Genomic DNA, 67,868 nt, shown 5'->3' with positions numbered 1-67,868 from the left:
GAGGCTAAAACTTGCAGAGTAGACACAACAAATGACAATGCAAATGAACTGCAGAGATATGCCCACATGTTGTCTGGTATTTTCACATCAAAGAGGAAATTTAAAAAAAAATACATCCTCTTATTTCTGGTTAGTTAGTTAGTGTCCTTGATTTTATTATTATGTGTATCACCACAAAATGTATGCAGTCCAGCTGAGAATAATGTACAGTTAACTTGTGGTGTTTGGGATGGTTAATGTGTGTGGTACTGTAGGTTTTAAAGTTGAGTGTTAGCGCAAGGGAGAAGATCACTTATTGACAGTTAGGGAGTCTGGGCAGAGAGCCAAAGTCCTTCAGCTATTTTTAGGATGCTGACTGTGTGAAAGTACACTGAATGCAAAATTGATGACACGTTGCCAAAATCTGAACCTGTGCTGGATTAGTGGTGTCTGCCTGCACTTGCATTTGTACATGTGCATAAGTGCTCTTTTTCACAGAGGGATATGCATGCATATGCATCCAAAAATGCAGAACCAAATCAATGGTCGAGCCTGTGTATTGGTGGTCACCACGGAGAACTCCTGACAGATGGACATGTCAAAAGGATTTGTGGAATCTTTGGAAATGATCTGCCATTTGCAAAGGAGTCTAGTCCTGCGCGTCTGTGCTCGGTCTTGCTCTTGTTTCCTGTGTTTAGATATCAGCCTTGAGAGTGGCTCTTAGCAGTACAAGCAGTATAATTACTGAATATGGAAAAAGTGCCCACTGCTTTACCTCAGTCTGGGCTGCAGCCCTTTACAGAGCAACGGAGTGAACTTCTAATCCTTTGGTCCAATTTGCGAGGATGTATCTGAGTGTCTTTACAGGGAAACGCACCCAAAAAACATAATTGTGCACTCCAGTGATCTCCCGCACTTAAAATATTATTGTAAACAAGAATTCTCTAAGCAAAAATCAAGAAAACCAAGGCGCCAGCAACAATGAATGGAAAGCTAATCTCCTGGATAATTACTTATCTTGTTTGAATTTTTCATGCTTCAATTAGTTTAAATCAGAAGTTCAAAAAGGATCCGGCATTTATATCAGCAGGAAATCATCAAACATAATATGACACCGCACACAATGGAAGCCTGCTATTCATAGTTAATATGCTAGTTTGAGAGACTATAAAGGAGATGGAGTCTTTGAGGCATTTTGATCTTCAAAGTTCAAAGTAGACAGAGAGAGGACAGACAGCAGTGCAGCATGCAACAAAGACTATAGACAAATATAACTAAGAGGTTATGTGAAAAAAAGAAAATGTGTTCCACCGTTTAGATAAAATAGCGATTTGATCTCAGATGACATCAGTCATGCAGACACATACACACTATAAACTGTTTTTCTACACCACACTGCACTGCATCAACATCATATCACAAGTAAAAACATTGCCGCCAAAGTTAGTTTAATCTGGGTGTGTTTAGGAAAATGTATGCTATTACAAAAAGTGTGTATGTGTGTGTGTGTGCCTGCGTGTTGTCTCGTGTTTCCTTTAGGACACGATCCAGGCTGTTGCTAGGTGCCGTGACCTCCACGAGCAACTCTCATGGATGCAGAGGGTGAGCCCTGCAAGGAGTAGGGCTGTATTTCATTTCTGCACCCTCCCCCCACCCCAAACGCACATCCTCACTCACACACTGTATACCACAAACTCCCCATGGGCTTTGGCCTGTGGCTAGGCTTGCAACCAGTGGTTTATCATCGGGCACAATATCCAATCCTACCACAACTAATGAGCTCTCTTTGTGACAAGAGGAAGCAGAGGAGTTTACGATTTTACAAGGCAGGATATCTCAGTCTTTTAAAAAAGGTTTTAGTATGACATCATTGCAAACTGGTCTTAAACACTTCCTACACTACAAGTGTTACAAGAAATAAGCTTCCATTCCATTAGCTGCACTGATCGCTGCCCTCCAAATCCCTCAACCCCCACCCCACCTGCAGGCTGTGAGTGGAGTGGGGCCCAGTATGAAGAGGACAAGCCGTTCTGTTGCCTTGCTGCCAAAGGTACTTTACTGGAGCTCAACTCGAAGGAACTGAGCTTGGGAGGGGAGGGACACAGTTTGCATGTCTGGATTGATATCTCATTGTGCGTGTGTGTGTGTGTGCGTGCGTGTGCGCGCGTGCGTGCGTGCGTGCGTGCATGCGTGCGTGTGTGCATAACACAGTACACTGTAGAAATAGGCCAGCAGAACTTCGAAGAAATTACTGACCTTAAAGGGACAGCTCAGCCAAAAATCAAAATATTTTTCCCCTTATCTGTAGTGCTATTTTTCAGCTTAGTTTTGGTGTGAGTTGCCAGGTGTTGGAGATATCAGCTGTAGAGATGTCTGCCGTCTCTCCAACATAATGAAAATAGATGGCACTCAGCTTGTGGTGCTTAAAGCGCCCAAAAAATGCCCTTGAAAAGCTTAACAAAAATGTCTCTTTCCAGAAATCATGACCCAGTTATTCAAGATAATCCACAGACCAGGTTGTGAGCAGTTTCATGTAGAAACGACTTTCTTTCTACTCAACAACACTCGCCAATCTTAACAACACGCAGAAAGATCATGCATCTACTCATGGACAAGAGGCTTGTATAGAGATGTAAACATAAATGGCATCCTCCTCGACTGAGCTGTAAAGTTAGCTAGCTCAGTGGTTCGAGGTGAGTAAGCAGTAGATGCATGCATCCTTCTGTGTCGTGATACAACTGGTGGGAGTTTAGTTAAGTAGAAAGAAAAGAGTTCCTACATGAAACTGCTCACAACAAGGTCTGTATCTATAGTATCGTGTCATGACTTCTGGAGAGCGACATTGTTGTTGCGTTTTTCAAATGTTTTTATCTTTGCACTTTGAACACCACAAACCAAGTGTAATCTAGTTCCATTATATTTGAGAGAAGACAGACGTCTCTACAGCCAATATCTCAAACACTCGACAACTCACACCAAAAATAATCTAGAGTCATTTTTAAAAAAGCCCTACAGATAAAAAGAAAATGTATCTTGGATTTTGGGGTGAACCATCCCTTTAACTTTTCCAAGTTACTATAGTTTGGATGACTTCCCAGTGTCCTCTTGTAACTGGATGTGAAGACAACCATTCAATTGTCGCTTTTTGAACACACTGAAACAGTGCTGTTTAACCAACCTGACCACCTTCATACTTTGTCGCTTGGCGTGACCATTTTCATCCTCACTCATCATCCTCCCAGCTGCAACTGTCATTTGCTACAGTCAGCAGTTAACATCAAACAAAGCCCAAGGCAAAGCAACAAAAGAGAGAAGACAGTGTGCAAACAAACTGGGAGGCAGACTAAATAACTGCGGCTTGTCTGCTGAATGAGAGAAACACAACCCAGTGGTGTGTATGTGTATGTGTATGTGAATGTGTGTGTGTGTGTGTGTGTGTGTGTGTGTTTGTTCAAGCTGGCAGCAAACATGAGAAACAAAAGTGTCTCAGCTCCATGCATCTCCACTAAGCTGCAGCTGTTTTCGGTATTTAAACTTAATGCAGGTGTCAGTGCTGTTGTCTTTGTGGTGCTGTCATTGTGCGTATATCTTCTACGTCACATCTGTGAATAAATAAATGTATGTGAGCATGTTTATGTTCAAAAACAAGAGTCTGCAGTCTGTTTATGTGTGTAAAGATGGGTCAGTCACAGCAATAGTAGGTGTCATGACTTTCAACACGCAGGCATCACTCAGCTGTTTTAACTGAGTGAAGTGGAATCTGATCTGATCTTTTTTCAGTGCTCGAATTATGCAGTTAAGTGTCGATCAATCATGTTTTTGTGTTTCTAGCTGTATTTAGCTCAGTTACCTAGCATTTTCTGTGCATTACGGTGTATACAGGAATGCAATGGGGCGGTGAAATGTGGTGGTAAAATGGGCCTCAGACATTGAAAAAAGGTATAGATATTTTTTGACCAAACACAAACTTAACAGACGTTAAGTCGAGGTGTTTTGTGACAAGTAGTAGATACATAAGCCTGTGACGACGTAACTACGTAAATGAGCGCATGAGCAACACGTCAACAGTGATTCGCCAATAATGTAGCTGGCCATGCTGTTGTGTTGTTGTTTGTAGTGTGAACACAGCATACCCTAACCCTAAGTCTTTGTATTCAAGACCCAACAGAAGACAGGCAAATCGCAAGTCTAGTCCCAAGTCAAGACTGACAAGTCCCACGTCAAATCCCAAGCACTACACTTTGAGTTTCAAGCCATAGATAAGTCAGAATGCACTCTTTGCCAAATCTAATGTCATTTTAACAACAGAATAATAATAGCGTATAAATTTACAAAAATCATGAATGCTGTTAAAAATTGTATTTATTTTTTTGAAATACTGCAGTTTTTTTTGTTGACCAACACATTGGTTTTGTATGCAACAAAACTACCTTTGGTACCATTTTTTTTTTAAAAAACTGGTGCTCAATAATGCAAAGCTAGGTCTTCATGATTCTCTCTTCCCACTTAACTGGATGCTGTCAAATTGGTTAAAAAAGTAGATCTTGGGAATTAAGTGTTGTCATACTGGCAATAAACTGACTTGTAGCACACTTTTTATCTGTGAGCTTGGGGGAAAGTATCAAGCATTCTCAAGTCCAAGTGAAGTCTCAAGTCATTGGTGGTAAAGTCCAAGTTGAGTAATAAGTCTTTTTTGAATTTGTCAAGTTGAGTCAAAAGTAATCATTTGTGACTCAAGTCCAGGTCATGGGAATCAAGTCCATATCTCTGTTAGCTAAATAATAAAATCATAAAACATTAAATAATTAGTGCAGAAAACACTAAAACTCAAACGATCAAAAAAGGTACAAAAGAGATAAAAATGGCAAAATTAAAATGCTGACATGAGACTGAGATTATTTTTCCCATATACTGCCAGACAAGAAAGCTAATTATTTCCCTAAATGGCAAAATATTCCTTTAAAGTAAGATCAAAAGAGAGCAGAAGCCAATGTCACTTGGTTTTGTAACAGTCACATCACCCCTGGTCTGTGTCCTAAATTGAGTCATTTGGTGTGTCCACTCTAGAGTGTGAGTGGTCCAACAGGTTGAAGCAGCTGTCTCAGACACACCAGTTGAGCTAACATTGGTGGGAGATCTTCTGAGGTGGGTTCCCAGTCTGGGCTTCCCCATCTAGGCCTATTTTCAGCCAGGATTGGCCCTCGCCAGCAGGGGGTCATACCAGTGTATGGACACCTGAGAGCATGCTGCTTTAATAGCCCTGTCTACTGCAGCTCACCCGCCAGTATGCAGGGACATCAGGTTCCCATACTGTTGGTGCATGATGGCAAAATTAAACACCTGTCTTAAAGTCAAACAAGAATACAACCTTGCTGAATCTAACACACATTTTCAAACCAACCACTGTCAGCGTTACTTACTACTGTTTTGTGTTTGACATATAAGATACATGCAAATAAAGCAAGTGCTCTTCACACAAAACTTGACAGATTCCTTCATCCATCTTCATGACAAGCAGCACTCAGCCATGACAACAGATCAGCAACATTATCTCTTGGAAACATCTGGGCATGAATCATGACTTGACCCCTGTTTGTGAGCAGGAGTGTTTGTGTGCTGGTGGTTGTGGGTTTTGGCAGTTAATGTCTATGTGTGAGAATGTCTGCGTATCCATGAGTGTTTTCATGCCCCTACTCTCAGCACATGTCCTATGCAGTGTACAGTGGCACCCCTATGGAAAATACACACAATACTAATGGGGGCAGACCAAAGTACAATCTGATCCCAAAAAAAATCCCTGTGAGAAACAAGGCCATCGCAGGTCTCCACCTGTGGGTTTGTTTGTGCATGTGTGTGTTTTTGAAAGAATTTAGAGGAAGATGCAGAGGGTGTGACCTTTTATGGGATGTGTGTGTTTGTGTTTCAATTAGTTTAAAGTTGTATGAAGAGATAAAGTGTAAAAGAAGATTGTATCTCTTGGCGCATGTGCATATTTTCAGCTACCTTTTAGTAATTTATTCACAAATTATGTGGCATCTTGTCCTGTCAGCCTAATTCCATTAACCCATTTATAATGTATGTGTTAGTTCAGTGCATTTTTGGCAACATGACACATGATTAAAAGACCTGCAGATTAAACTTAAGTGATGAATAGACTGCCAGGGAGAATTGGACAACAGCTTATCAGTCAAGTGGTGCAAGCTGACGTCATGCGTGGGAAGCAGAGATCCATGTCTGAGCTTTATCTGACATCTAGTGGTGGGCTGCGGTTTGACTCGGAAGCTGCTGCTGCAAACTACAAAATGCAAATATAGCTCAAATGCACAAGAAAGAAAGAGAAAAGAGAGAGAGAGAAAGATTCACAATTTGCAAAAAAAAAAAAAGATAAAGTTTGTCAATCTTTTGATTCACATTACTCCTTATTACTACTTCTCATCGGAATTTCTGTTTCCATTAAAATTTAATTAATTGGTTTAAACAAGATATTTAATCCTGTATTGACTCACATGTAAAATTTCATTCTTAAAAATGTCCACCCGTGAGGTTATATAATTAGTTTAGTATTAAGTAATTTATATTGCCTACAGTTACAGCTGAATGCAGAGTGAATTCATTTAGTCTTCTGCCTTATTTTAAGATATTTTTTAAGCACTTCAGTCTGATAACACAGATATGGGCTCTTCTCACTCTGGAGAAAATCACTCATCAACTCATTCACAAATCAAATAAATTTGGGGGATTTTGGAAACCCTTTAATTGCTTCCTATATGGACTCTAACTTGCTTGTCCCTGGAAGGCGCTGGCTTATTTATTTTTTGTCATACCCACATACAATTATACAATTAATTTTTATACATTTGCATACGTATATAGTTTCTGTTACTTTGAGGTAGGATTTTTCTGTTGTGTGTGTATATAAATGTGTATATATACTGCACTTTTTTCAGGTGTTGATGGTGATGTTAAATGAGTATACTATGTGTGAGTTTGTTAAATAAAAAAAATAAATATATACATTTCAGCTTTCATTGTGAGTAGGTGGAATTATTATATAATCACCCTTTGGCAGAGCTATTCTCATGAGGAAAAATACAAGCATTATAAGACTGATTTTCATATAAGCTGGGTATATTTTGCAGCAAAAAATGATGCCAAAATGACTTTTTGAGTGAGCTTGGCATTTGAAAGCCTGCATAATATTTGCTGGAAATTCTGCCTGTGGTTGCTCTTGGTAATCAGTTCATCGCATGAGCTTTTGTGTTGTTTTTTTCCCCAGATGAGTAGTTTGACCTCAGCAGACCTTATTAGGTCTCCTCTGAACTGGTCTCTATGGTTACTTGAAGGTCAAAAATAAAAGGTCAATTGGGAAACAGATGGCGATAAGGCCTACAAACCCTCACAACTATAAGCTAGGTGCAGATGTGTGGGAGTTAGGGCGTGCATGTGTTTGTGTTGACTGCACATGTTATCAGAAGGCAACAGAAGAGCAGATATCAGAAGATTACATTTGTTTTGAATGTTGTCTCATATTCTGACAGAGACAACCCACCTAAGAAATAAAATAATGCTCTTTGCCTGCTTTTTTTTTTTTTTTACCTTTAACACAGCAAAATGACTATTTACAAACTATAACCACACACTTTAAATGTCATTGCACCTTCTTTGTGTAAGTACATCTGTAAAATTATATGGATCACTGTAGGCTATTGATTAAAAAAAAACTAAATATCCAGAACACTTGAGGAATACCAAATCATTTTTGTACCCGTCTCTTGTCAGGTAAATACCTTTGCGGTGCATGAATAAGCCACAGCTGCAGCCAGTTTCCCTGCTGATTTGATGTCCTACTTTTCTCTCCCATGTCACTCTCTTCTGTTTGCCATTGTCTTCTCTCTGCAGACATAATTCTATACTCTTACGGTATTTCAAGAGGGAAGCCAGCGTCAGGGAGCTTACAAACTGACAATCTGATTTGATTGAAAACACGGTAAATCCCACGCTGGCCCAGGCATTCAATCTCACATCATCACTGACACACTGCCGTCCCATAAACCCACTTCTTAATCCCAAAGCCTTTTTATTTTGTGGTCAATGTGCCACCCATTGCCACAAATCCCCCTCTGCCTCAGACTCACCCCGCCCCCATCCCCATGTGTGTGTGTGTGTGTGTGCGTGTGCGCATGTGGATAAGTTCAGGCACAGCTGGCATCATCATCCTGTAACCTGTTCTGTTCTGGGCATGTTTGTGAATTCACTGGCACAGACCGAGTACCTGGACAAGGTCATAAAGACACCCAGCAGAACTGTGCAGCCGGCTGGTTTGCTGTGATTGTCATTCTATGTGCTTCTGCTGCTGATATAGGATATTACGGACTCTATTTTGGGGTTCAAGTTCAGATCTGCTGTTCCTGGAGAGAAAAACTTCTTAACCATCCCCTCACTAGTGCAGTGCACTCCAGCTGGCAGCCACGAAAAGTGTGCCAGAGGACGATATGAGATGCCAAGGAAGAAGAGAAGAGGAATATATCTTTAGTCAGCTAATGCTAGGATCCAAATCCCAGATGGAAAATTGTTGTTTTTGAACAGTTCTACAAGACTTATTTTGAGACTGGAGACAACTTCGTATGATTGTTAATTGTTCTGGAAAAATACCATCACTCTACTGCGGACTGAAAAAGTTTTTCCCCCTTCCTCCCTTCCAGTCTCCACTGCATCCAGCATCTTACGGAGGGGACGGCACAGATTCCGCCTGGCCTACAAGCCCTCTGCTCTATGTTGAATTAGATCATATCAAACAGGAGCCTCACCATTACATGACGGTCATGTGAATTAAACAGTTTAAAGGATATAAAAGAAGAAGTGCGCGCTCTCGGCGAAGCGCAGCATCAGCACCAGCATCCGATGCGCGTCCCCGCCCCGGTAGAGGCTGCCCGAGATCCCGGGAAGAGGAGTTGGAGCTGCGCGAGTTAAAGTTGGGCTAAAAGGGGGTTGAGAGGATGCTGCAGAACAATCTACGATCTAATTAAAATAGCCTGTGCGGAGAAACGTGTCCTAAAGTGAAGGATGACTTGCAAAATACTGAGCATATGCCTCTTATTTTTGGGTTTTCAACATTGCTCATCACGTAAGTCTTGTGAAACAGCAATTGTTCATGTGTTATGGGCTGCTATGATATGATTAAAATATGTCAAAGTGTGTATACATGGCTTATCTGCATAATGTTTAGCGTCTGATCAATATGCTTAGAAAAAGTTGCAAGATTATAAACGGAAAATACCACCGGAGGGCAGAATGTATAGCCCGGGGTGTTGAGATCGTTGAAGGGCAGCACACGTTGCGATAAATCCAGACAGCCTTTAAAACACAGGTCATTAAATTTCACTGCTTGTCTTGGCTATTGCGATTTTAGTAAAGCGTTGTTTTGTGGGATCACACACACAAAAAAAAAGTGTTGAGGCAAAGCGAGTCGGTCCTGCAGGAGGTGCGCATGGTTGTCCCCATCGCGCTGGACTGTCTGCATTGCAGTGCTGCAGCACGCAAGTTTCTGCACCGTGTGTCCGCAAAGAAGTCTCGACTTCTTTGCCAAGCACGATGCATGCAGAGTATATTTTGTTTCTGATAATAATATCCGTATCGTTTTGACCGTGTGTGTTGTTGTTGGGTGAAAAATCCGTGGAACAGATTTTCAAAGTGGCGGTTGAGAGAGCAGGGCACAGCGTCCTGACCGGGACCAGCCCACTGCAGTACTTTTTTTGGGAAGCCCGTGTTCCCACCACCTGTCCCTAAAAATCCCCGCATCCTGCACACGACGAGCGTGGATTCAACTGGCAAGGCAGTCATTATTCACTGTAAGATCAGTGAAGCAGTCATGTGATGGGTTTAGCTGGACAGAGGTGGGGCTGTGTTTGGGGGCTAAAATTGGGGTTCGATGAGGTGCCATCCATCCTTCTATCACAGAGCTTGTGTGCATATAAATAAGCTTTGAGCGTGATGTCAGTGCCAGGATGACCTCACAGGGTATTTACTTTTAATTTACCCCAAACAGTGCATTGCATGACTCATTAGTTTTTTATATCAGTGGGAGATCAGAGAGGTGGGATGCTTTATCATGTGACTTCTTATTGATAGCTGCAATTTGGTTAAACAAACTTAAGCAGGTTCACAGCATTAGTTCTGGCACTTAATGAAAATGGATCCACTTTCTGATCTCTTTCTGAGAAGTTATTGCAGGGGAATGACATTCCTGAGGTGGTTTGCATTACATATGATGCCATGCTGCTGCTGATCACTGAGATCTGCCACATGGCATGCTGGGAAGTGAGTGGCAGTATCTTACTGTAGTGTTAAGAGATTTAAAAAGTGAATGAGCAGCAAAGACTGCAACTGAGTGGAAGTTTGTGAACGTCATTGGATCATCAAATACTATCCAGTAAGTGGGGGCCTGTGGGTTTGGCTTGTTGTAGATCCTGTTTATTGGCCAGGCTGACTGTATATCTGCTGTGTTTAAGTGCACAGTGGAGCTCTGCCAGATTAAAATGGAGCCTCAAATTTCCCAGGACAGTGACCCAGCCTGGGGTGGGGCTGAGGCACACCCTACAAAGTGCGTGTTTGGATGTGGATGAGGAGGTTGTGATGGTTTATGCGTGGTTTGCAGTCCAAGTAGCAGGGGAGTGACAGTTTGGTCCATGTGAAGGGATTTGATATGATATGTAACAATGGTGTAAGGTTTTGATCCAACATTTGGGGGGACACATAAAGATGGAGGATGGGGGCCCTCACAAAGAAATGTTGAGCAATAAAAACTTGATATCCTGCATTTTAATCATTTTTCTGCATTGTTTTATACTCCTTTGCATCAGTTTAATGAGAAAATGACTTTAATTTCATGAAAATACAAGTCCTCTGCTACTTGAATGGGGGGCAAATGCTCATGTCCTAAATATTGAAATCTATGCCTATGGTATCTAGAACAGTCGTTTCCAACTGGTCCAGCCATGGGGTCCAGATTTTGTCCTTAGCCACTGGTTTAAGGTCCACACATTAGAAAAATTAAATTCAATTTTATTTCACAAAATGCACACAACATGTGGGCACAGGACACAATTGAATAAAACATTGCAAGAATAAAGTACAATTACTTAAAACTTAGTAATACTCCTGCAACAAAAAAGTGCATCTTATTGCTATAAGATCCATAACATCAAAGTGCTGCAAAGGCACATCATGTTAATAATACCAAGAACAGGGCAATAAAATAGTAGGATATCTGAACAGCAGGAAATTGCACTTCAAATTAAAAGCCTTGTGCCAGAAATTCAAAATAAAGTATGTTTTTTACAAACTTGACATATTTGGTAGTCACTTGCAGTCCATTCAGAATTTACCCATGTACCAATTTTGGACCGCACCCCACCAGTTGGGAACCCCTGATCTAGCACATGCTTTTCTGTGTGGAGACTTCTGTTTTTTACTCAGAATATTAAGCTGATAGATTTGAAATTGAGTTTGGGGCGGCTGTGATGCATGGTTTGTGTTTTTATCTCTAACAGTATCCAGACACCACCCACTGGGATGCCTGCTCGGGGATGACTGAATAATTAAAACCCCTTTAACAGAGCCTGCTACACTTGCTACTGCCCCTTTGTGCTGTTCTGTTGCAGTAATGGCAACAGTATTTTGACATATTGTCGGTGGACATCTGCATTCAGTTGTACACATACAGGGTTTTGCTGTCTGACTCCTCAGCTGTCATGCATCACAGGCTAGTGACAGGCAAAGGAGGTGCGTCTCTGCATACTGTATGTAACCAGCAGTAATGACGTGTCAGCCCAGACGGGCCAGCCTACACTTACAGCAGACTGATGATTCAGCAAGTGGTGCTAGAGCTCTACGTAGCCACGCTGTTCCCCACAGCTCCTTAATGCTAAACCGAGAAAGAGACTCTGTGTGGTGCAGAGAAGAGAGGGAGGGATCACAAGGAGAGGGGTGAAAACCTGGTGACTGGATGCTCTGCACAGGCTTCAGGTACACTTAAGCTACTGCATCATGACAACGCCCACTTGGGGAGAGAGAGAGAGAGAGACAGAGAGACAGAGAGAGAGAGAGAGAGAGCAGAGAGAAGTAAAAAATAGCAAGATGATGAGCGAGAGTATGAGGTAATGGGATGCAGTGAGAGCAAGAGAGAGTGGATTATTTTTTGGAGATAAAAGGAGAAAGAGGACTCAGAGTGAGGGAGACGAAGCAAGATGTTGAATAGGTGGGGGTGTGGAGTGCGTGACAGTCTTGCCATAAGGAGGAGCTTCGTGGCCTTGGTTAACCTGCCGAATTCTGGGATGGAGCTCCACATTTAAAGTCAAACTCCTCACCTTTCACTAGCAGTTGAAGAATTAAAACAAATCAGTGCACCTTAAGACATTTGCAGCAAATGAGCCTTGCCTGTGTAACTGCAGCACAAAGCAACTAAACATTTTTGTTTGGAAAGCCACTGGAGCAGTGATATCATTTGAAAAGCCTCCACAGTGTAATGGAGTGATGCGGCAGAAATCTTTTTTCAATCAACTGCAGCACGGCAGAGATGGTGAGAAAGCCTTTCAGGGAGGCACACGGAGGCACAAAGTCAAGGTCACATTTCACTTGCTCAGCACATTTCCTCCACCTTAATGTGCAGCGTGTCCTTGCACGAAAGGTGACAGAACTCATGCTCATGTGACAAACTCATTCTCATGGAATGAGGCAGAAAATGGTGTATTCGTGCTGTAAAATTGCTAGCGAGTGTTTCATGCTTTATTTAAGGTAGCGTAGAGCGCTGGATGAAAGCCCTCTACTTCCTCATTTCTGCAGGAGTTGCTGTGTGATCACTCAGTTTGCTAACCCCCTGACAAAGTTATTTAAAATTTGAGTCTATGCAGCAGTAGCCTTCCTCATCTTGCTCCATCTGCAGACTGCATACTAATTCTGTTAACGTTTTGTGTTTCTAGTCACTGTCTAATGCCTTTTCTCTTGTGCTCCATGACCTGTGATTATACGAACAGGAATTTAGAATGCCAGACCTCCTGTTTACTGGTTAACAACTCCAAAAATTTAGAGGGGATTACACTGATTCAGGGAGGAGGAAGAGGTCAGATCAGAGCTTCTGTAATATACCTTATTCCTATTTAAGCTGGTCCTGTGCTCACAGATAATTTCTTTCAATCTACCTACATTAATATTCTAGCAAAACCCAATCCATCTGTATTTCTTAGCCTATCTATATTAAATCTTTTGGGAGCATACTTAGGCACTTAAAATGAGACAGTGTTTCTCTTGCAGCTTGAGGTGAGGGCATCACACATTCATCCTCAGCAGTGGCACAAGTGAGATTAGGTAGAATTATGGTCAGTTTTAATAGCCGTGGGCTGGGGAGCGAGCCTGAGCAGATGGGTGACGGTCCTATCAGTCTCATAGCCACATGCAGAATAGCAAGATCTCAGCATGACAAAGCAACAGTCTCAGTTTGCCTTTCGACTTTCCTGCCCATGGCACTGCATACTTTTTCAAGAAATCACGCTGAAATATACACACATGCAGGCACTGATAGGCAGGCACGTACACACACACACACACACACACACACACACACACACAGAAAGACATCCATGTGACGCAGCAGCGTCATTTTTATTCTGCCTCTGCAACACCGAACGGTGCAAGATCAGACCTCTTTTGAAATAGGAAGGGGGTGTTGTGTAACCGCATGACATTCACAATAGTTTATCTCATAGATAGCATGCATAATCACGAGCTGTCAGTCTCATATTTCACCACTCGATCCACCCAACCTCAGAAGAGATGCAAAGATGATGCATGCAGATGATGCGGATGTCAGGACACTTAGATTCATAAATCTTGGCCCCCCACCTTATAAGGAGGCTATTTATGAACTGTGCTTTACTGTGGAATATTAATCTATGACTTCACGATCTGTATAACTTCACCAGCAGAAAGAGTAAACATGTTTGTGTTACGCTTTGAATTCAATTGGATTGATCCAACCAAATTTTTTATGTCTAATGGGGCATACACAAGCTTCTAATTAAACTGCAAATATTCTTTTCTTATCAAGCTGTGCAGCTGGGCCAGTCTTTGTTGCCAAGAACCGCAGCATTTTGAAAGAAATGTATGGATGCTGAATTATGAGAAGTGTTAAATAACTCCTGACCTTGATGTCTTCCTCATTGTCACTGCAGGAGAATGTGTTGATCCGCTGATCTCCAACCTCTATGCCTCCTCCTTCCTGGCCTCTTCCAGATATAACTTTCTGTACTCTGCAAATTTTGCCAAATTATACGGTAAGTTCCTAATTCCTAATTGTTGTTGAGTTAATTCACAACATTCATCTTACAGACATTCTAATTGTGGATGTTTTAACTTATCATGTATCTCAAGTTTATGGTTTGTGCATTCTGTCATGGTTCGCAGTCTAAACAGCAGGAGACTGACAGTTTGGTCCATGTGAGGGGAACTGATATGACATCTAGCGAGGGTGTAGGTTTTGTTTCAACATTTGGGGGTTCTACACATATGAAATAGGGGTTGGGGATTCTCCCAAGGAAATCTGGAGCACCAAACACTTACTTTCTTGGATTCTGGTGAATTTTTATGCAAAAATCTGTGCCTTTTCTGCATCAATTTAAAATGGAAATGTCTCTAATTGCATCAAAATGAAAGCCCTGTGCTACAGACAAATACATGTATTATTAATATATAAACCTTAAATCTATGTCTATAGAAGATGAAGGTCTGTGTATAGACTTTTGTTCTTTTACTCTAAATATAAAGCTGACAGAGATCTGATATTGGGTTTGGTTCTGGTGTGCTGCATGGCTAGTGTTTCTATCTCTAACAGTATCCAGACACCACCAAATGTGATGCCCGCCTGGGCATGATTCAATGAATACCCTTTTTTACAGGATCTGTTTTACTTTTAATGCCATTTTGAGCTGCTCTGTTGCAGTAATTGCACAGAATTTTGATATATTACTGACATATTGTTGGTGGACATCTGCATTCAGTTGCACTTCAGGAAAAGCAACTCTGGTCGATTTAGGCATGATAATATTATTAGTGCTCATTATGTCAAAGAGTTATTCCTCCAGTGGAAAAAACTAAACTTTCAGATACTGCAGTATCTGTACTATATGTCAAAGTTGGGGACTTGTTAAATGCCTCGGGGATCTTAATTAAAGTCCTCCTCTGTTAAATAAAGTGTTATTATGTTTTTGTCCCCTAAAAGTAATGAACTTGGCTATAGCACACTGACTTGTATCCAAGCAAAGTTTGTCATAGAGAGGTATTTTTGCATTCCTCTACTGTACTGAGGGGGGCGATGCATGTGTACTTCCCCAAAATCTAAGATTCAATGATGCCAGAGAAGCTATATTAGGTACATCACTAATACAAAATTTAATCACTGTTTAATATGGGAAGGGTAAAGGGTAAATCAAAGGGTAAACAGACTTTGACACAACAACAGCAAAGAAACCTGAAACCTCCAGCACAGAGCGGACTTGTCATTACAAAGAGCGGGATAAAAAAGTACAAAAATAATATAAAAGATGTTCACTACACTTACTATTCTAAAACAGCTGCTTGTCGCTGATTGTGGTTCACAACAGACTCCTCATCTGAGTCTCGTACTAGTATAAGTATGTAGCCACAATTAGATAAATATATTAGAATTATATTGGGTAATCTGCAGAATACTAAATTTGTTTGATTATTAAGGTACTCACCCCAAAATTGACAGCAGTTTAAAATGGCTGCCAATAGTTCAGTTGATGTCACAGCTCCTTTTTTCATGATCTCATCCCAATCAAACTGTATTTGTCAAACACTCCTCTTCCCTCCCTCAGGCAGCAGTGGGTGGTCTCCATCCCCCAGGGACAGACAGCCATGGCTGCAGGTAGACCTGGGCAGGAAGTATCGACTGGTGGCCATCGCCACCCAGGGGACCTTCAACTCCTATGACTGGATCACCAAGTACACCCTGCTCTATGGAGACCGACCAGATTCCTGGACACCGTACATCATGAAAGGAGGAAACTCTGTAGGTGTCAGTGAGCCAGCATGGCTGGGGCGGGATGAGGGCCATAACAGGGATGAAGTGTGGATTAACTAGTCAAATGTAATCTTTACAGCTGATCCTATTCAGTGGGTGTTCTATTAAATTCATTGTCACTGGCACAGAAACAAAGACACCACAGCATATTATCTCTCTCAACACTGACAAAGCTAATCTCATCATCAGTTCATCTCCAGTCCCTTAATAAGATGTTAACACCATTGCAGTGTCTCAATAACTCTCTTCCCTATATCCCTGCTTTCATCTGTTTGCAGACGCTGCCTGCAAACTGGAATTATTATCAGGTGAAGAGGAATGTCTTCCATTACGCCTTTACTGCTAAACACATTCGTCTGCTGCCTCTGGCCTGGAACACAGAGAATGGAGGGAAGATCGGTGTGAGGCTGGAGCTGTATGGCTGCTCTTACGGTAAACATGACTGATGGACACTGCCCAGGGATTTACTGTCTCTGATTCACATCCAGGGACATTCTGCAATCACAGTGCTTAATCATTTGATAATATGCCACTAAATCCAAGCGCAAAATATGCCACAATATGGTCCTTGTTAATAAATGACTAAGCTTAGTGTCACCTGATTCATATTCAGGAACATCATACCCTAGATGCAAACACATCGATGAGCTAAGAACATGTGCCATGTGGCGTTTACTCAGATAATTCTTAAAACCTTTCAAACAAATGCTACATAAGACTAACATGCCCCTCACACCCTCTGCAGTGATTTTCTGAAATAGTGAACCCCTTTTTGAAATTTTGCTTCCAGATTCCTATGTGCTGCAGTACAATGGGGATGACTCAGTGGTCTACATGTACCCCGGAAAGAGGTCCCGTACACAAGAGGACCATATCGCCATAAACTTCAAGACTCTCGAGCAGGATGGTCTGTTGTTACACAGTGAGGGGATTCAAGGAGACCTCTTCACCTTGGAGTTGAAAAAAGGTCGTCTTTACCTGCACATCAGCCTAGGTACAGCCTGAGTTGTTTGTTGGATAAATAAAGTTGCACACAGACATTCCCACAGGGATGACCCATAAAGTTGGAATTTATGGAAGAGATGTCACTGGCAATTATGACAGTGACATCCATCTCAAAAAGAAGAAGGCTTTTCTTAATCCTGAAATAAAGCTGAGTTGTGTGGGGGAGAGATATCAACATTGCTGGTTTCATTCTTGACTGTAGCCTTGAAGTTTCTCTCAGTTTTACATTCTTTAGAGCTGGTTTGTGTTTTTTTCCCCCATATATTTAGCCCACCTCTCCGTTATTTCCCTCTATTTCCCAGGGAGCAGTGTGATACACAAAGTTGATGGTCGCATTACGCTGACTGCTGGCAGCCTTCTTGATAATCTACACTGGCACTATGTCACCATCAAGCGTGTTGGTCGACAGGTGAACTTCACAGTGGACAGTCATGAAGTCACAGCCATCTGTAAAGGAGAGTTCACACACCTGGATCTGGACAATCAGGTACCTCATATAGGGGTCATATCTATCTAATTATAATGTATAAACTTAATGCTAAGACAAAGAAAATGATCACTGAGCGGTATGTTGAATTCTTTTAGTGAATGGTTCTTTGAAGGACACTTTCAAATGACTTTTACTAAGTAATTGTTCTCCAAATATTTGTTACAAGCTGGTTATGATCTAACTTAAACGCTAAAGATTTACCTATTGCATGTATTTATTTATTTATTTTCTCTGGTTGGTTATGGTGACTGAGTGCCTTAATACCTTTCTCCTAGCTATATGTAGGAGGTGTCATAGAGCAAAATTTGCCTCACTTGCCCACTACACCAAATTTCCGTGGCTGCCTGGAGAATGTCTTTATCAATGGCATCAACATCATCGACAAAGCTAAGAGAGAAGACCCTGATATCCGCATCCCACGAAAAGTAGGGCTTCACTGAAAAAACCATTGTACAACATTCCAGCACTATCACTGTTTCTTATGATCACCATTAATGCTTACAAAAAATAGCAATCAGCGAAATTTTTTTCATTGTAAATGAGCTCTGATTTCTCTTTCTTACCCTCAGAAAAAGATGCATTACGCTTGCAGGGACATTCTGCTCAAACCGATGACTTTCGCTGGGCCCAACAACTACCTGCAGGTGCCGGGCTTCTTCAGGAGGACTCGTATGTTTGTTAAGTTTAAGTTCCGCTCATGGGACTACACAGGGCTGCTGATGTTCACGAGATTTGCTGATGACCTGGGTGCCCTTGAGCTAGGCCTAAGTGAGGGACAAATCAATGTCACTATATTCCAGCCCGGCAAGAAGAAAATCCAGTTTGCTGCAGGTGGGCTTATGCAATTTTTTAACACACTAGAAATGACAAAAAAGATACATTTAAAGGCTTTGACGGTTTGCTATGCCTTGCCCCCTAGTCAGTATTGCTGTGTCTGTCAAGCTTTCCCTTCTGCTCACACACATATGCAATACAGTGATAAAAGCAGATTTACTTTACTGGAAATTCATATTTTCTTCAAACAGTGGGTCCTTGATTTTAGACAGAGTAAGACAAAGAAGACCTCTGATTTCTAGCCAACAATCGTGAATACTGTCGCTAACAGATTTCATCAGTTGTAGCTAGCTAACTAAGCTAATGTTAATGCTACAATTTAGTGAGATGGCTTAAAACTCTCCATCTGTCTCCATCTAACAATGTAATGTTTCCAGCTGATTTGATAACCCTGTAAAAGGGGTCTTAAACATGCATTCTCTTTAATGGCTGCATAGCACATATTGTGCTAAAAGATTGAGGCTTAACTTGTTGCCGGACATGTTGACATTTGCAGTTTATGTTAAAGCAGATAAACACACACTTTAGCCTATACGTGTGCTCTTGTGCTTTTGGTTTAATATGGGTAGAAAAAAAAGCAACAAACACTTTAGATGACCAATATAGCTACTGACCAAATCAGTTGTTTTTTTTAAATAAGAACTTCAGGTAGAAACTCCCATGTGTCATGTACATAAAAGCAAACACTGCCTCAATTTGACATCTATATCAGTTTAAGTGTGCGCTGTATTAAGAATATTTTCTCTGCTTTCCCATGTCATTTTCCGATGAAGAACTGGAGCTGTTTTCTCTAGTTATTTTACCTTGCAAAACACAGGAATTGCTTGTCTAGTGCAGCCTTGATTGGTTATTGTGTAAGGTAACGACGAGAAAATATTTCAAATATAGCAAACACTCAAAATAATATAGATTTCTTTAGGTGGCAAAAATACATTTTACTGCTGCCAACATCTACAGCATCACATTGCAGTAATGGTCTGGATAAATGTGCATTACATTATGCATGTGATCTCTGTAATGGATCTGATAGTAGAAATATCACATGAAATCATTTCTCCAATCTTAGGCTACAGGCTAAATGATGGCTACTGGCATACAGTGGATTTGGCTGCCAGAGACAACCTGCTGACTCTCACACTTGATGAGGAGGAGGGCTCTCCACTAAGGATCACCAACCCTTTCACAATTCGCACAGGGGACCGCTACTTTTTTGGAGGTGAGTCAATGACTTCAAAATAATTTCTGACAACTTACGAAATCAATTGACAAGTCAGCATTGTCAATTTCATACATTTGCTATCCTGCGCATAGGTTGTCCGAAAACCAACAACACAATAAGGAAGTGTGAAACCAAACTGAACCGCTTCCATGGCTGTATGCAGCATATCTTCATAGACAATGAACAGCTTGATATCGACATTATTCTGCAGCGACAGTGGGGGCGCTATGCTGAGCTGTTGCTGGGCACCTGTGGCATCACTGACAGGTAGGAAATAAAACCTAATTTACAATATGTAGCATAAAGCATACATGACTGAAATGATTTAATTAATAGCAGAAAAAAACTGCATCTATCTTTTTATGTTGTTTGAGTCATTATGTGCCGCTATCATACCATAATCCTATATAAACACACATATTCCTATGAGGATTCATTATTTCTACATCATCCTGGCTTTTTTATTGCCTCAAAGTAATGTGAAGTCATTCAAGATGTTTGTGCAGCTTTTGGCACGTAATTGTCTTAAGATTGAAACATCACTTGTTTAGAGCTGGTGGCAACTAACAGAGACAGTAGAAAATGTGGAAATGAAAAGAAGAAAATGACACACTTTTGTATCTTTCAATTTTGTAACATCAAAATACTCAGTATAAGTGCATGTTTTGTTTTCAGGTGTAGTCCAAATCCCTGTGAACATGAAGGCAGATGCATCCAGTCCTGGGATGACTTTATCTGTGTGTGTGAGAACACAGGCTATAAAGGAGAAGTGTGTCACATGTGTAAGTGCTGGCTGGCAATCTTATAACTGTAATAAGTATTTCTTTACGGTTGATTACACTTGACCCATGCCATATTTCTTCCTAATAACAACAAATCGATCATCTCACTTCTCCAACAGCGGTTTATAAAGAGTCATGCGAGGCCTACCGACTCAGTGGCAAGTATTGGTCTGGAAACTACACCATCGATCCTGATCTGAGCGGACCGCTGAAACCATTTGAAGTGTACTGCAAAATGAAGTGTAAGTAATCACTGTCACTAACAAAATACAGCTTCATCAGCACTGTGTTCAGTGTTTGCTGGCTCCTCTGTGGGTTGTTAATGAAAAGTTGGGGAGTCAGGTTATCGTGTTTCTGTAATGAGAAATGTGTGCTGAAATTTCATGGGAAATTAAAACGGGTGTATAAAACAAGATAGGTTCAGCTGTTTCTCCCTGTGCTCTGCGTGTGTGTTGGAAAGTGTGAATTTTCTATCTCTAACCTCTCTGTTCACATTCAGGCTTTCAATTTCTTTTCATTTTTCTTACATTAATATTCCCATCCATCCTTCCTTTTAACATTTAATCACTATGACCTGTATCTGTCATGCCTCTTTACAGCATATAAAGCTTGGACAGTTATTTTGAATGACCGTGTGGATGGTACCAGAGTGACTGGGAGTTCAATAGACCAGCCGTATATAGGAGACGTCAACTACTGGAACGCCTCTTGGGATGAAGTCACTGCTCTAGCCAACACCTCCATGTACTGTGAGCAGTGGATTGACTACTCCTGCTACAAGTCTCGTCTCCTCAACACCCCCAGTGAGTGGCATCACTCAGCTTATTGATTTGGTTTTGTGCTCATGGGAAAGGAGAAAAATAGCAAACTAACTCAATATTTCTTTTTCAAAACAGATGGAAGACCTTTTGGTTACTGGATTGGTCGTAACAATGAGAGTCACTATTACTGGGGCGGAACATTCAGAGAAGTCCAAAAGTGCGGCTGTGCTATCAACCAAACCTGCATTGACCCCAAGTTTCAATGCAACTGTGATGCTGACTATAGACAATGGTGAGTGGGGGACACATTGTGCAGGTTTAGCTTGTATTTGCACTGAGGATGAATGTTTTACGTCTCTGCTGTGGCTTTTCAGGTTCTCAGATAAGGGCTATTTGGACTGGAAAGACCATCTGCCTGTGAGGAAGGTGGTAGTCGGGGACACCAACAGGACCGGCTCAGAAGCACACTTCACTGTCGGGCCTCTCCGCTGCCATGGCGACAGTGAGCTTAAATATTATGGGTTGTGCCTGCACAGTGTGATGTTTAGCCTTGTTGAAGGGTTAAGAAGTTTTTTTGATATATATTAGGGGTGAAGGAAAAATTGATACAGCTTCATATCGTGATATGTTGTGTAGTTTTATATATATTGCATTGATACACAGATGCTAGGAGTGGAAATCAGGGGCCCCAAGATTTGATATTATCACAGTTCTTAAGTCACAATACAATATGATTGTGATTTTAAAAGTTTTGCAATATGCTGAGTATTTTTAATAACATATACTGGGATACATTGTGATTTATTACTTTTATTAAAATGCAAATTATGTCCCCAAAGGAAAACTTTGTCAACATCAGTTTTATCTTATAAGACAAAGTTTCAGTCTGTTCATCACACTTAAATTGTTTTTAATGCAACAAAATGTATTTAGTTGACTGAAGAAGCAATTTATTTTATTATTTGACCTCGTTAACTTGTATTTGTAATAAAAATGTGATACTTGGCATCAGTGTATCAGTATGACACTGCCACACTAAAATACTGTGATACCAGCTGTATCATTTTTTTATCCAAACCCTTGACTGACACCTGGTATGATTTTTTTTTCTTTTCGATTTTTATTATTTAAACTATTCATATTAAAAACTACAAATAAGACTTTGGTAACCTACTACAGTAATAAACTTGCCTTTTCATTCCACTAGACACATTTTACTGTAATAAAAATGATTGAAGTAAGACACTTTATCTCCGTAGATGTTGACAATTTTTTTCTTTGGGGACATAATTTATGGTTGAAAAATGGTAATAAATAGCAATACATGTCATTATAATACTCACTGCAAAATGTTTAAAATTACAGTAACATTGTATTGTTACTAAAGTGGTGCGACAATATGGAATCATCGCACCTCTAATATATATATTTCTTTTTCAATGTATTCCACAGGAAATATTTGGAACACCATTGCCTTCACCAAGCCCACCTACATAACCTTCCCCACCTTCAGGCCTGGTTCCAGTGCTGACATCTCCTTCCACTTCAAAACCTATCGTGTACCTGGCGTCTTTTTGGAGAACTCTGATGACCAACTTAGAAACTTCATACGTATAGAGTTGAATAGTGAGTTGACTAGCAGGGAGCTACTCTCCTCCTACACCTGAAAGATTTATCAAAGAATTACAGCAAATTCTTAATTTTTCTTTTTTTTCTCTTCCAGCAACCCATAACCTTGTGTTTATATTTATGGTTGGCGACGGCATCCTTAATGTGACACTACGTTCCCCTGTGCCTCTCAATGACAATGAGTGGCACTTTGTTCAGGCCGAGATAAATGTGAAGCTGGCTAGGATTAAGGTTGATTATCAGCCTTGGGCTGTCACACGTTTTCCAGGTCAGACCTTTGTCACCATGAAGTTTACGCATCCTGTCCTAGTAGGTAAGTTTCCTGAGGTGAACTCTGGATATTTAAACTGGCACTCCATACAGTATATCTAATGTATCCCCTCTAAACTTTGAAAAACCGCTGATAAAAGTATTCTTTGTACTAGGTGCAGCCAACCGCACCCTGAGACCCTTCTTGGGGTGTCTTCGAGGGTTACGAATGAACGGTGTTCCTCTTGATCTCGAGAGCAAAGTAAATGAAGAACAGGGTATAAGAAGGAACTGTACTGGACAGTGTCTCAATGCTACCATACCATGCAGAAACAGCGGCCAGTGTATAGAGGGCTATGCTTCCTACACTTGTGACTGCAACAACACAGCTTTTGATGGTTTCTACTGCCATAAAGGTGAGATCATAGATCCATGACAAAACCATCAAATAAACATCATCTGCAGCAGTACTTTGCAAAAAATATCTAATTCCACAATGATCTTTTCTCAGACATTGGAGCATACTTTGAGATCGGCTCATGGATGAGATACAACATACGAAAAAAGCCGGTCACAGACGAAGCAGCGTGGGCCAACTGGATCGACCCGCACTACGACAACTTCAGCCTGGGCTACAATGACACAGCAGATGACATAGAGTTCAGCTTCAGCACCGTTCACACGCCAGCCGTGTTGCTCTACATCAGCTCCTTTGTCCAAGACTATATTGCTATCATCCTCAAGACCGACGGTAGGAGAAGCTCAGAAACAATTTGTCTGAGAATGTGAAAGCTGGACTTTCTGAAGTACAATTAGGGCAGCAAATTAATTTATTTCACAGATTAGAGACTCAGAAACTCACAAAACTAAGACATTAGTAGATGTAATGCAGTTATTGTTTAAAACAATACATGTTATTGATATGTTTTGCTGTCTCTCTCCCAACAGGCAGTGTAGATCTAAGGTATAAGCTGGGGCTCATCACACATAAGTACCAGCTGACTCACAGAAACCTGGCAGATGGATATCCCCACTATGTCAACATAACCAGACACAACAGAACCATCAAAACACAGGTTCATGCTGCCACTGCTGTCACTCTGTAAACTCTGATCTGTGGTTAATGTTATCTTCAGTCAAATAATGGATTATGTGTCGAAAAGTGATTGACAGTTGTGCATTCACCTTCACCAGAATAAAGACCATAACCATATCTTACCTTATTATCCCCTGCCCACAGGTGGATTACATGGAGCCCATAGTGGAAAAGATAACCTTAGTGGAGGACGCACGATTTGACTCTCCGAAGTCCATGTTCCTGGGCAGAGTGATGGGTAAACACCTAGTTTACAATGAGTTGATGAAAACACGAAGCCTTATGTTTTTATTGTGCTGCCAGCAGGCCTTTCTGCAGAATCTGTGCCTTTTTCATTTTGTAAATTTTAAAATTTAAACTTCATTCTTTATCTTTATTTCAGCACTGCACAACTGTTAAAAATGTGTAATGGTCGATCTAAGGCTTTTTTTTTCTTCACAAGGTCTTTACATGGAAGACGGTTCATATGAGAAACAGGACTGAGTTTTTTGCAGAGCATTAGTAAATGCACAAAATGTAGTCACGTGACATCAATGGAAATGCATGAAATCATCAGCACTTTTTCAACTATCTAAAAAAACAGTACCATCTAAGAAGTAATTTAGGCAACAGGACAGAAGACAGAGTGAGTGCACTTACTTTTCTGTCCATGGCTTTCAGTAGATTCAAACAATGTTACTTCCTGTTTATCAGGTGACTTTTGGAATGTTCCAAATTTATATAGAGGGGTCAGGGCAACAGGACTGACTGAAAACCAGTCCGCTAGATCTTTATTTAATGTACTTTTTTTTTTGTTTATATTTTACACTTGCTTTGGCAACACAAATGTTTCCCATACCAATAAAGCCCTTTGAATTAAACTGAATGAACTGAATGCCCTACTGAAATGCAGTGTGCTTGTGTAACATAACAATTTTGTTTGAATACGTTTGCCATGTTTTGTCAGGGCCGAATGTAGCTGTGGACACAACCAAAATGTACTTTTTGATTAACATATGAATTATCTTATCCAATGAGATTATGTATTTTGTATTTAAAATGGAAATAGTGGCACACAGTAATACATATATTTATGAAAGATTAAAAAAAAATTCATGATAAAGCGTAATACTAATTTTTTTTTTTTTTTTTTTTTTTTTAGCGTTTTTGGTATTTTTTATAGATTTTTGATTAAATATCTTAGTTTTTTAAGAAGGTTTATATGCTATATCTTCATGTTGCAATTAGGACTAAGTACAGGACCCATTGCTTAATGACAGAATATATTATACAAATACTTTTCATGCATATTTATGAATATAATGTCCTGAGGACAGAAAAGGCACAGATTTAGCAGAATGGCATACTGTGGCTATTTTAAGTGGGAATGTTGTTGGTGTTTTATTGTTGTTTGCTCTTTCAGAGGTCGGTGACATTGACTATGAGATCCAGAGGCATAATGCTCCAGGCTTCATAGGCTGCATATCTGGGGTGAGATACAACGTCTACGCACCTTTAAAGGCCTTATTCCGTCCAAATGAAACAGACCCTCCTGTCACGACACAAGGCTACGTATCTGAGTCCAATTGTGGTGCATTCCCTCCGATCCTGGGTTATGTACCTTGGGAAGTTGACCCCTGGTTTACCACCATAGGTGAGTTTATATGTCCCATAATGCATCAGTACAAAAAAGAATATTATTTTGTTGAGATTGACTTATCTGTGTACCTCTTCCTTTCAGAGTATTTTTATATCCATGATGACCTGGGCCTGTTTTGGATAACAGGTAAGATTATTGTTTTTTCTATTCTTTATTACTCTCTGGTGAGACATTGCCCTATGTACACACATACTACATATCTGACTGGCTGCATTAAAGAAATCAGACTACTAATGTGAAATTTAGCTGTTTATTTAGTTCATTTTGAAGAACTGTTTCTCCGCCTTGCTTCTGTTTTATTCACTCCTCTCCCAGCTGACACAAATCAGCCGTTTGAAATTTTCTTTCCTTTTTTTCCTAAAATCCTCTAATCCTAAATTAGAGCAGCGTTGTCAGGTTCCAGTGTGGGCGCTTGAGCGTAATTTCAAACGTCTGTTGGACAAAAAAAGAAAAAGAAAACATCCATTGAAAACTTAACAGTCCGTAATTTCTAATGCATTATTTAGTCTAAACTAAGATTATATTTTATTCAATTTAACTGAAGTCAGAATATCTTTTTAATCTACTTAAGTATATGAATAAAATGCATTTTTAGTAAAATAGGCATATTAATCAAGAGATAGACCAATGATTTGTCGCTTTAAAATGTCTGTTATGTACTTAGACTTACAAATGTATACATAAACCATATCTAGAAATAGATCATTTACAATGAGTTCAGTAACTTTAATAGTGCATTACGCCTCTATTCCTTTATCACATGATACAAATGTCCAAATGCAAGGCAATAGAATCATGTAGAAGCAACAGGCAACAACAAAGAAAGACAGTCTACAATACAATAAAACATATTTTGATCATTTTTTTTAAAAAAAAAAAGCTGCCTATGCTATGAGACAGTTAGAAATATTAGGAAATTGTTTTTTGTTTTTTTTTGTCATTCATCATTTTCATGTGAAACAAGTGACCATATCTGTAAACACAGACATAAATGCATTAAAACAAGAGCATGAAACAGAGGCTGAAATATGACAAATGCATTTTTCCTCTCTATATCTATGGATTTCTGTAAAACATCAATATTTAATATACTTCTTCACTTATTTAATCCCTGTGACAACGCTGCACCTTATTACAAGAGGAGTGTTGAGACTGGTTGAGTGGTTTGCGGCGCAGCATTACAGACGAAGGGAAAAATTAGAGCAGGTCTCCCTGATGAGCAGGAGAGGCTGGAATCTCAGGATTAAACTGCGGCAGAGAGACTCTCTGCTCCATCCCTGTCTGAGACCTTTACCGGATCAGCTATATTTAGTCTGCATGGGCCCCAGCTTACTGTTCATCATTGATAGATGCTTCGGCTTAATGGATCATTCAGATTCAGGGGTATTATGCTAATGCAGGACATCAGCGTGTCATTAAAGATTGGTGTGCCTTTCAATCATCCAAACAATTGTCCCCCCTGGTTATCAGACATCGTCCTTGTTTGATATACTGCTCGGAATAAAATGACACCACTTGTTTAAATGTGGCTGTAAAACAAAACTGCTGGTGTGCAAATTCTGTTGCAGGGAGATTAAAGACATCTGTTTTTACATTATCCATCCTTCATTTGACAATATTACTTAAAATATTATGTGTGCTTTTTTGCTGCTCAGTGTTTGGTGCTGTATATCTTTTGAAGGGCATCAGCAGTATCGATCCATTCTCTATCTATAAACATTTATTGAGAGTATGAACCTGAGGGGCTGAGGCCTGTCCCAGCATGCATTAGCAGAAAAGGCTGGGAGACACTGCAGATATTTTGCCGGTCCATTACGCAGTGAACACACTGACAGACTGACAAACAAACACCCACCTACAGGCAATTTAATGTCACCAGTTCAGCTGACCTGCTTTGGTGTGTGACAGGAAACCCAAGCAAACACAGAGGCAACATTAAAACTTCACCCAGAAATGACAGGAAGTCTGAACCTTTAGTTGTGAAGCAACAGCTTCAACAGCTTCAAGGCTCAGAGGCAGCTGGTCTGTGAATACTCAGAGTCACAATCTTGTAAAACAAGTGACCACATCACAAATCTAGGGAATCATTTTGGAGGCTGACATGACCTTTAACAATCATGTTAGCTGCATGTGAGGAGTATCTCTAAAGGTCCAGACACATCAAATTGACAATAAAGAACAAGAAGGCTGACTGTTGCATAGCTGTACATTGCCTGTGTCTTGGCCAAAAAATTGCACCTGAGCACAACGCAAAGACTACAGCTAACAGCTTACTAGCATGTACGTTCTGTGCCTGTGTAAGAGGAAATAACTCTCCATACCAACAGGCAGCATCAGTCTGTATGTCATTCAAAAAAGGAAAGACTGACAGGATGGATTTAAGATGCTACTTAGCCAGTTAGAAAATGAAAAACACAACCATTTTACCCTGCGCCACTGAACAATTACACAATCACAAACCATTTCTGTTTAAGAGCTCAATGGCTAAAAAAATCATCTTACATCTTACCTAATATAACAAATTTATTTCAACATCGGTGTGAAGGTGTTTGATGTGCTTCTGGAGCCAGCCTCAAGTGGCCTTTCGAGGAACTGCAGTTTTGGCACCTCACATTGGCCTTATTTTTCAGCACCACATTTTAGGAACTTGGTAGCTTGGGATACATAGGCTGAGCAGACGTTTAAAATGACAGTGTCAGTGATGGAAGAATGTGGGAATGTGAAGTTTGTAAAAATAAAATTAGATACAAAGCACATGGCATCAAAGATGTTGCAGAAATACAAACAACGGGATTTATGTATTTAAGTATTGCTGATGTAGCTTCTTTGTGACGTTTTGACGTTTTATTAGAAACCGGACTTGGATGTTAGAGACGGCTCGTTAAGACACAGGAGTTATCTTATTATCTTTATAGATAGCATCAGACCTAAATACACACAACAGTTTGACTGTGAAAATGTAGCATTTAAAATGCAGTCAGTCTGTTCCTGCTCCTCATCAGTATTTCTAGAAGCTCCTCTTTCCTCATTGTGTTGCAGATTAACTCTGACTGTGCTATTTTTATCCCTCAGTCATTGTCATCCTGGCACTGCTGCTGCTCTTCGGAGGCCTGTACAGCATCTATGTCTATGCGTACCAGCAGAAGGGCAGCTACCGCACCAATGAACCCAAGAACCTGGAGTCCCCCAGCAGCGCCAGGCCGCTTACTGAGACCCTGAGGAGAGAAAAAAAGAACCTCCCAGAAATTGAAGAGGAGTTCAGGAGCGACTAGCACATCAACAGGACCTTTGGGACAGCGGGTGGGATTTGACAGGGGGTTGGGGAGAGGGAAACAGCACTTACAACAACCACAGATACCTGTATTAAGTTTTATAATTCTTTCGTTCTCTTTTTTTACATTTTCATTTGAGTTCCTTTCCCCGGGTTGAGTGGGATCAGATGCCTGGTGCTCTACATAGTCTGTATTTTGGTAAGGCTTAAAAGTTCACATCAAGCCCCATGTTGCTGTGAGTAGCCAACAAGTCTCACACTGTATTGCAGGGTGAAATACTGAAGTGCCTCATCTGAACAAGCTTGATCTGAAGTAACCATTATAGCTTATTCAGATAGGGTTTAGATTAGACACTGTGGGATCAGGATTTTAAGGGATGTTAAGTTACAGTTTTAACATCAGTTTGAAGGAATACGTCACCCATAAAACGACCATTTGTATATCAGTAACTCACCCTGTGTTACTTTCAATTCATAAAGAAAATGTTTTTCTCACTTGCCTCCACAATGAACAAAGCAATCCACAAACAGAGAAAATTCTTGACAAAATGGAGTAAATGGGGGCCTTGTTAAACACCAGCAAAATATATCAAGATATCCTTATAAAAACTCTTACACAACTTGTGCATTATAATCCAAGTCTCATAGATATATGCTCAGTACTTCCCAGACATATGCATTTTTGCTAAAACCTTTCTATTTAAAACAAACTTTGCTTGTGTATTCTACTGAGCAGAGTTTTAAAGCACACGCTTGCCTAAGTGTGCTACTCGTCCTTGTGAGAGACTGTCCTTAAGTAAGGTGTTAGCTACTAGGAATTTGTTTGAGAAGTACTGAGCGTAGAACTGGATAAATGAAACTTGGATTAATGACAATTACCATGTGATCCACCCATGTCTGCAACAATCCCGAGGACTCGTGGATGTCCTCAAGCAGCCCATTTTTAGTGTCTGCAGGGATTGTACCTGCAGACATGGGTGTGCTCCAATCTCTCCAATCTCTTGTTCTCTCCAATCTCTTGTTCCACACACAAGTCGTCACATATTGCTGCTTTGTCAGTGGACTTTTGCGTTGACAGCATCTGCTGTTGATGTTCTGGGATACTGCTACTGATACCTGGATCAACAAAAGCATATGGTGGGATTAGGCTATGTGGTTATGTTTAGGCAACAAAAGCACATGACAACCAACACCAGGAGCAAACTGAAGCACATACCTATGATTTGGCAACAACAGTACAGATGGTTAGGTTTAGGCAAAAATGGTACATGGTTAGATGTAGGAAAAAGAACCCCATCACATTCAGATGGGAAGTAAACCATAAACACCTGGGTCAAAGTCCTGGGTTTGTCAGACCCATCCACTGCCCACCCCACTCCGTTCACCATATAGGGACATTCGTGCTCCTTATATATATCATTACTGGCAGCTTTTCAACCTAGCATCGCCCAGTGGTGTATCATGGGGAACATGACAGGTTTGTGCAGTGGTGTATCCATAACACTGCGACTGGTTCTGTCCGGCAGTGTTCTCAGCTGATGCCAATTGGTAATGCGTCATATAGCCACGAAACGTGGCTTTTGGTGTTGTGATCTTATGCCAAAATCCCTGCAAAAGCGACAGTATTAGACGACTAGACCCAGCGGTATCTTCTTAGTTTCAGTTTTACATAATGTCGGCAGTAGCAAAATCCCCCAGCCCTCCAGTAAACTTTAGCTGTGTTTAACTGAATTTAACTGCATGTGCATCTGCGTGACCGCAGCTGTTTGTAGACATTTAAAAGGAAAATATTTTTGAGCCTTTTTAATGCATGAGTTCTCTCAAATGTGGACCCTACTTTTAGATTCTGCCCCCACATGACATGCGAGAAAAACAATCTTACCTCACAAAGTCAAGGTAACATGGGGTGAGTAATTGATATACAAATAATCATTTTTGTGGATGAAGTATTCCTTTAAAGTATCCAAACATTTTATTGATTTATTTGTTTTCTGAGCCACTTTTGAGACCGATTAAAGCTACCAATATCTTACTGTATAGATTTATTGCCATCTAAGACATACCTTTTGATGACAATCTCTCATGGACATCATCATGACACCATAGTTTATAATCCGTCTTGGGGTTGAGCAGTGAACACATCTGAGAGCTAGTGAATTTAACCAGTGTCACAAAAATCCCCATCCAAAAAAAATCCCTGAAACAAAACTGGTGTCCATGAATAAATACAACCAACTGAAGAGAGAACACATTGACAAGCATGGAGCTTTGAGATGATACATATAAAGATTGTAAAAGGTGTATACGCTTATATTTGTTGTATTGCAGCCTATAACAGTGCATTACCTATACAGAATGGCACATGTAAGTGGTTCAGAATTGCCATAGTGTCAGTAGATAGCAGCTTTGCCGATCACAGTATGCTCAGATTTCTAACACATTTAAGGGGCTTTGGGAATGAGAGTGTGATGATAAGAAGATACTCCTCTAGGTGTGAGGGCTGACAGGCTGGTGGTGTACTGCAGAATCAAAACAAAAGTTGAGGTGACGAAGCGTGCCAGGGACAGGGTGACATTATTGTCTAAGTCCTCATTTCTTCTGTCTTACTTCTGGTTGCTTATATTATGGTCAAGCTGCCAACAGCTCGGTGCTACAGAGTTTGAGACACATCTAACAACAGAATTACAAAGAATCTCACGATCCTATCATCTGGAGTAATAAGCATCCTTCAGGAAACAGCTGCTCCCTGTGGCCACATGGGGAAGCACACATGTAAACACACATGTACACACACAAAAACATATGTACAGAGGACCACAAGAGTGTAAATGCTAATCTTTCTTCATATAGCTTGAATAATTTTGCTGTAGGACAGTAGCCGACCACACCATCATCGCTACTGCTGCTGCTTGTTTAAAAGTTTAAAAAAAAATCTACCTATATAGTCAAGTGAAATCTCTGGCAAGATGAAATTTTGTTTGATGTGTGATGCAACCAAAGCTTCAGGCAATCATCACTCACCGCAGCTCTCCTTGATACTAAAGCAGTATCGTGTATGTAGAAAAAAAAAGAGGGGAAAAAACATCTGTAACATAATAGCTATGCATTAATAGAGCATGACCTCACTTTGCAGTAACATGCAATAATAGGAGCTTCTTTCAGCCACCAATGATGTTTAATTTGCAAATGCACTATAATAACAGGTAGGATGTAATGAGTGTATACGTGAATATATGAATAATGTGTTAGGCGACTTTTTAATTCATATGGTTTCTATAAAACAGTTGAATGGAGTGCTTTGAATGTAAATCCTCTGACTCTGTAATGTATGAGCAGACACTACAGGATGTCTTCATTGTAGGCTGCTTAGCACTGAAAGTAAACTTACTCATGATAGCTTTTGAATGCTCAGGATAAAGAAAGTGCAGTATTTGTTCTCTGTAGCACTACTACACCTCCAAAACTCAACATTGCTGTTGGTGTCTTCCGTTACAGATGGGCAGAACTGTGCAAAATTGTACATTGAAAGGATGTACAGTAAATGTAAAAACTGCAATTACTGTAAAAAGGCATGACTTGCTACCAATGTGTGAAGATGTATAGATTCGGACATAACTGGCTATATTTTTAAGAATGCTGTGATGAGATGAATGGTACTGAAAAGTGAGCAAGCAGAGTGAAACTTTTGAAAGAATAGTTTGTGTTTTTGTTAAATGGACAATCACCATTCAAAGTTCATATTAGGCGCAAGCCAGCAAACTTGTGTCAAATATGCTTTGTTGCCTATTAGGAAAGAGTCGACTCATGTATCATATAAATGTATACACCTCACTGTATTCACTGGTAAATGGACTACTACCATTCGGCCTAGCATTGTCACTTCATTGCCTCTCACTAGTTAATCATGTGTGGTCCCTGGAGCGTGTGTGTGTGTGACTGATTGGATGTTTAGATGTTTGTGTATTCATAGTTAGCCCACCAAGATACAACCTACCAATGTGAAAAAATGACTATCATTAAAAAAACAAACGTGCACTAAAACCAACTAACCAACACACTCATTGTAGTGCACCAACAGTAGTAGAGTGAGACAGAAACAAGGCCTGGATGTATGTATCAGGTATCATATCATATCTGTGCTGAGCTAATCCTGAGGTGTCCATCAGGTGTCCAGCATCCTATTAGCAGAGGTGAGGGTGAAATAAAAGGGATTAGGATAAAGCAGCCAATAGAGGGAGTATGTCAGAGGGATGTTGTTAGCTCAGACAGGCTATCTGCTGATTTCTGCTTAATGCTTCCTAGGAAAAATTAAACAAAATTAAAATGCTAAACAAAATGTAAAGGAGCATAAGGTTAAATTGAGATTGTCATGATTTGCATGGTATTCTAGAGTTCTATGAACATTTATTATAGAGATTTTAATACTTACAAAGGCCTTAAGACTTTTTCATACTTTGTATGAATCTGCAGATACCCTGTCAACAGCACCAGAGTGAGTAGCAGGCAGGTTAGTCCACTTCTCTGCACCATCAAACCAAATCCTTCTGCAACGAAAGGTACCAGAAATGATCATTACAGTTGTGTTCGTGATCACACAGAAATTTAGGAATTTTTCTTTAATTAAGTCCGCTCGATTTTGTTTTGTAATACTTTCACTGTAAATGACCATTACTGTGTAAATCAAGGCAAAGCCAAACTGTCACCTCAATAAAAGAAGCTTGAAGGAAATTGTCATTGTGTTGTTTTAGGTGAGATGCTATTTAAACACAAAGGGGTTTTGAAGGTAAACCACGCAGGTTGTCAGTTACTGTTGGTGAACATGCTCGCCAGCGAGAGTTAAATTGAAAGGTAACCCCAGATTCTCTTTTGTTTGGCATTTCGCCTTGCTATATTTGCGTGTTTTTTTTTCCAGCACTGTCTCTTGGATGCCTGCTGCTTACAGTCTGGCACCTGGTTGCTACCTTTTTACAAAGCCAAGACCTCATCTGAGTGAGACATGTAAAGCTGCAGCCATATTCAGTTTGAAGGGTAGACTCTGCTGCAACACGACTTGTAGTAACTAACTATAAGGACAAACATAGCAAAAATTCACTTTACTCTTTTACTTGATTCATTATACTTGAAAATGTGATTTATCTTACAAGTAACCAAGTGTAACCCCTGCCGTTACCTAACCTAACCTAACCTAACCTGACCTAACCTAACCTAAGCGAACCTAACCTAACCTGACCTAACCTTAGCTGCCTCTCTTTAAAAACTTCAAAGCTTGCTAAATACTTAGAATGTTTTTTCGGGGCTTTCAATTCTGGTTCAAGGAGAAAAGTGGGCTGATTGTGGGTGAGTCAAATAGCAGGTGGGCGGGTCACGAAGCTTCTCCAGCAGCTATACCCACTCGAGCTGAGCACAGTGGGGGAACACGCCCATAGATGTCCCTTACACACAAAAAAGAAGAAACTAAGAAAATACAGGCAAAGAGCAGAGGAACACAGCAGCACACACCTCCAGTGGGTCACAAGTGACGACTGAGAGCTATTACATTTGTATGAGTCTACATATTGTTTATTTTAAGGGAAAATCCTGCATAACTTACCTTTAACACTCAAGGACTACAACATGTTTTAATGTATAAAGTTAAACTTTAATTTTTTATAGGCATACACTGTACATAGCAGTAAACTCCATTTTGTTCATCCCTATTGAAAAAGATCTCATTTCAATGTGGGCTTTAATGTTATACAAATGAAAAACAGGGTGAGTAACAAATCTGGACATATAAAAAAATAAAGAAAAGATGATAAAGGATATTTTACATTCACATGTGGGGGGATTTAATTTTTGGTCAAACACTGATAATTTTGCTTTTCTCATGTTTATAACCTGGCAAAGGTTAAAGGTCACCTTTGACGCTCCACTGTTAATTATGCAACACATCCACACTGTTTCAGCCTTTTCTGTGTGGAATCATTTGGCACTTGTATGATTTTTAAAGGAAGACATTTACTTATTGTGTGACTTCATTAATTCTTTCCTTCACAAAGTGTGAAGGCCTCAAGGTCATGTAAACATGATGAGTAATGTTTGATGTGCATGCACGTTGCTCAGAGTACCAACAGGATGGGCTTAATGTGTGAAATGAAAAGAGGGATGAGATCTCTTCACCATCATCTACAGGTTACATTCAGTCAGTCGGTTTCTTGTCTGGTTGCCTATTTTTGCAGAACAATGATATAAATGCACAATAACTTACTTCACCATAAAGATGTGCTGATGATGCTAGCCGCTGAACGGGTTCAAAGAAGAACACAAAAAGCTGTCAAACTGGGTCTTCTGAGGAACAAGCAGTGGGTAACATCACACTACAGCACTGAGAGACTGCACAGTGCATTATCTGACTGAGGCTAATGCTGTGGCTAACATGTTGATGGGTTTGTTTATCCAAGAGACAGCACATGCATTTCACTGATCATCATTAGGTACGTTGTAAAAGCTTGCATTACGTATTGAGAGGTCAAACAAAAGCCGGACTATAAGTACAGTAACAAAACTGCTGAGAGAGTAACACACTGTATGATGGGTAATCACAACCTCTTGGCTTCGACAAGATGGAACAAAAAAAAAAAGAAAGAAAAAGATAACCATGTGATCCTCTTGGTGCAGTAAGCGATTAATAGTATTTCCACTTTAAATAGTTTAGTTTCATAAGCTTGGCGTATACAGTCTAGCAGGTAGGTGGGTGGGTTTGGGCAGATGAGAGGGAGCGCTGACTGCTGTCACTGAGGGAGGTGCAGGGCAGGAGGAGCACCTGCACACGGCAGGGAGGGACTCTCTATTTTTAGAAGTGCAGCAGAGAGGGCAGAGACAGTGAATGTTCAGAGAAACTTGTCAGCTAGATGTGACGCTACAGAGAGGGACAGAAGCATTAGTGGGAGGCGGAGGAGCTAGGGGCAGGTTATGGAGGTAGGCAGGAGGTGTAGCTAAGCCATGTCTGCCTCCCGCTCTATCCCCACATATTTGAGGGCATCCGCTTGGCTGTATCTGTGGAAGGAAGGTGAAGTGAGAGTTAGAATACTAGAACTGCATAGACTAGTAAAGCAGTTGCAATGTACAGTGGCCTTTTCTTTTACTTTGAAGCTGATGGAGAGTCACTAAAAGGCCAGTGACTCTACCTGTAGTCAAAGAAGAGCTCCTCTCCTTGCAGGATAGCTCGTTTGGCAAAGATTCCAATGCGGTGGTCTCCATTCACCATCACCACTGCGATGGCAGCAAATGTAACATCAGCCAACTTAACACTGCCTTCATCCTGCAAAAAAATTCTCACATTTGACTTCATAATCAAGCAGACTCAGACCTACCTTTTGCGTAGCAGTTGGGATTAACTGAATGATTTGCAAAGCGGATTTTGTTTCCCTTCCGTGTGGCATCCACAACAAAGTCTGCTGAGAGACATAGAGAGCATTAAGGATTACTTAATATACAATAACAATGGAATGGTTTGAAGAAAATGGAGGAATGGGGAATACATGCCATTATTCAAGTTGAAAAGGAAGCTAGACATGTATTTGTCGTAGATCCTTCCACGCCGGTCTGCCTCATCCTGGGAGATCAGCTTCTCATGCACATACACAGGAATAATGAATACTGTAAGTATACAGCTTCAAGCTTCGAGCTCATAAATATTTTTTAAAAAAACGACTGAACTGCATGGACTTGCCTCTCCGCAGTATTCAGAGATGAACTCATTCTTCTGAACTGACTCTTTGATGAAGGTGCCCCACCCGGCGACATCTGATGGAGCCAGGAGCAGGTGCTGAGAGACATCACATGTAGGTTAGAACAGCAGGAGTCATATGAGTGATCTAAACACCGCTTCTCCAGAAAAACAGACCATCAGGTGTGAAATATTTAAAGGGCCAGTTTACCCCCAAATCAAAAATCTATAGTGCTTTCTATGACTTTTTATGAGTGTTGGAGATATCGCCAACAGAGATGTTTGACATCTCTCTAAATTAATAAAGCTGGATTGCGCTCAGCTTTTGGGGCTCGAAGTGCACGGAAAACACATTTGAAAAAATCAAAAGCAATGCGTCTTTCCACAAATTTCTTACTACAGAGTTACACCCACCACATCACCGCATAGACAGAAGCCAGAAAAAGGTTCCTTTATGAAACTGCTCACAACAATGTCTGTGGCCTGATAATCTGCAGTAACTAAGTCATGATTTTTGAAAAGAGACATTGCTGTTGAGTTTTTCAAATGTTTTTAATTGGCGCTTTGAGCACCACAAACTGAGTGCCATCTAGTTCCATTATATATGAGAGAAGGCAGATATCTTTATGTCAAATATCTCCAGCACTCTGAAACTCACTTCAAAAATAATCTAGATTGATAAATAGCATGACAGATAAGAGGAAAATATATTTTTTCAAAAAAAAAAAATTTTGGCCTTTGCTTTTATTTGATAGGACAAGTATAACAGGGGGAAAGAGAAAGGGGATGATATATGGCAAAGGGCCACAGGTTGGAATTGAACCTGCGGCCCCTGCAGCAGGGACAAAGGCCTTTGTGCATAGGGTGCCAATTCCACTAGTTGAGCTCCTGGGAGCCCCAGAAGTCTGTATTTTTGATTTTGGGGTGAACTGGCCCTTTTAACATTTAGACCTTCAGGTGTCCTTGTGTACCTTTTTTAAGCCTCTCTGGATGCTGCAGTTCTTGCAGGAGATTGCTTTGCTGTCCCAGTGGTCTGCAGCGCCGCAGGTCATGCACAGATCTGGGTCACATTCCCTCACAGCCAGGTAGCAGGGACACTGTTTAGTGTTGCACTGTGTCTTACATCTGCAGCCTGGGAAGCGGTTCTGGCCTGGAAAACATTTAGACACACAGCTGCTCTAAAAGGGAACGTGCTGAGAAGGTTTATGTGCAAATTGCATGTGGGAGTACAAAAAGAAAATGCATTATAGGATTTGGCAGAACACAATATCAGTATGATATATAATTCTATCTGAAAATGCAGTTGCAGCACAGAAGCTCAATGGCTGAGTAATGCTGAGAAGCCCCATCACTCAGAGACCTCTGCTGGCAAATATGCTGAAATACAATTTTGCAGAGTGAAACACAACACCCTCCGGGCAGATGAACGGAAGGATCAGGCAAGAATAACTGAAATGTCTTTATGGCAGCCTCTTCTCAGGAAAAACTATCCATAGCAGGAGCTCCAAGCAGCATTTGTCCTCTCTGTTGTGCCGTTTTAACCTTCCATTCCCAGCCTGAGTAGGTTTTATGTGTCTGTATCATCAAGCATTGTTTAGCTGGAGCTGTCTGACTCATACTGATGTTGGAGATGATGTTGTATATCAGGCACAGAGCCTGTCACATCCCTTTGATTCCCCTCCAAGTCTTCAGAGCACACACATGTGCAACTGGGGGCTGCTTCCTGTTTGGCCCGGCTCTCCTCTGCTACGGGAAAGGGCGAGGTAGCAGTCGGGTAGGGGAGGGAGGAGGGGGTGGCGGGGTATGTGCCTGATATACTACATCATCTCCAACATCAGTATGAGTCAGACAGCTCCCGGTAAACCATCCTTGATGATAACGACACCTAAAGCCTAGTCAGGCTGGGAATGGAAGGTTAAAAATTCCCTCACGCTCAGGTAGCTATTTGGACATTGCCACGCGTATTAGGGTGCTACTTATGTTTACTTACGGTCTCAGGCCTGTTTTTCCGGTGTCTGGCACGTTTCGGAAAACATTTAAAACACAGCTAGCTTTCTAAAGAGGTTGACGTGCTGAGAAGATTATGTCAAATGTGTATGGGTACTATCCCGGTTTGGTTTAGCTACTGTTAGAATAGCAGTAAGGGGGTAATGTTGGTGATTTCGTCGGCATGGTTTGAACATGGTCGAATATCAGTGTATCCATAATAATCTCGTTGTCTCGAAAGGATGGCTAGTTGCAGAGCACAGAGAAGTTATGGACGCTCAAAAAATGGCTGAGTAATTTTCGTCAGTTTTGCTAGATCAACCTCGCGGAGTCACTCATGCTGAACCTCTGCTTGCAAATATAGCTTAGATTGTACAATGTGTTGAGCAGAGTAGAAATCATTGATTTTTGATCCGGGCATGATGTTTACGGAGGATTCAGCAAGAAAAACGAAAAGGTTGTTTATGGAAGCCTCTGTCTCAGAAACGAACTTTTGCCTGATAGCATGATGCTCCATTTGCATTGCATTTGTGAGTCTTCGGTTGTGCCGTTTTGGCGAAACCTGTCCGTAGAATCCCATGCCTGAAGTTGGTTTTATCGTTAAGTCAGTATCATCGGTGCTTTCTATTCGTTTATGAGCTGTCCTGTACGTCCATGACTGTGTTAGGAGCCTGGATTGTATAACAGGCACAGAGCCTGTCACATCCCTGTCGATTCCCACTGTTATTTAGTTATTCAGAGCTTTTCGGTCGCGGGGAGGAGGGGGGGGGGGGGAGGAGGGGGGAGAGAAGGTGACCGAACCAAAACGGATGAACAAATGAGGCAAAACCATCTTTTCTAAACCACAGCAAAATATTTACTTCTACTTATCTTCTTTCTCTGCTGTAAACTCTCCATAGGGAAAAACACATAATGCATTCCTCCACCATGTGGCCATTTTGGGAAAGCACAGTTCTGGGTCATTGCTGCTGCAACGAATGCCTCATTGTGAACACAGCTCTGTATTAAACAGACACCCACCTATCCCCGCCAGAGGACAGTTTCTCCTCTGACCGCTGCCAGAATGCTGCAGAATCGTTTTACATTCTGCTGCCCCGCTCTATTGTGGCCTGGAAAAAGGGCTTTAAAGCTACAGAGAGCTTTCTGTGGAAAATGTGGTTATGACAAACAATTTCCCCTTAGCATTACAGAGCAAGCTGCCTATGCCTTTTTGTTTGTGTAAGAAAGAAAGAATGCATGCAGTTTATGAGAGCACGGTCACGCAGGTGCATCACGTAGAAAGGTGAAACTCACACTCATGCTCACACTGGCAGAACTTCTCACAAAAATTCTGGGTCATCACACATGGGCAGGAGCTGTCGCATGGATGGTCGGGGTGATCACATGGCTGGTAGTTGTACACCTGATTGGACGAGTTATCTGGAGCAACAGAGGACAAAGCCCTCAGACTGGCACAGTGGACTGTGTTGTACTTTAGATGGCATAGTGTAGTAATATTTGTGCTGTGATGTTTTCCGTACCTTTCTTTAGCTGAATCTTTGCCCATAACCTGCAACATTAAACAAACACACACAGAGTCAAGATTTCCTCTAACTTGTCCCTAACCTCATCAGTTAATTAACTTCTCATGACTTATTAAAGGAATACTTCACCCCACAACTGACCTTTTGTGGAGCGATTACTTACACCGTGTTAAAATTTGTGAAGAAAACATTGTCTTTCCGAGATGCCTCAACGGTGAACAAAGAATCCAGAAACATAGAAAACTCATGATGAATTGCAGTGAAAGAAATCTGTGTTTAGTAAATTCAAAACTATATCAAAACATTTAAAAACTCTTACACAACTCATGCAGTATTATCCATGTCTCGTATATCCAGTCATATGCTCAGTGCTTCCCCAAACAGACAGCCCTTTCCAGCAGGAAACTGAACTAAAAGTGACATTTATGCTGTCTTCAAGGCCATACTTAAAAAATAACATAAATTTTACTTTGCTGATCACAGGAGCTGCTGGTCTACCGCCACCTGTATTGGCAGTCTGTTCATGTTACTGTGTTATTTCTGGACTAACACTTTAAAACTCCAAAGTCACACAATAACACAAACAAACTAAATGATTGAGCCCAGCAGCTCCAGCAAGGCAAAATTACTGTCTGTGTCGATGGAGTCTGTCCCTGAGGAGAGCATAGATAAGTTTCACTTTCAGTTCAGTTTCTTGTCAGAAAGGGCTGTCTGTTTGGAAAAGTACTGTGTAAATGTTTTAGCTAAAGTTTAGCTGTTGTTGAGTGCCAGCCTCCTTTATATCAATTCATCAAGAATTTTGTCTGGTTTTGTTTTTCTTGATCACCAGAGGCATGTGAGAAACGGAAAAAAGTTTTCTTCACAAATTGCAACACAGTGTGATTAACTGATAAATAAACAATAATTTGTAGGGTGGTAAGTATTTCTTTCATGGACAAAATCTGAAATGTGACAGGAAGCCAAAATGCAGTTTTAATACTAATGCAACAATGCAGAATATCTCTGCATATTTTTAAATCTGATTATTTTAACCTTTATGTTGTACAAGTTTAATCATTAGGATAAACCCCTTGAGATGAACCATCCTATTTTCTAGGGGGTCCTATTATATATTCAAAGGAGTTACTGTGGGCAAAGCTCTCTTTTGTAAGATATCATGTTATGATCATGTTTTCATCATTCAGCAAAGGAAGGATAATGGGAAATATCATGCCTGTGTTTCCGTTTCTTCTTCTGGGGCACGATGCCTCCATCACCCAAAGGAACACCATGGATCAGGACCTCCCTCACTGCAAACTCATACACCTATGGGAAACCAAAATGGCACAAACAAAAACACATCCTGCTAATTTATCATATACACTATTGAGAATAAATTCTGTTGTTATCTTCATTGTAATTATTATATTGTGTAATGTTGTGCCCACTCAAGCTGAAAAGCACATCACCGCGATTACGCCATAGAACATCCTGGCCCCTCCGTCGCCTGTTATCAAAACTCCTCTGCAGAGGCCAAACATACACATGCATCTGTTCGCACACACACACACACATTCAACTCAGCCACTTCTGGCTGCCAAAACCCAGATTTGGCTTCTTCCCCAGGACACAGACATACATAATGATGCAGCTGGTTTCAGCATTTCCACTCGGTTAAGCAGTGGGTGGGGCCCTCTGGATAACAGCAAGACCGTGACAGAAAGTCCAATACAGATTGTGGACTAGTCTTACCATGTGACAGGAGGCACTGCAAGGGTTGGATGCAAATGGGCAAAGCTCCCACTTTAATATGTTGCCATTTGTTTTTACTGCTCTTCATTATGTGTACTGTGCTCAAAAATCATATGTCCTCTACAAGCCTTTTTATGTACAGCACACATGACACTATGTTGACAAATGTTTGGGAGTGTCTAAGGCTGTATGACTGCATCATGAGAGAACATGAGAGACGTCACATCTGGTAAGCATCCGCGTTTATGGTGCCACATGCCATTCTCTCTGTAGTCAGCCCAATTATCCACGCCATAAAACCACAGGCACAGGATGCATGTGTTACTGAACTTGCACTGACGCAAATGCAACAGAAATCAGCGACATAAGTATGTCTACTTCATTTTGGAACAAATATGCATCACTTTCAGTCAGTCTCTGTCAGAGTTCATTATTAAACATTTAAACCACATTTAAAAGCTAATATAGCAAGTAAATAACACTTGAGACAGCTGACCACTCACAATTGGTGTATTTTAGTGCTGTCTCTAAAATTAAGACCTCATTTCTCATAAATCCTCCTGCTTTGTCACTATTCCCTTTCCATGGACTTGTTTTATGTGTTCATTTTCTGCTCTACTGAAGTCTTAGGAATTGTTACATCTATTTCCAGCCTTTATCTCGCTCCAGCATCTGGCATTTCAAAGAAGACCTCTGAACTGATTTTGTGCAACAAAATCTATTTAAAGGTCTTGGGTAGTATTACTGGATATGTGAAAAAAAGATGGCAGTTCTTATGCACTGTTTGTACATATACCTATGAAAAGTAATGCAATGCAATTTGAATATAACCCACATAATCATTAACCAGTAATGTGATTATAACTCACTTAATCAGGGAAGGATGCGATTGTGTGATCAATACACTGACAGGAGTAAAGAGGGAAGTAGTATAAAGAGTGAAGGACCACAAAGCGTGACAGGTTGAAGTGGTGGATGGATCAAACGAACACAGGACTTTCCCCCACGAGACTGGAGTTTGTGTCCAGTGTCCAAGTGAAGATATGATACAAACCATTGTATGACAAAAGGTTAAAAAGAAGCTGTATGAGCCTTTTGTAGCTCCAGAAGCAACAATGATTGAATATGAAAAAAATCTAGAGGTCTAGATTTAAAAAGAAGTGAGATCATCAGACTTGTGAAGCCCACTCCTCATCTCCCCTTATGGCTAGCAGCACATAGTTACATTAGCCACTATTAGCATTACACACTCAGACTGAAGTGTTGGCTGTTCAGTTGCACTGTGGGTAATGTAGGCACCTGGTTTGAACAAGAAGGAGGAAAAAGTGGAATAAAAAAGGCAATATCTCTGGTTTTGTTTTGAAACTTTTCATTGTGGGTCTGAGAATGTTGTAGGAGTGCTAAATCTGTGGCATATTTTGCGCTATATGTAGCAACATTTCTTTAGATCGAAGCAATAATTTGTTAGGTGCATTTATTCAGTTAGTAAGAGCATATTTAACATTTTAATGGTGAATGAAAACATCAAAGTTAACACAGTTTCTTCTGCATATGGTGCCAGAGCAAAACATGTTGAGACGGGACAACTGTTCAGAGTGAGCATTTTACCTCCTTGCAGTTCTTTGTGCCGATAAGGCGAGCGATGGAGCAGAAGTTGTTGAAGTAAGTGCCATGTAGCACCCTAAACAGTGACTCCTCCGCCCCACTCCACTGGACCACGCAGCACGCCTGCTGCTCCCCATGAATATCCCCTGGACGCAGCTTAGTGGGTGTCTGGCATCGCGAATTTCCCTCTGTTACACACACAGACAAAAATCACTGACCAATTAATCTTGGTAGAAAGTCCATTTCATATTTAAATACATGCAGATGCACCTGCATGCCTTTGTATTACTTTGTCCTGGCAAAAGGTTTTTGTCAGCTATTGATTTGCCCACACACATCAGTTGTGCTAATTTAACCCTCTACTTACACACTTAGTTATTTCTGGATGCCATTTTGGTGCATCTGCATGCACGCGCGGACACACACACACACACACACACACACACGCACGCACGCATGTACGTACGTACAAACACACACACACACACACTGGGGACCAAGGCTTTGATTTAGCTTTTCGGATATTCAAGACTGATGCTCGCACACCCACAGCTCGAGGCAGAGAGCCGAATGTTGCTTGGCAACAGGCTGAATGCAGCATTGCTGTGGCCACATGCTCCAGCACTGAGTATCTTTATTAATCTGCTCAACAATCTGTTTTTTCCACATTATCTCAACACGTGCGAGAGAGTCTGCTGAGTCACTGGCTGAGCACGAGCGGTTTCCAACACTAACAGAGACTTCCACTGAGGCGTTGATGGCGACGAGCAACAACCTGAGAGCTCTGGGGGAGGAGAGGACGATAAAGAGCCAGAGGAGATTGCTCTTATTTCCCTCCCGCTGCTCTCCACATGAAGATGTTAACAGAAATGAAAGAAAAAAAAGCTAAAAAAAACCAAGAAGGAGGAAGGGGAAAGGGAACAAAGTGTTTATGTTGGGGTTGAAGCATGCAAAACTAATGGTTTATTTTGCTTGGCAAGAGAGAGTTGATATTGAGAGGAGATGGAAGGAGGGAGACAGAGGAGAGAGCCGGGCATGACTTGTAAGCTATCATCATGGGCCAAATTTCACTTTTCTGAAGGGCTGCAGTCATTGGAGGCACACAGCCTCCAGGAAAGGGATGGATTTTGGGGGAGGTTATGGTAAATGATGCATCTGCTCAGTCATACAGTGACTCAGAAACACATTTCTGTGTTTATACTGTATGAGGCCTGAAAGAGTAGCTGGAGTTAGAAAATTTAAGACAAAAGTAAATATAACAACTAGAAAATAAGAAACTTAAAGTGAACATTTTCCACAACTCCCTTATTTATCACACCACAAGTAGACAAAACGGTTGCTGATATCAAAATCAGCTCTTAACCCAGTTCCTGTGAGATCAGAGTCCTACCTGAGGAAGAGGTGGTTTCATGGTCACTGTCTTTTCCTTCCTCAGCAGATGCAGATGGTCCAGGACAGCTGGAGCTGGTGGGACGCTGCTGCCTTCGGTGCCTCCGAGACCTCTGTGACCGCAACATATTCTGATCCACAAACTCTTTAGCCCCTTTCTTTAGAAGCGGACAAGAGATTTAAAAACAACACAGTTCAAACTAATGTCAAAAGCATTGATACTTTTTTGACACAAAGTGTTTAATATGATACAATCTCCATTAATTAAACATTTTTAGCATAAAAAATATTGAAGCTATTAAAAAAAACCCACACACATCCACAATCAGATATTCAGCCAAAGGCTGCACAGTGAAACAAGGTGGAAGAAAATCAACTGGTCCTTTACCTGCAGCTGATGCGGCATTCTCTCCCACAACAAACCCACCATGTGACTCTGTTCATTGATTTTTTTTCCGTACCAAAACTGTATGCAGGTTGTTAATACATTTTTTCAAAGAAAAAGAATTTTTTTTCTTTTTGCCGTGGTACCAAATATGTATCCAGTATTGCTTTTTTACACTAGCATTGTACTGAAGTTTAAAATGTTGGTGTGTGGACAATCCTAGCGTAAACAATCACACATGCACGGCATAAACTACACCGTACAAAATGCATGAATAAGTGAAATAATTGTGAGCTTGGCATACCTGTAACAGGAAGCAGTCGACACCACATGGTTCAGTCTCTATGCGGATCTCCTTACTCTTCCTCTTGTAAACATTGGGTGTAGCATGAAAAGCTTTATGAACAGAAACAAACACAAGTTGACTATTGTACAATCAGGTCATTAGTGGTCAGCGACAAGACACACAAAAAAAGAGTTGGGGAGTCATAATGTAATCGCAAATTTACAAACTGAAGGAGAGACAATAATAATGGAAGATAACTTGAGCCATTACGGTGGAGAAAACAGTCATATTTGAAGCATCGTCTGCAGAAGAGGGTGTGGAAGGAGTGTAACGACTGCTCCCGCTGTACAGACTTAGCAAAGGGTCCATCCAGGTTGGGGGTGCAGAGAGGGGGCAGCTTCACTGGGCTGGGGGGCTCCAGGAGGTCCTTATACCTGTGGAGGTGACAGGGAGAGATTCGGTCGTGATATATCACCCGTGTACAATTATTTTACCACAATATAAGTCCGCTTATTTGGTGCCTTTGGTGCTTGGTTAAGTTGTAGGTGTTTCTTTTTAAGTAAAGTTCTTTCAGATGCTGGTGCAACTGCTCCTTTTGAGTCAGAGAGCCTGAGAGGGAGCCACCATTATTACTTTCCTCCCTGACAGCTTGCGTCTCCATGGTGAACACTAAGCAACGGCCTGTTCAGCATTGTGCACATAGATCCCCAGTTTCACTGCACTTTCACTTCTTACTTTTCCTTCAGCTCCTCCGTGGTGCCCTTGTAAGGGAACATTGAGGCGATGGCTGTAAATATGTTATCGTTGGGGACTTTCTTGCTGCTGGACATGTCCTTCACTTTGGGAGACAGAGAGAAAGTTGGTTATACAAACAGTTTTGTCCACACATCAGGTTTCGATACAGATTCACAAACAAATCTTATGCAATATGTTCTTTCTCCCAATGCTCAAGGCCAGTTAGAAATAACTGGTTGGAAAACAGTGAAAATCAAGATGTACTACAAAAAGTGTTTTTTTTTCAGTATCTTCCATTCATGGCTATGTTTGTCTACCTGAATGACTGTGTAGCCAGGTGTGCTTCCATTTCACTATCACAAAGGGTAAGCTGAGTTTGTGTACAGCCTAGTTTCCCATAAACCCTGGTACGAGAGGTCATTAAGTTCTGTAATTAGAGCTGGGCCATATCAGTGTCATGGACAAACAGGTTCCCTCACACACAGTACCCATGCAGGGACACAGGGGCAGCTTTAAAGTAAACAATGCCCATGCAAGGGCTGCTGTGGCAGGGCGACCTTGTGGCAGCTGTACAATGTAATGAGAGGAACAGTACCAGCCTTGTTCATGCTGCAGCCCACTTGTTCTCGCGCAGGGCAAAGTCTGCACGCACAAATGCACAGCTGAAGGCTGGCTCACCCTCAGTAGTGCTCCTCCTCTTCCTCCTGATGAATGCCGCAGTACCAGGTTTAGTCTCTTCTGAACCCTCCACCGAGCTCCTCCTCATCACTCTCTCATCCTCTTTCTTTCCCGTCACCTCCGTCGTCGGCACCGTCACCACTGCTGCTTCCTCCTCTTCCTCATCCTCGTGGTCAGAGTACTGGCTCAAGGCCTCCACCAGTTCTTTGAAGACCTCGTCACTGATAAAACCCCCCTCTGGGACACACAGGTCACATGTCAGAACCTAACAACTGCAAATCCCTGAAATAACATTTTTTTTTCTCACAGCTGCACCATCAGCATATAGTAAGAGAAAGTCTGAGCTTAATGTTGCAGTGGTATACACTATGAAAAGTGTTAGATTATGGGCTCTGTACAGACATCTTAAAGGAATAATTCACCCCACAGATGACCATCTGGATATCTATAAAATCAAATCACAAACACTCTCAGGCACAGGCAAGGAGTGCTCCTGAGGTGTTTATGTTAATATTTTTTTAATGTTAAGGTTTTAGCAGAAATGCATGTGTTTGGGCAGCTTATCTTCATACAACGATTCGTAAGATATCCTATGAAAATGAACAGTTTATATGATATTTTACAAATAAGTGCCCCACAAATTACGTTATGTCCTTAATGTAAAGTTATGGTTCTGAGTGCCAGTCTCGGGGGAAAAATCCCAGCTCCAGACCTGCCTCCTAACTGGACCGCTCGGGACAGCTTCCTTCTTCACTACCACTGCTCTGGTCACATTATCACTGCCTTCCAAAACATGTGGGTTATGCAGGAGTTACTGACTCACAATTACATGGGATATGTACAATTTTTTGCATTTCTTTAATAGGAAAATGTACAAACAGTGCATGAGAACAGTGTGGTTTGGGAGGTAAGTTAAACGTGATCCCCTTTTCACCAATTCATCACGCATTTTCTCCATTTTTGGATTCTTCATTCATTGCTGAGGCATGCAAAAAAAATTTAAACTTTCTTCACGAATACGATGTAACACAGAGTGAGTGACTGATATAGAAATGGTCATATTGCACGTAAGGTATCCCATAACAGACAGAGCATTCAACACACACCTCTGTCACCATGGACACCATCGTAGTTGTCGATGAGCTCCTCCAGGAAGGCCTCGTCCTGCTCCAGTACCTCATCGCCCATGTATGGGATGTTGTGAAGGAATGTCTCATCCTCCACCTAAGAAACAAAAACTCTTATAAAGACAGGCGTGCAACCAGCTGATGCAGCAAATCATACCACCATCTGTGAAGCTTTGGAGCGTCTACAGCTGAAAATATCAACAAACAAGTAACAGTTCACAAACTGTTCCCGTGGTTCTGGCTGTGGACAAGTCACAGTCCAACAAAGATACACACACAGACTGCAAATAGAAGAAATGTAAACTAAGTTGTGTTGCAAGAGCAGCGTGTGTTTATGTTCTGTAAGTATGTTGCCATCTGCTAGTAAAAACTATGTATTTTCAAAATCAAATGTTTTGGGAACAAAGGGTGCTTGTAGCTTAATGACATCTGTTCTTGAGTTTCGTCAAGTGGTTTAGATGTTTCATCCATTTAATCAACTCACATGTCCATGTCCATTGAATGCATGAAACTCAACAATTGTAAACAGGTGAGTGATTTAATTAATAGGTACAGTGTGCTCTGCACCTGTAATAACACTGCAATTGCATTACAACTCCACAGCTCAATGTGGTTAATGTCATACCATGAAATTGTGCTGCAGAGGTGACCAAGAGTACATGAAGGGGATCCCTGCCACTGTTGACAGTGGTCTCATTGCAGTGGCTTGAGCTTTGAATCCTGGGAAACCAAACTCCACTGTACACATCTGTAAGAGCACAAGTATTGGTTTTAGGTTGACAAACAATAGAAGAATCCTCAGCATTATTGGACAGTTTTATAACTACATAATCCAATACACATGCTGCTCTACCCCCAGCGAGGAAAATAAGTCCAGTAAACACAATATCCTGACAGCACGTGGGAAGAGAAAGATGCAGCTATGCCCTCTGGCTGTTTGTATGATGAGCTCCCACAGGCCTAGAGACCACTTTTTAGGCTGCCATATGATCCATTTCTGGCACACAGCTTTGCACCGAGTTATTTTTGTAACACCTGACAGCCAGGTGAGAATCAGAGCAGAACACTGTAACTGGTGAAGAGGACGCTATATGATGGAGATGGGGAGTTTTCTCACAAAACATACATACAGTAATAATAGATTGGATTACTAAAAGCCAGAGCAGCCTGGGCAGGAATACAAACACAGAGCAGAATAGTGCAGGCAGGATGTTAAGTTATATGTTGCAATGGCTATTATCTTACACTGTCTAGCGCGCACGCGCACACACACACACACACACACACACACACACACACACACACACACACACACACACACCTTCTTGTTGGCTAGAGCTCCACCAGACGTTGACAGAGGGATGGACTGAATCCTGAGCCTGGACCACTCTGCATTCAAGAGATTTGTCTGCTCCTCAATCTTTTGCCTGTTGGACATGAACAGGGTCTGGAATCAAACACAACAGAGAGCATGTCACACATAAGACATATGAACACACAAAGTAAGTGCAGCATGTAAAACACACACCTACTACACACCATGCATACAGTACAAATAAATCATAAATCAAACATTTTTTTTAAAAAACAGAATAAAAATGTAACTGTGTTGACCCACCTTGACCTCCTCTACTTTTTTAAGGCGTTTTAACTGGCGAAGGCGCATATACTCAGACTTGACCCTCCGTCTCCACTCTAGCAGGCTGCGGGAGGGCACAAAGGAGGGAGGCTGAGGTCTTGGGGTTGGTGGGGCAACCCCGGTGCCAGGGGCCGGAGCTGCGGCAGCTGTTTCTTCCATGACTCTTTAAAAGACAAAGATAATATTTGGCAAACCAGTCCAGCACCGGGGTACACGAAGTATCAATATCACTAAAGATTCTTTTGTCAAAAAAGCCTTTAGGTCCCAGAATAGGTGTTCACAATGTAGGGATGTAACGATGCATTCATTTTGATCAATATATATTCAGTGACCAACAATCATATTTTCGATGCAAAGTAAAATCATCCATTCATATTGTCCTCCTTAAGTCACGCCATTATTTTGAAATTCCAATGGCACGTCTGTCACTATTTTATTCCGAGCACACCTTCTTCTGAAACAAAGTGCTAGCCGTAGACATATATACATATATATCCATACATGATGCTAGCAGACTAGCACCAAGCAGCTAAAGGTAAGAAGCCGGGGAAAAAAAGAAAAGAAAAAGGACAATGAGAATATTTACTATCGATGTCTCATATCTATCGCAGGCCGCTGAAATGAATCAAATCAATCCTGTATCGTGGTGGATTTTGAGAGATCAGCAAATATCATATATTTGCCCAAATAATCAATACATCGTATTATGATAAAACTTGTGATTTACACACCCAGAGGCGTCGTTACGTTTGGCATCTGAAGCTTCAGCCCCTGAATCTTTCATTGTTTTGTTTTGTTTTTTTCCAAAAATAAGAATAAGCCTACTAATAAAAAAGCCCCAGATCTAATAATCTGTCATTCTGTTCATACTTGTACTTGAAAAAAAATGTACTTAGTTACATTACCCATGTGATCATAAAAATGTACATTTAACTTTTTCAATTACATTTTAATGATAGCTTTTGTAAAGTATTCTGCACTCGAGACTACCAATATGTATCTAATCACAATTCATGATTGATCTAAAAAGATTTTTAAAAATGTTTTTAAGGTTAAATAAGGTGCCAAATTGCACAAAAAACCATCAAAATGGAGGTTGTTGAAAAAAACAAAACCCAGGGAAGGAGCCCCTGGATCCCCCGAGCCAAGGTCGGGCCTTTGCCCCCCATGTCCTAGAATCCTTGAAACACCCCTGTACCCTGTACATTGCTATTAAAAAGTACAAGGGACTGCACTTACAGAATTTATTTCTTTATTTTCTTTCTTTCTTTCTTTTTCTTTTGTTTTTGGGAATTTCCAATAATAATTCTACATGGCATTAAAAAGTATCTGTGGGACTTAACAGTAGTACAGCAAATGTATCAGTTTTCACTACTTATTCTATCACTACAATTTTCAATGACTAAACTAATAGGTTTTGGTATGAAAACTATCAGTCCTTTTCTAGAATTTATGCCACAACTACATGACTTCAGTTTTTATTACTATGTAGCTCATAGTTAGAACAGCATACTCTCCCTCTGCCTCTTACAGACACAAAACTTCCCCATTTACCCTCACTGGAAGTCTACCAGAAAGAGTGCCCCCCTCTGTTGGCAAAACAAAACTGACATTTCATGTAAAAATGTCTTCCACACTGGAGCTTTAAACTGCTTGGGGCAAGACTGCCGCTACTCCTTTTAAATCATGGATGGCAGCTGACCAAATAATTAACAAACAGGCTCATCGCGTGTACACAAATAAGTAAAGTCTGCGTGAATTTAACAGCACGGGGCATCCACATTGCTCGGGAGTGGGCGTGCCTCTCCAGAAAAGCAATATGAAGCGGAGCAGAAAAGTGCGTAGTACAGTTTTTCTGTGTTTCATAATCACATTAGTGAACACCAACTTCAACGAATGAGCTGCAACAAAATCAGAAATGAGTACACAGATAAAACTGAGCTCGGGAAACTGCTACAGAGCATTTTTTGCTGGACTATGAGTCGTGCACACGTTTCAGCCACAGCTATGAAGTGCGCTACGTCCTGTAGCTGCAGCCCCGTAGAGACAGAGCCACACAGTATCCATTTAAATGTGTTAACACTTTACAGACGTGCGCACCGAGCACCACAATGACAGCACGTTATTCCAGCGGACGCGTGTGCACGTCTGCCTCTATCTACATCCAGTGTCGCAGTTATTAAATACCTTCAAATCCACGGCGTGCGTCCTATTTGTTGCGAAGACACCGCAACGCTGTCTGTGTTTTTAGCTACAGCAGAGATCCGGAGCAATAAAAGGCTGTCTTTGCTATGGATCTGACGCAGATATCGTCTCCGCACGGCGAGGGGATCTCAGAGAAATCCCTACGTTATCCATGGGCATGGTGCTGGAGGTTGTTGTTGTTGTAGCTTACAAATAGCTGCGCACTTGGCTTGGTCGAGCCAACCCGAGCAGGAGGGTGACGTCTTTATTATGATCACAGCCTTTCCTAGCAGAGGAGGATTTATTACTATTCTGCGTCCTGGGAATAAAAAGTGGCGTGGAGCAGCAGCCACAGCACAGCCATTTACACGCACACACAGGAACTGATGCAACTGTCCAGAGTGCTAGATCGCCATCTAAATGCGTGAGGGAATGACGCTCTTGGGTTTCGGCCCGCATATTAATGCAGTGTTTAAAATAGAGGAATCTTACTGGAATATTTAAGTGATTTTTTTTTTTTGAAATAGCAAAACAAACGTTATGCTCACAAACTGGAAATATATTCACATAACAAGACTAATTACCCCAGTTGTGCAGAGTGTGCAGATAAAATAAACTGTCCAAAAATAATAAGAATTAAAAATGATCAATAGTTGAAAACTCCTGCAGTGGAGTTGTATCGGATGAAAAACAGTTGAGTTGCTGTTCTGCTCTCCTCCTCCAGGGAGAGCCCGACGCTTTTTATCTGCCGTTTTCACACAGAGAGAGAGAGGAGCCACTGATGCGTTCATGTACTACGCGTAAAATTATTATTTAGACAACTTTAGTTAAAAACAGGACAAATTAAGGTTTTTGGTTTGTGTTGAGTTACTATAAATAATCGATCTGGCTAAGGTACGTTCAGTCTCAAACACGGTGTGCACCGTTTTGCTGTGGTTTCCGGATTTAACGACATGTTTCTTTGACACGGTGTGCAACAGGCTTTGAGGTCCGTTTTCTGTCGTTTGGTGGGTGCGTCAGAGGTGCTACCCAATCAGAAGCGATGTGTACATAAATAAATGCCTAGTAAATCGTTATCACAGACTGTATAATAAGGTAAACAATACAAAGAAGCAGTCTGTGATCTTTATTTGTTGTACTTACATTTTTTTGTTTACATTTCACACTTGCCTTGGTAATATAAACTCATGTCTACCATGCCAATAAAGCCCTTAAAAAAGGCAGTGCCCACCACCGTTTTTGTTTATATGAACATTTTGCTACGCATTGTCGGGTGAACAATCCGCAATGAAGCAATCCGTAAACAATACATCTATTGAACATTCTTTAAACGACAGCCGGAAACCGATTTATTTAGTAATGCTTTTAATTAATGTCATTAAAAGTTGGAATTATCATTTAAAATCAATTCTCTCACCTTTACTATTCTTACTGGTCTCTGTACTTTTTACCTTAACTTTCACTTCTGACTGATTTCTGTTCATCATCAGCAACTGTCTATTGGTTGTCTATTATTTTTACTTTTGAGATCTATTTTTATTTCGAAGCACTTTGAGCTGCATCCCTTGTATGAAAAGTGCTATATAAATTAAGTTATTCTTAATTGTAATAATAATAGAATAAATATTGATTATTATAATAATTCATTCATTCATTTATGTATTTTTAAACTTAACAATGTAGACAATTCAAAGTGGCATGTGTGAGAAAAGGAATAAATATATATTTTTTAATGTCTAGGAATCAACATGGGCTACATTCCATATAAAGCCATTTAATACACTTAAGTAAAATTATGCATGTTAGAATGCATGAATAAATATCAGTAAACACTTGAAATACGTATAGCTGCCTCTATTACTTCTCACAATTTAAAAAAAATTTTTTTTGTTCTGATTCACGGACATCAACTCAGGGTACTATAAAAAGATGATATTTAGGTTTATAGCTCAAAGGGAAAAACAAAACATTTCAGGGGTGTTTAAGATATAACTTGACAATATTTGGGGGCATTTCTACCTGTATCCCTGTCAATAAAGAAAAGGGATGGATGCATGTATGTGTGACTCCTTAGTTGAAAGACAGATGGAGCAGGGACCCCTTACTATATTGTATAAAATTAAGTTGCATATTATAATGGACCAACAGTAATGTGTATGCCAGCCTAATGTGCACACTAAGCTATTAATATATTATTGACATTCATATACCTTTGTATTTATACATTTTGTTTTAATGTTAAACATACATTTGGAAGACACATTTTTTTAGATTATCTAGCTCTCATATTAGCAGGAGGATTTACAGGTGTAACAGCCCATCATCAGTGTTGTCTGCTATAAATTAAATGGGTTGTGTTTTTATTAACAGGCTGATTTCCCAGCTAGCAGGGAACATTCCTACATTACTCTCTCTCTCTTGCCCACAATATTGCTAATGTTACGTACAAGTTGCCATAATGTTTTTAAGAAAACATTTTATTCTAATGTTTGAAGAATGTTACCTGTGCAGTATCTCCGAGGACCCCTGGGGAGTTGGGCCCCCCTGCTGAAGACCCATGCTCTAGTCTAAAGGTTACGTCCCAAACTCAAAATCTTTAATGGCTCTCTGATAACAAACATAGACCTAGAAAGAGGGCATATCTGACATTTCTGTTTAATATTAGCCCTAGCTGAATTTATTTGATTGTTTGTTTAAAAAAAAAAAGGAATGGATAAAAGGAAACCACAGAGATGCTCCTCCTCTAGCACACAAGATGGCACTGTTCAGCTACTTTTCATCCCATGACACATCATGTGCTCACACATACTACATCTAATTGGGATAAAGAAACATGGTTTGACATGATTTGGTCTGATACGCTGTACCAACACGACTGCCTCAGTGTGTTTCCCTCTGATCAACTTGCTGCTGTTGATCCTTTCTGCTCTGTGGTTCTGGGATTCTGTGGTTCATGTCGTGCATTCCTGGTCACTAATTACGCATTCAGTGAGCAAAAGTATCTCAGACAATACAGCATGTTTGGTGTGTCTGCAGTGGTATTTGAAGTAGCCCGTGCTGTGTTGATACTAACCTGTCAACCAAAAGCAAACACACACAGGAAGATAATCTTGGGGAGCCTGGGTGTTATCAGCAGGAAGTTTTTAATTCTGTATAGTGTAAATAGTTTGTGTTGGTCTTGGCACCTGTCATTGTGGGAGTCATGTCTTCAGATGTGGTGCAGTTTTTATCATCTGTGACAAAAGCTTAGAGATGAAAATATATACAAAGCAGCTGATGAAACGCTTACCTCCAGTTATTTAATTTATTCATAGAAGAGACATTAACTCATTTATTCCGCCTTCCCTCAGCAGACCATTTGAAACAAGTTAAGCTCCTCCTTGCAGGCAAATTCATTCAGCTATTTAACTTCACTCACATTGAAAGTTTGATGCAGATGTGTTTAAGTGCCTGCTTGTGGGATTTCTTTAAAATCCAGTCTGTTACATAAAAAAAAGAGTGGTTGTCTTTTTTTTCTTGAAATGAAATGTGGAAGCAATTTTGGCCTTAAGCTAGCTGGCTCCCTCCCAAGTCCAGCAGCTGAGAAAGAGCACTCACCCTTTAGTGACGTGGATGAGTGCATCAATTTCATACTGGAGATCCCTGCCGCCTCCTTACCACAGAGGCTCAGTGTGACGTGAGATCCAGAGGTGGTGGGAAGGGGGTGCTTGTCATCAACACTGATGGTTTAACACAGCACAGATACAAAAAACATACACCCCTTAGTTTCCAGCAGTATAGTAAATCTTGTACTGTTGGCCCACAGCAACAAAAACAGAAACTCATAAAAGTCCGTTTACAGGTCTTGGGGAATCCTACTGCATATGTGATTAAAGCTGTAAACCTTTTGTGACTCCACAGGGAGCTGCGCAAAATCTGATAAGTTCCCTTTAAGTGATGTCACTTGAGTCAGTGATTGGTGGGGCTAAAGACTGCAAGTTTTAAAAATCTTGGGGTGTGAAATTAAAAAGAAGTCAGCTTACCAGTATCCAAGAGCTATGATTGATGCCCGTCTGACCAGAGCCAGAACCATTGCAGCAGTTTCAGGACCAAGCCCAATTAAAGACCACTGGAAAAAAACAAAAACATAAATAAATAAAATAAAATAAAACATTGAGTTAAGCAAATTACGTCTTTTTTAGTGGTAACAGACATTATCGACATGATATCCAAAATATGCCTTCCTCTACTGAATGTTCAGCCCCAAAACTGTTTTATGTCATTAATAGAGACTGTAAATTCAGATTTTCCTTATTAATGCCCATAAATCATTCATGACATTACAAAGACTATAAGGTCTACATTAAAAAAAGTATCTACACCAGAAACAACAGAAAATTGGTGATAACCTGACCCAATTAAAGCCAAGGAATTTTGTGAAATAACAACCTGGCCAGGCTCAATCAATTTTGGGCAGATATAAAGCTTTACATTTTTTTGCCCCTCATCTCTGTCTGAGGGCTAATTACATTAGCAGCTACAAGCATAACATACCTGACTCCTAAAACTGTCTGTGGTTGAGTTACATTGTGGTTATTGTAGGCACCATGTTTTAACAAGGAAATGTGAGGAATAAAAAAAGATGATATCCCTGGTTTTGCTGTTGCATACATTTTTATAGAGTTCTCTTTTAAATGTCTAGTGTGTAGGACTGGCGAGTTGCACGCTGAATCTTCTCCCATGTGCCAAGAATGTAGGAGAACTGCAGTGAGTGATGCAAAAAAGCCAATGGACCTATCTAGAGCCAGTGTTTGGTTTGTCTATTCTGGGCTACCATAGAAATAACATGGTGGACTCCATGGAAGAGGACGCACTCCGTGTGTAGATATAAACGGCTTATTCTGAGGTAACGAAAACACAGCAATTGTTAGTTTCAGTTGATTATAAACTAATGAAGACTTAGTTATAAAATATCATATTCCATTTCTACCAGAATATCCTTCCCACATCCTACACACTGGACCTTATCAGACAAATTCATACAACAGTTTGTTTGTATTTTCATTAAAAGATACTTTTGGATAAAAAAAACAACAAAAAAACGAATATCTTATAATAGTAGCAATAATACATGTGATTAACAAGCATGTATCTCTCTTACACTGTGCGTTAGCTTTGAGGCTCCTCATAAATTAAATGTAATCAGCACAAAAATGACTTTTCCAAGTTACCATTCAAGCAAAACATGAAGAGCAGAAAATAAAAAAAAAAAAACAAACAACGAGAAGAAGTTGTTGGATGTTCAAAAAGCAGCATGAATGTTGTCAGTGTATTCCAGCTCACACATGATTGTCCACTTGGTGTGAACCCATTATTGACATCTAAATATTACTTTTATTGTTAAAGAATTTAAGACAAAGAGGGAGAGGGGTAAAGAGAAGGTGGGCTCTCCCCTCTTTCTATTTGAGAACAGAGGGTGGGATGAGAGAAAGAAATAGATAAAGAGGGAGAGAGAGAGAGAGAGAGAGAGAGAGAGAGAGAGAGAGAGGGAGAGAGAGATGGCGGTGCACCAGTGGACCACTGTAGTTCTAACCTTATCAGAGGCTCCCTGTCCCATTGTGTAAATCCGCCCATCCTAGGAAATGAGGGCTTCCTGTTGTTTTATAGAGCCTTCCTGCAAAAAGGTTGAGATATGTAATCCCTACCCACCAGGGAAGACGGACAGAGCATTGTCAGGCAAAATGACAGCCACCAGCTCCTCACTTATGTTTTCTGGGTATTTTTTGACTCTTCTCATCTGGGGTAAGTAGAGGATTTATATTGTCCATTTCTTCACTCTTATGATATAACTTCGTTACTTGCCCTCCTCCTCACCTCTCAAGTGGAATGCTTTGGGGCTTTCAGTGATTGAGTGGCTTTTGGAAAGAAGCTTAGTGAGTCTCGTGATTGAGTTTTATACTTAAAAAGTTTAGTTTAAGGGTTATAGAGTGTCAACAAATTCACTTTTCAAAGAAGAATTTTCTGTTACAGGTTGTTAAGAATATTATTACAGTTTTTTTGTGATTTATGCTGTACTTCTTATTTCATAATATTTTTAGTTATCAAAGGAGATCTTTTATTCTCATTGGAGGGTAATGTATTGTAAGTGTAAATATCCTTAAGTTAGAATTTCCTCAACTGAGTGGCAGACAAAGAGAGGATGCACTGACCTGTTCACTCCCCACAGCTTACCACTTTGTTATTTCCTTTACCACCTCAACTGTAAACATGTTTATGTATTATAATTCAGTTGAATAACTCTTATTACAAATTAAAGTGTTACTTTTTACTTTACACCTTTTCCACGCAAAATCCCACTCTCCTATTATTTCATTTCTCTTATAGCAGGATGCACAACAGTGGTTTGTCTGGTTGATGAAAAGTTAGCGGCACAACCGGCACCAACAATAGGTACGTGTATTTTAAAGAAGAAAAATACATGACCACAAATACTTGGACTAACATGACCTCTTTTCTCTACAGGATATCACTCAATAGAGATGACGACTGCTAGTAAGTTTACAACTTTGTTCTGCTGTTAACCACATGTTTGTGTCTCCCTAGCAAGTTAAATGTGCTTATGGTCAGGTTTCAATTGAATCCTTGCAGAAATACATTAATCCCATTTGCACATCCTATATTTTACAGTTATAAATTGCGATTATGTATTTGTGTCCGCTGGGGGATTGCTTTGGATCAGTCCCTCAAACTCATTTGCTTGGCCTGGAACTGACAAACACAGAAAGCAGAGCACAGAGATCCTGGTTTCTGCCAAGATCTCCTTGTGTGTACTATCATGAGAATCCAAGACAAACTCCCGGGGAGGTCTCTACCAGTGAGGGGTCAACAGCAGTAGACACGAGGCCCATAGTGGTTTGGGGTTAAAGGTTAACTTAAACCTCATTATGAGCAGCCCCCACCTGGCTCAACTTCCTGAATTTGTTCGTCATTCACCCCATGCAACGTCTGTGATCAACGCATGAACTCCGGGTTGTGAAACAACTGGAACTTTGGAGCAGCGCCCCTTTCACTGTTCCTCCTCCTGTGCCTTCCCTTTTTTTTCTTTCTCTTTCCCCTGACTGTCCCCCCTCCTTCCCCTGCCAACTCCCCCCAACTCTGAGCTCCTCCTCTGCTGAAAAGACACATTTCCTGATGTCATTACTAAATCAAAATGCAGCTCGGCAAACAGATGTTGTGAGAGGCCCAACATGTGGATTCAGTGACATAAATTAACAAGTTGGTCGTGAGAAAACATGAACCGTACATTTTATTTTTCATTCAATCAATGAAACCACCTCTCGCACACTGCTCTTTCAAGTGGTGAGTGGTGACGGTGAGAAACTACCTTACAGATGCAGCACACTCACAAGCTCCTTATGACATAAAATGTTTCCCAAACTTGTGGTGGAAATATCAGTTAGTTGGCCTTTTAAACAGCTGGTCAGCTCTGACTAATAACTTCTTCCAGCTTTGGTTAAATTAACCTAAATATGAAATCATGGCTGTCTGCGCAGCACACCCTGCAGAGTCATGATTACATCCACCCCAAAATGCTAAGCCCTAAATGTTTACTTATGTTTCCTATTTGGCAGAGGCAGCCCAAAAGGCAAATAAATCACATGCTGTGAGCTGGCCAGGCCTTTCGACTGTGAGAAACTGAGACTAAAAAGCAGAACAAGAGTTAAAGAGTAAAGGGTTTTCAGATGTGAGTCCAGCCCAGCTTGGGTGTGCTCCCTTTTATTTGGGAGAATGGAGAGGACAATCTTTGTTGCCTCCACCCCTTTAAAAAAGGAAGAAAATCCTAAAGAAACGTGTGTTGGAGAGGGGAAGAGCTGCTGCCAAGGCGCAGGGCCGTCAGACAGATCTTCGAAGAACATCTGGTAACTGCGGGTAACACTGTTTGGACATCTGGTAACCGAAGGTTACACTGCGTCTCTTCCATCCTGTCGGGTTTCCTGTTATGCCTCGCTGTACACAGCCTGAGAAGTTTAGGTTTATTATACATGGTCACCGGCTGGGGAAAACGCACCTTTATTCATTTTTTCTGACATGAAGGGAGCACTTGGTTTCATTGGGGTATTCCTCTCCTTTCTCTGCGGTGAGTGTGTGGTCTTCCTTCTACAGCTGCAAATGCCTGCCTCAGTACTAGACATGTAAAGGAACTCATGAGCTAAGATAGACAAAAACACTCTCTGCATTGAATTTTGCTAGGATGTATGTCTATGATGAACTTATTGATGAACTGAATCAGAAAGATATTACAAAGCAGATTTAAAGAGGCTTTATGTGAGCTGCTTAGTCTCTTGTTTGCTGTAAAGTTTTCAAAATCTAAAAATCTTATTTTTATCTGTTCTAGATGCCTCTCATGGAGAATCAGCCTTGTCCTTTGGTAGGTTATTACTTTAAACCCTAATGCACAGACATACAGCATCATATCATTCTTTTGAAAACACATCTTCATTCCCATTTTTCTAATTTGTCTTTATATCTCTCTTTCTCAAACTGTAATTCTTGCAGCGTGTGGGAATAATACTCACAATTGCATGGAGTATTGCAGCATTTGCAAACGTTTTTTTGGGAAACCATCAATGCAGTGCCTTTCCACTTTGCTAGAACACCTATGTTTGAAAAATTTTGAGATTGCAATGGCATCACTACACAGCAATGACTGGTGCATTTGGAGTAATGTGAGCAGGTAAGTAACGTGCATTTATATTAACAGTTCATTCTCTGTAACACTAAAAATGTTGTTAAATATTTGCCGAATCCTCTTCTGCTCCCTCCCTGTCTCCATGCTGCAGTTTGTACAGTAACCTAAGCCTTTGCACAGAGGAGATATCAGACTGTCTGGTGATCCCATGGCCCAACCCTCTGGTGGAGCAGACCTTTGTGAACATTCACTCCAAGTATTTCCAGTTTTGTCCCACAGAGGAGCTAAGCGACCCACCGCCAGTCATCATATTTGCCCTGGTGATAACTCCCATCTGCCTGATCCCTGTAATGGTCAGCCTTGTGGTTCTAAAGACCAAGAATGGGGACGGCAGCTCCTGAAAATCCTGAATCACAGCTCTTCCTATATCATGTTTTGACCTGCGATCTCCCTCCTCACCCAGCCTGAGGACCACAGCTTGTTTACACACCGCAGCTGCGCTTTCATCTCAGCAGTGACCTTGCAGAGGACTGAACTTTCTGACAGTTTTACCCCCACAATTCAGAGGAATCCTGAGCTATCAGGCACAGAGGAAACCTACCGAGAAGATGACACTGTGACAAAATCTGTTATAAATTCCTGTACTGTGACAAAGGTTTTGTTTTCACCCACCCCACTTGAGATCTGAACATTTATCTATTACGTCACATCAAATTTGCACACTATACAGAAAACAGAGCTTGATATTTTCTCACTGGAGAACCCAGTATTCAGGGTTATAATGACAAAAGCTCTGAAGCTTGCAAAAGTCCAAATGTATTTGTGTTGACTCTCTACAATAAGTTGGACAGCAGTCGTGTTGATAAAAGACAAGGTAATTATTATTACTGATCCCTGAACTCTTTTTATGCAATTTTGTCTTTTGCTGCCACTCAAACTTTACTCTGCTTTGAGCCACTAATTCGACAGTATACAGCATGTATGCAGAGGACATGTGCAACCTAAACTGTTTTTGATTAGTATGTGTCCGTTTTTGATCTATGAGAGGGGTCCTCAATATGTGAAAAGAAAGGACAGGGAAATGAGTATAGTGTGATGCATGGGTCTGGTTATGTGAGCCATAGCGTGTGTAAGGTTTGAGGTCAGAGGTTACAGATGGGACACAATGAGCGGGTACGCCCAGAGAAGAAGGGTTTCTTTCCTGGTATTGTCTATTTTTGAACAGTAAGAAATCCTTCAGCACTTTCCACCCTGTCCAAACAATGACAATGCTCATTATCACATGATGAGCTAATTGAAGTGAAGTTTATCTAACATCTTAATCCAGATCAGACAAAAAGACAGCCGCACAATTGTCTTTGCAGCATAGCGATAAACACTGAGCAACGCCATGAAGATACACGTGTTATCTTTCACCTGAATCATGATAATGTGGTTATTTAGCGTTCAGTCTTGAGTGAACCTCATTGGATCTGACAAAAAGTCTTAACTCAAGGTCCACTTATTATTTTTTTCCAGGGCTTTCAACCACATCTCACAGTCTATCACAACAGATGAAGTTTGCTCAATGGTCATCAAAATGTAAAAAACATCTGGCAAAAGATAGAACCTGGACCTTTTGCATTGTAATTTTCTATGTGAAAAACTACCGTTTTTGAGCTCTCACACTCATCTTATTTGAATTTAAATGAAAATGTGCTTCCGGATTTGGGGCAAAATGTGTATTTATATACTGTGTTATGTTTTTGCCATTGTCAGGACTTACTGTACTATCTGAGTGAACACATTTTGTCCGCTCTCACACTATTTACTGTATGTATTTTGATATACTTTTTTTTTTTTGTATATTTTATCCAATTAAATCTGCAGTTGGATTGTCAGCTGTGGCTTACTTTTAATCATTTAGCTGTCAGGTAAATGAAACCCATCAAAACAGGTTCTTTTTCATTCAGTCATTACATGTGACTGCAGTTCATCTCATATTCACAGGGATACATTAGAAGAGTTGCGGCATCATTCTGGCAAAACTACCCTTTAACCTCAGTCAGTTTTTGATTAAACGCCCCTCTCCCCTGAGTGTAGTGCAGATGGCCTTACTTTGTGCCTCAGGTAGTGTTTCACTGTATCTTCAGTGAGCAGTATATTGTGGTGCAGTTGCTATGCTGCGCAAGTGCTGATGTAGTGAAGGAAGCAGTGACAGCAGTCATGTATCACACCCTCATCTGGCAAACATAACCCTGCAGGGTGGGCCTGTGTTTGTGCGTGTGTGTGTGCGTCTGGGTGGGAAAGTGTGTTCGGTGACCTTCTTCCTCTCTAGATGTTGGGTCATCCTCGTCCCCACCCCCCTCTGATCTCATCCAATTCTGTGTTACTCCTTATTGTTACAGCGAGACAGAAACCGTTTTCTGATGCTATTATGCAAAATGTGATTGTGAAAAGAATATTTATCATCTTTTTATTAGTCACATTACAGCAATTGTCTCTGCAAACAATGTGTTTGTGTGTGTTTCAGTGAAACAGTCAAATAGCCATGGTTAATTTACACTACATGAGGCTGTGTTCAGACAGGAAACCCTGCCCTCTAGTGGTTTAATATGATGCAGTGGGAGACTGCTTTATGACTCAGTTTTTTCATACTAGAACTCACCAACATGACCTTTGTGTCTAAAAAAAAGTTAAAGGTTAAAAAAGGTTAACCAGAAATTTCCTCTTTTTTTCCCCCTGAGGAACAGTGGTATCACCATAACTAAGCAAAAGTATTAGGGCCAGACATAAGAGGAAAAATGAGAGAAGGAACCTTTTTTTGCATCACCAAAATTAAGTTTAAATGTCAAGAATAAAGTCTATCTTTAAGTATTAGTGCCAGAAATAAGAAAAAAATAACTTTTTGAATTACAAGAATTAAGTCAAAATGTCAATAAGAAACTTGACATATCGAGATTGAATTTGAACTTTGAATTACCACAAGTTTTAGAACATGTGGCTTCCTCCTCAAAAAAACCTTGTGTAGTATGTCAGGTCATTCTTCGCAGAACAATCTTTGAAACAGACCAGGGGCTTTTCAATGTCTAACACTGTATCCCACGCTACCCAGGAAATATGTTCTTGCCATGGAAAAAGAGAGTTAGCTGGGTTACAACATCAGAGTTCTTTTTTAACCTACATTGCTTTCACTTTAACAAACAGGCACCATTAAAAGTATACCAGATTAGCTATTAGCAGCTGTTGATATACAGACAAATATCACTGGATTACTTTAATTTGTGAGGAAAACTTGAAAGTCTGAAAATTCAACAAGTTCTGGAGTTTTTAGGGGAGTTTAAAAAAAAAAGACCTTCAATAATACTTTTAAAGTTAGTGAGAGCACAGTAATGTTAGTTACTGTAAGAGCTGATAATACCAAATTACTGTGCTTAGGCATCTCTTTGCAGCAGCACGATGACATATGCTATCACGAGGAATCCTTCGAGGGAGTACATGAGGTCAAAAGCTTATTCTCCAGTCCTTCAGCTATGCCACAGCACAATTATGTAACATTCTGAGATACCTCAGCTTTTATATAAATCATCTGATCTGAACACAATCTCATGAACCTCAGTTTCAATGATCTGTGCTGACACTGAAATGGGATGACTTGATGCTGTGGGGTTGGAAAATCTCTTTGAAAAGGACCGAGGAGCATGTTTGCAGTTATGTTGTTATGTAAAATCTGATGAAGTAGTTATCGGTAGATAGTTCTGATAACCAATTAAGGAATATTGGGGACCAGGAATACTTTTGAACTGTGGACATTTGCTCACAAGATTTTCATTATAATACACTGTAGGTGCAATCGATGGATTTAATTATTGTAAAAGTATATTTAAACTAAGCTTAAAACACAAACTTTGATACAAGAGGATAACTTACACTAATTAAAATGAAAATATATCATGCTCTATTGTACAGTGTGTTGTACAGCGCAAAAGCATCAGTCATACACCCATTTTATTATGGCATGATTAAATAATGATGATTATGAACAAAAGAGTAAAAGAAGAACTGAGGTGTTGAGTGTTTTAGCTTTGCTTTGCTCTCGTGTTGTTAAAAAAAATAAAAAAAATTAAAACTCAAAACCTGCCAGTGCCAAGATGGAAATTTTTACGTTAATGTTTAGTTAGCTCAGATGTGAAAAATTAGTAATGGCTCACCCGTGGATACATGGATACATTTTTCTACAACTGAGACAGTGTTTTCAGAAGATACCAGCTCTTACTCTTTCTGCAGAAGTGATCACACCCACGAGCCACAGCTGTGTCTCCAGTTTTGGCTCTGGAGCCTCTGTCAGGGCGGCTGGGTCTTCTCACCATGGGAGCTGATGACTGTTATGTCCCAGAGATCTGGCAGAGTGGTTGGAAGGACAGCGGGTAAGGGCATCTGTACATCCACTGCTGGTTACTTTGGCAGACTTCGTAGTGCACCTGGGGACTTTGGCTGTGGAAATAACAGAGGTGATTCACAGTGTCAGCTACACTGCTTCGCATGACGGAGCATTCAGGAGCATCAATGACAGCTGGTCAACCTCCACAGGTGGCCAGAGAAAGTCAGCTTCCAGTGAGAACTTTGCCAAGTTATTGGTGAGTTATCGACATCTCATCGGATTTGTAGATGTCTTTATTCACAAATATCTGTTTGCGTTACACGTTTATTCTCACTGACTAGTTTACTGCAGAGTGGAGTTTTGCCAGACTAGATGAAAATTAAAAAATTGCATCCATTGATGCGAGTCATTCAGTGTGACATGAGTAATTACTGTGTTGTGTGAGATCCAGGCAGCTGGCACTGCTGTGTCAGAGCTGACCCTACAGCTGGATGACACCAAGCTGGCAGCAGATGACTTTACGTTCAAGTAGGTCTGACATCAAAACTGCTGCTCGATCAGTCAGAATAAACTCAAAGAAATACAGGGCATGAACAGTCGTGTTCCAACGCCAGCTGAAAGTCTGAGTGACAAGAGGCAGAAATATTCTGCAGTTCCTCAGCTTTGATGGATAAGGAGCAGGGACTGCACCAGGTCAACGTGATTGGTTTGATGAAGATCCTGAGAGATTTAGACCTGGGACATCAAGACCTGGACATGCAGCTGGACAGCTTGAAATAAGATCTACCTGAGAAACATCCAACATGAACTGGGATAGTCAGAATCAGAAAATTAAAACGATATATGACAGGCATTGGTGACTCGGAGAGTTTCCCTAAAAGATGCAACTAATGACAAATCAACAGCAAAATAAGCATGTACTATAGTATAGGTATCTCCGGATTTGATTATTGGAATTACAGTTCAATATAAAATAGATTTTTAATCAAAAATGATTAATGGTTGAAAAATAATTTCTTAATTCAGTGCATAAAGTATAGATGCTAGTTCAGGATTAACTCCGATCCAGGCAAATTATGGCATGAAAGCAGGGGTAAAGTGTGTCTGAAATTATTGAGTTTTTTTTTACCATTTCTTTGAATACAAAGCCAATTTATGAGTAGATTTTTCAGTATGCATGTATGAGGAGACAATGGAAAAGGAACCAGACATGATAAACTCATGGTTTTCCATAAATGTATCAAACACAGCCACAGTTCAATACAATTAAAATTCCTCGATACAGCGTCATGTCAATATTCCCCTGCATATAACTGAGCAAACTTGTTTGCAAATAGTTGCCTATTGACACATCCAGCACACACACAGCAACATTAGCATGCAGTTCGAGATGTGTTTCTGGCCACCCGTTAAATGCAAATCCAATATTCACTCTCTTTTAGTTCAGATTTCTGTCTCTGAGGAAAATATTTGACTCTTCAGCTCTGAAATGCTCTACTTTGTTCACCAGCTTGACCCTAACATAGTCTACCTGCTGTAATGTGCATATAGCACACAGCAGAATTTTGGTGCTTCTTTTTGCTGAAACATGGGAGTGAACAAAAAGTTAAGTAATGAGTCAGAATATGGAAACAATGAGCTGAATGTTGTAATAAAACTCTGGAGTGCAGGAACAGCAGGGGCACGTTGTGATTCATAACTAACATATAAATATTGATCATAGATACTTTATGTGGTAACATTGTGTGGGTGTTTGCATTATTACTTCATATCTTCCAAAGAAAAAAAAGGCGGAAAAAAGTTTACACGATATATACTTATGATTACTGTTCATGTACTGCGGTTTACATACGTCGACTTAGTACGTGCCCTTGTCAAAATAAGAACAGACAAAAAGTATGACCAAACTTGAGGTTGGCACTGATTACAGTTTCTGTACAGCTCAAACTTTTGTCTATCTAAACGGGTGATGACAGACCATTTTTTGATACTTTAATGCCGGACAGGAGATAAGATGAAATGAGGTTTGTGTCCTGATACAAACTGACATTTTAAAACAATGTTTATCACAAGATTCACCAACTTCAGAGCCTTAGAGGCATTTAGAAAGAAACATCATGGCAGGTCAGTTTCTTGTAATATCATAAGAGTACTGTAGAGAACATTGAGTGCCCGCCCTCAGGTTATCTGTATTGTTACATGATACACATCTGCGCAATGAGAAGTTTCAAAATAACAAACTAACATGATCAGACAATTTCCAAAGCCTGCTAGGAATAACATGACCTTCAACTCTCACATCTCATCCACAGGAATTATGATCAGTCTGCGAAACACGACCCACATAAATGTTTGAAAAACAAACATGCAGAACAATACAACCCCAGCTATCTGACTTTATCTTATTTTTTGACTTTATTGTCTTACCCTTGTAGACTTGCTGGAGGGGAACCTGACTGAGATTGAGGCCTGTAATTGAGCTCCGATGACGGGGTTGCAGAAGCCTGTTGCCAGCCTGACACACATCAGGACAGACACAGAGTGAACTGTTTGAGAGTGCCAGGAACTGCTGGATGTCAAGACCTGTTTGGAGCCAGAAATAGCAGGAGAGAGGAGAGAGAGACACATTAATTCAACTATCTGCTAATCTGGGCACAGATGCATCAAGAAGTATCTTGTTACAAACTACAAATACTTGCTTGTCAAATTGATCAAAAATAAAATACAAATATTGGTATGAGGTAATGTATTTAATTACAAAACAAGTAGTTGTCATTTCAAAATATAAAAACACATTCTACACAAGCTGATATT

At 40.6% G+C, this 67,868-nt stretch overlaps 3 protein-coding genes and 1 long non-coding RNA gene across 10 annotated transcripts; 2 read left to right on the top strand and 2 right to left on the bottom strand.

The window, feature by feature from the left end:
- The first annotated feature begins 8,567 nt into the window (after positions 1-8,567).
- Positions 8,568-29,063, top strand: cntnap1 (contactin associated protein 1). Its single transcript, XM_042505239.1, has 24 exons — positions 8,568-9,103; positions 14,205-14,306; positions 15,870-16,063; positions 16,354-16,507; positions 16,866-17,069; positions 17,383-17,567; positions 17,846-17,995; positions 18,140-18,401; positions 19,471-19,620; positions 19,716-19,890; positions 20,299-20,405; positions 20,525-20,647; positions 21,005-21,208; positions 21,302-21,458; positions 21,541-21,668; positions 22,619-22,792; positions 22,890-23,108; positions 23,221-23,460; positions 23,556-23,795; positions 23,993-24,120; positions 24,285-24,378; positions 25,543-25,773; positions 25,861-25,905; positions 28,852-29,063. The coding sequence occupies exons 1-24, from the start codon at positions 9,043-9,045 to the stop codon at positions 29,049-29,051; spliced, it is 3,927 nt and encodes a 1,308-aa protein (XP_042361173.1). The 5' UTR covers positions 8,568-9,042; the 3' UTR covers positions 29,052-29,063.
- Positions 29,064-29,111: 48 nt separating this feature from the next.
- Positions 29,112-34,207, bottom strand: LOC121956845. The gene is made up of 2 exons (XR_006106719.1): positions 33,480-34,207; positions 29,112-30,166 (listed from the first exon to the last, which is right to left on the bottom strand). It is a non-coding gene; the product is annotated as an uncharacterized LOC121956845 (long non-coding RNA).
- A 459-nt stretch (positions 34,208-34,666) lies between these two features.
- On the bottom strand, positions 34,667-52,748 carry ezh1 (enhancer of zeste 1 polycomb repressive complex 2 subunit). Of its 5 annotated transcripts, none has more exons than XM_042505241.1 (20): positions 52,611-52,748; positions 49,822-50,005; positions 49,525-49,650; positions 48,829-48,951; positions 48,183-48,300; positions 47,077-47,313; positions 46,399-46,501; positions 45,934-46,097; positions 45,682-45,773; positions 44,994-45,150; positions 43,607-43,791; positions 41,481-41,572; positions 40,265-40,293; positions 40,038-40,163; positions 37,730-37,908; positions 36,762-36,857; positions 36,575-36,656; positions 36,403-36,486; positions 36,217-36,301; positions 34,667-36,085 (listed from the first exon to the last, which is right to left on the bottom strand). In XM_042505241.1, the coding sequence occupies exons 2-20, from the start codon at positions 49,999-50,001 to the stop codon at positions 36,025-36,027; spliced, it is 2,319 nt and encodes a 772-aa protein (XP_042361175.1). In that variant the 5' UTR covers positions 50,002-50,005; positions 52,611-52,748; the 3' UTR covers positions 34,667-36,024. The 5 variants fall into 5 exon arrangements, with proteins under 5 accessions (XP_042361175.1, XP_042361177.1, XP_042361174.1 ...); XM_042505243.1 differs by lacking the exon at positions 52,611-52,748 and adding an exon at positions 52,030-52,443 and having other exon boundaries at positions 36,175-36,301; XM_042505240.1 differs by lacking the exon at positions 52,611-52,748 and adding an exon at positions 52,030-52,442.
- Positions 52,749-57,699: 4,951 nt separating this feature from the next.
- ramp2 (receptor (G protein-coupled) activity modifying protein 2) lies at positions 57,700-62,574 on the top strand. Of its 3 annotated transcripts, none has more exons than XM_042505367.1 (6): positions 57,700-57,807; positions 58,390-58,455; positions 58,528-58,557; positions 60,401-60,433; positions 60,562-60,739; positions 60,846-62,574. In XM_042505367.1, the coding sequence occupies exons 1-6, from the start codon at positions 57,747-57,749 to the stop codon at positions 61,093-61,095; spliced, it is 618 nt and encodes a 205-aa protein (XP_042361301.1). In that variant the 5' UTR covers positions 57,700-57,746; the 3' UTR covers positions 61,096-62,574. The 3 variants fall into 3 exon arrangements, with proteins under 3 accessions (XP_042361301.1, XP_042361302.1, XP_042361303.1); XM_042505368.1 differs by having other exon boundaries at positions 57,701-57,807; positions 58,393-58,455; XM_042505369.1 differs by lacking the exons at positions 57,700-57,807; positions 58,390-58,455 and having other exon boundaries at positions 58,490-60,142.
- Positions 62,575-67,868: the final 5,294 nt, after the last annotated feature.

The sequence above is a fragment of the Plectropomus leopardus genome, chromosome 17 (assembly GCF_008729295.1).
Source record: "Plectropomus leopardus isolate mb chromosome 17, YSFRI_Pleo_2.0, whole genome shotgun sequence".
NCBI lineage: Eukaryota > Metazoa > Chordata > Actinopteri > Perciformes > Serranidae > Plectropomus > Plectropomus leopardus.
This window is presented reverse-complemented; position numbering and strand designations above follow the sequence as displayed.

Coding starts and splice junctions, on each gene's coding strand:
- cntnap1 (XM_042505239.1), top strand. CDS start 9,043: ATGACTTGCAAAATACTGAGCATATGCCTCTTATTTTTGGGTTTTCAA. Junction 14,307..15,869: donor AAATTTTGCCAAATTATACG/GTAAGTTCCTAA, acceptor TCCCTCCCTCAG/GCAGCAGTGGGTGGTCTCCA. Junction 24,121..24,284: donor ACAGAACCATCAAAACACAG/GTTCATGCTGCC, acceptor CCCTGCCCACAG/GTGGATTACATGGAGCCCAT.
- ezh1 (XM_042505241.1), bottom strand. CDS start 50,001: ATGGAAGAAACAGCTGCCGCAGCTCCGGCCCCTGGCACCGGGGTTGCC. Junction 48,952..49,524: donor GAGCTCTAGCCAACAAGAAG/GTGTGTGTGTGT, acceptor GTGCTCTTACAG/ATGTGTACAGTGGAGTTTGG. Junction 46,098..46,398: donor ACGGAGGAGCTGAAGGAAAA/GTAAGAAGTGAA, acceptor TCACCTCCACAG/GTATAAGGACCTCCTGGAGC.
- ramp2 (XM_042505367.1), top strand. CDS start 57,747: ATGACAGCCACCAGCTCCTCACTTATGTTTTCTGGGTATTTTTTGACT. Junction 57,808..58,389: donor TTTGACTCTTCTCATCTGGG/GTAAGTAGAGGA, acceptor TTTCTCTTATAG/CAGGATGCACAACAGTGGTT. Junction 58,456..58,527: donor ACAACCGGCACCAACAATAG/GTACGTGTATTT, acceptor TTTTCTCTACAG/GATATCACTCAATAGAGATG.